At 51.6% G+C, this 70,162-nt stretch overlaps 1 protein-coding gene and 2 long non-coding RNA genes across 6 annotated transcripts; 2 read left to right on the forward strand and 1 right to left on the reverse strand.

The window, feature by feature from the left end:
* The first annotated feature begins 380 nt into the window (after window positions 1-380).
* Window positions 381-2,422, forward strand: LOC139357986 (uncharacterized). The gene is made up of 3 exons (XR_011612162.1): window positions 381-559; window positions 1,525-1,630; window positions 2,030-2,422. It is a non-coding gene; the product is annotated as an uncharacterized lncRNA (long non-coding RNA).
* Window positions 2,423-10,967: 8,545 nt separating this feature from the next.
* LOC105490010 (mal, T cell differentiation protein) lies at window positions 10,968-36,865 on the reverse strand. Its single transcript, XM_071077370.1, has 4 exons — window positions 36,677-36,865; window positions 16,386-16,553; window positions 14,852-14,977; window positions 10,968-11,584 (listed from the first exon to the last, which is right to left on the reverse strand). The coding sequence occupies exons 1-4, from the start codon at window positions 36,767-36,769 to the stop codon at window positions 11,510-11,512; spliced, it is 462 nt and encodes a 153-aa protein (XP_070933471.1). The 5' UTR covers window positions 36,770-36,865; the 3' UTR covers window positions 10,968-11,509.
* A 10,352-nt stretch (window positions 36,866-47,217) lies between these two features.
* LOC105470743 (uncharacterized) lies at window positions 47,218-61,444 on the forward strand. 4 transcript variants are annotated; one of them, XR_011612164.1, is made up of 4 exons: window positions 47,218-47,303; window positions 54,933-55,052; window positions 59,320-59,445; window positions 61,307-61,444. It is a non-coding gene; the product is annotated as an uncharacterized lncRNA (long non-coding RNA). The 4 variants fall into 4 exon arrangements; XR_011612165.1 differs by having other exon boundaries at window positions 47,232-47,281; XR_011612163.1 differs by lacking the exon at window positions 47,218-47,303 and adding an exon at window positions 47,872-48,019.
* Window positions 61,445-70,162: the final 8,718 nt, after the last annotated feature.

Genomic DNA, 70,162 nt, shown 5'->3' on the forward strand with positions numbered 1-70,162 from the left:
TAAGCGCTGGGATTACAGGTGTGAACCACCACGCCCAGCAATAAAACCTCACTCTTATTTACGCACAGAGCAAACAAATGCCAACACGATTAGAGTAAGAGGTGGAAGCGGCTGCCTCTGCCTCTGGGGGAAGAGGAGGGTGCAGGAGGGCAGGAGTGCAGGGCGGTATCGGGAGTTTTTGTGAACCATTTGAGCCTTCAAACCATGTTCACATCTATGCTTGGTAGAAATAAAAATGTCAGGATTACTAACACAAACAAAGAGAGCACACTGGAGGTGGAGAAACGGGCAGAGCTGCAGGCTGACTTTCAAGGAGTCGGGCTGGGCAGGGGAGAAGAGGAGCGGGATTGGCGGTTTTCTTGGCTCTGGTGTGATTTGGGTGTTGTGAGTTTTTTGCCTTTTCATTTTTGCTTATGCATTCATCTGGTTTTGGTTGTGTTGGTGGTGCTGTTGCCTTGAAGGACGCAGCGATTGGACTGGATGCTGTGTGGGCGACCCCGCAGGGAGCAGAACGGCCACTGAAGACGGGGGAGACGGCGGTGTTGGAAGGAGGCCCGAGGTCTGGCAGTCGGGGGGTGGATGTGACCGGGAGGATGGAGGTGGATTTGTAGAGGGGGAGGGATGTGCAGGAAGAAGGGGTCCAGGAAGGGGCCCTTCCTCTAATAGGGAAGCTTCTTCTTTTTTTTTTTTTAATTAAAAAATTTCTATTTTTAGAAGTAGGAGGTGAAGTTACTCCCTGTGCCAAAGGGAGTGACCACTAGGGGCTTGAGGGGTGAGTGAGTTCCACAGGGCGCTCCAGTGGCTGGCTGAGGCCCTGCTTGGGTAGGAGGCAAGGGTGCATCCATTCTGTGAAGCCACAGACCGTTCTCAGCACCCCGGGCGGGAGGGCAGGAGGGCAGGAAGGGAGAGGGCTGTGTCTCTGTGGCTGGGGAGGAAGGAAGGCTCCCTGGTGCCCACCATCCGGGCAGGTGGCCGGAGCGCGACTTTGCACCTCACACGGGTCTGCATGTGGATGTGGAGACCCTGCGGAGCCAAAGCCAGACCCTCGGCTGTCAGTGTGCGGGTGCCCAAGGAAGGGGCGCTTTCATCCATGCCTGTCCCTTGAAGCTCTCTCCGTCCCCAGCCGCTTGCTGTAGACCTCAGGTGGCTTCTGCAGCCTGTTCTCTCTCACAGCTGTCTGGGAAGTAACTCGATTGGAGCTTGCTTGGAGTGGGAAATGCTTGCATTCTATTCCCCTGAAACAAAACAAGACCAGGTGACTGCCTTCTTTACAAAAGTCTCATCCGAGTCCTGTTAGGTCAAAAGATTAGCACCATCCCTATTTGGGGTGTATAATAAACACCTTTTTCTTTTTTTTGGAGACAAGATCTTGCTCTGTCACCCAGGCTGGAGTGCAGTGGCCCAATCATAGCTCCCTACAGTCTCAGCCTCCTGGGTTCAGGTGATCCTCCCACCTCAGCCTCCTGAATAGCTGGAACCACAGGTGCACACCACCATGCTCAGATAATTAATTTTTTTTTGTAGAAGCCGGGTCTCCCTGGGTTGCCTAGGCTGGTCTCAAACTCCTGACCTCAAGCAAACCTCCCACCAAAGTACTGGGATTACAGGCATGAGCCACTGCACCCCACCAGTAAGTTTTACTGTAAAACGTTGGTTTTTTGCTTTCCAAATCCCCAAATAGTCCCCATTCTGGTGCCCCGTGCACCACCAGGAGCACCTTCTTTGTGGATTTTCAAGGGTCCCGGGCCAAAGTGCAGGCGTCTTTGGGAATAGTAGCCCTTTTAAGCCCCAGAGGGAAGCCGGGACAGCAGAGAGCGTGCATCCAGCGCAGTCTGCGTATGGGACTATGGTGGGAAGAGTGCTCAAGGGAAGACAGACTCAGAGGGAGGCAGGGAACATTGAGGATGCAGAAGTCCAAGTGATGCCTCTGCCTGGCTTTATCTGTGTGTGGCGTTAGCCAGGCACGAGTCAGCCTCGGAGAACCCACTTCCTCATCTGCACAGTGGAAATGATCGTAGCGTCTCTGTAGGAGGACTGTCTCGAGGTGATGGTGGAGAATGCGTGTGGAGCTCTTAGTTCCAGTCACATGGAGAATGCACACCAGCCACTGCGGGGCCTCGTGTTTCATACAGGAGGTGACGACATTCGGCAGATGGAGCAGGTGGGATGGGGTGCAAGACTGACCACGTGGCCAGCTTTCTCTGTCCCTCCGTAACCTCTTTCTACCCACGTTCCCGCCAAGTGAGTCCACACACCCTGCCCCTTCCGTTCCAGCAGGGACAGTGCCAGTGTCCGAGGGCACACTCTGTGGAGGCAGCCCCTTCCACTCCAGCAGGGACAGTGCCAGTGTCCGAGGGCACACTCTGTGGGGGCAGCCACTGCAGCAGGGACAGTGCCAGTGTCCGAGGGCACACTCTGTGGAGGCAGCCCCTTCCACTCCAGCAGGGACAGTGCCAGTGTCCAAGGGCACACTCTGTGGGGGCAGCCACTGCAGCAGGGACAGTGCCAGTGTCCGAGGGCACACTCTGTGGAGGCAGCCCCTTCCACTCCAGCAGGGACAGTGCCAGTGTCCGAGGGCACACTCTGTGGAGGCAGCCCCTTCCACTCCAGCAGGGACAGTGCCAGTGTCCGAGGGCACACTCTGTGGGGGCAGCCACTGCAGCAGGGACAGTGCCAGTGTCCGAGGGCACACTCTGTGGGGGCCGAGGGCACACTCTGTGGGGACAGCCACCAGAGGACTAGGCGTCTTTCCCCTTTGCCTGTCAGCACCGGAGCCAGAAAACTGCCCACCTCAGAAAGTGGGGTGAAGGGCAGGGCAGGCCCTATCCCAGCATCTGGCCGCCCAGACTGGCTTGGCTGGGCACGCCATCTCGGTCACATTCCTGTGACTGTTTGTCCGAGGTGGGGCACAGGCCTAGATTGGAGGCCGCAACCCCGATTGTAGAAGTGAGTAGTCCATGAGAATATGTTGTCCGTCCACCTGCACTTCCCCTGCAGGCCACCATCTCCTGGCTCAGTGGAAGGGATGAACCACGGGTGGGGCCCTCAGGGTCAACTCTTTTCCTTTTCCCTCGGTCACCACCTGTCCTGGGGGGCTGCGTGGGGCCCCTCAGTCCTGCTAGCCTGTTGAGGGAGGCTATGGGGGAGCATCAGCGGAGACCCAGCTGTGGTGTCTGGGAGGCAGTGGAGTCCTGGGAGTGGGGTCTGGAAGGTGGGGCCCTGTAGGCTTAAGGACAGTGGGTGGGGTGTGGGGAGCCTGGGTGCCCAGGAGCAGGAGTGGGACAGGTGTAGCGCCCTGGAGGAGGGGGTGTGTGAGCTGGGCAGGGTTTAAGCCAGTGGATTACATCCTCATCACCACCATCATGCCACCTAACACCCATGGTACAACCCGCCTGGACTGTGCTGGGGGATTGTGTACATGACGCGAGGGGCAGCCGTGCCCCTCCTTCCAGCCACCGGTGGAGGCATGTCCTGCATGACCCACAGGTGTCACCAGCTCTCACCCTAGAAGGTGGAGGCCGTGGAGCCAGACTCCCAGTGGGCAACAGACCTGGAAGTTGCCTTCAGCGAGCCTCCCCGGGCCCTTTTCGCGCCCTTGCCCTGTCTTTATCGTGGGTTACTCCCTGTTCTCACCAGCCCCCGTCTCTCCCTCTGCCTCAGTGTGGGAAGCGATGAGGTACCATAGGAGAGGCGGGCAGCAGGGGCTCACAGGGGAGGGAGCCTGGGAGGCGGGGCCGAGGCCACCCTGGCGCTGACTTGTCTGGTGCCCTGGCCCAGACTCCCACCCTCCTGGGGCCTGGGCTCTTCATCTGTACATTCCCGGCTCCTCCCAGTGCCGCTGCACCTGCCTGTGGCTGAGGCTTCTCTGGCTTGGCTGCTCCTGCCCGAGGGAGGGAGTGGAGAGGCCCGCCCTGTGACTGTGACCCTCTCAGGCCCTCTGGGAGTCCCTCCCTCACTGTCAGGGGCTGTGGCAGGAACGGCCTCTCCCCGAAGCACTGGAGCTTGTTTTCCTAAGTGGGACTATTTTAAACTCTGTCATGGCTGATTAAACGTTCAGTCCTGTGGGAAAAAGCAAAAGTACCAGCCCAAGTTCACGACAGAATGCCAACAACGTGGTTAATGAATAAGCATAATGTGAATAGCCATTGTCTGCCCAGGCTGGAAACTTCAGGATCATTCTAGACCTTCTTTTTCTTCATTCCCACAATGATAACAGCGGCCGGGACTTCCCGAGATGTCCTCAGTCCCAGGGACTCATCTGCACCGAGTCCTCAAATCCTCCCAGCTGCCTGTGAGGTGGAAATAATATTCCCATTCTGCAGACAGGAAGCTGAGGCTGAGGGGGCCACACACTTGGGCTGGCTCAGGGTTCCATGCCCTCGGCCACTCCCTTTGGCTGCTCTCAGTTCACCAAAATCCGGCCAAGCCTCTCCCGTCTCCCCGGTCCAGCCTGCCCGCTCACACCCACAGCGTCTCTCGGCTGGACGGCTGCCACTGCCCAACAGATACCCCCACTGGGCTTGCCCCGTGGGTGAAAGCCAAGCTCGGCTCTGCCTCCAGGACCAGCCCGGGCCCTCGCAGCCTCCTAAGGCACCCCTCACTCCCCCAGCCTTTGACACGCACCTGGTCCGGATCACCCTTGTTCTACCCCGGGAAGCCCTTTGTGCCTTCTCTGTACGGCAAAGTCTCCCTCATCTCAGACACCCCTCCCTGGCAGGTTGGGCTCCTGGCTGGGTTTTCCTGACACTCCTCAAGCACCATTTGGAGTTTTCAGTATTGGTAAAGTCAGCAGTATGGGTGTGACGGACTTCTTAGCATGTGCCCCCTGCTCCCAGAGGGACAAGGACCCTGTCACGGTGAGACATGAAGCATGACGCTTAGCCTCAGGGGCCCAGGAGCCACTCTGCTGGAACCAGGATCCACGCCTACTTGCTGTGTGACCTTGGGTAAGTCACTTAACCTCTCTGTGCCTCAGAGTCCTCATCTAAATTGTATCCACCACATAAGGTTGTTACAGGATTACGTGAAGAAGTAAAGCACTTCAAGCAGCACCTGGCACCCAGCGGCGCTGGGAAGTCACCTCACGGGGTATGTCCTGGGTGCCTGCTTCTGGCTGAAGGAAGTCCTGGCGGCCGAGCACTCTGTGTGGATCCAGCCTCTCTGGGTACCCTCCAGAGAGCCTGGCAGTGCGATGATCTCGTTACCTGGGAAGGCAGAGAGCAGCCGCAGCTGGGAACCCCGTGTCTGCTCCAGCGCCCAGCTCTTAGAAGCTGCCGTCGCCGGGTGTGAGGCAGACAGAACAAAGGCCGCCGAACAGCGCGGAGTGGGAAACATCACTTCAAATCTGTTTTTTCAAATCGCGTTATTTTAAATGCCCTGGGCGGATGCCCACGTGTGCAGGGACACTCAGCCTGTCCAGAGGCGCTTTGTCTCTTTGAAAGGCCTCATTGTAACCCCACACCGGCCCCAATTGATACCCAGAACAACAGGCCCTTGTGTGGGCGCTGAAGGCAGGCTCGCTCCAGCCCACGGCTGGCAGTGCAAACCCTTTGCTGCCTCTTTAAGGTCAGCGTGAAGCAGCCTTCAATCTTCCATTCGGGCTGCTTTGCAAAAATAGTCCTACAACCTGCGGGGGTCGGGGTACGAGACGCTTTTTAGAATTCAGCCCTCGAACGTTGAAGAGGCCCGGCTCCCATAAGCTGTGTCTTCTCAAGAAGGGAAGATCGATGGGGATCTGTCCTGTGCAGAGTGGGGGGCAGGAGCTTTGCTTCCTGGGACACCTCCCAGGCCCCCCTGCCCTGCACGGGGAAGGCCACCAGGAGGATACCTCCAGGATCACCCCCTGAAGCAAGGGAGCCACAGCCTGGGAAGTCCCAGGCTATAGCCTCCAAAATGTCCTGGTTGGATTTGGCTGGTAGCTACCGTTTGCTGATTGCCCTCTGGTGATGTGCCCCCTCCCCACACACATGTCCATAATGAATCACAAGCCCCATGGAGCTGCTCGAGGGCCATGGAAGGCAGGAGGGAACGCACTGATCAGATCACTGTCCAGTCAAAGCTGCGCCAGAGCGTTCCCAGCCACTGTCCCAAAGCCTCGCCGCACCCTCATCAGAAACACCCTTTCACCTGGCATCTCACCACTCTCTGTCATTTCCTGAGAGGCCAGAGGACAGACATGCCTGAGCACAGGTCAGCTGGAGCCGCCCTGGGGCGCTGGGCCTGCTCACTCATGCGGTCGTGTTTACTGAGCACTGGCCCTGTGTCCCTCCTGGCGCCTGGCCGGGTGCTGCATGTTCCTGGGTCCATGGACAGCACACGAGCCACAGGGACGGTCAGGGAAGGGGGAAGCCCTTAGCAGTGACCCACGAGGCCCAGTTGGTCCAAAGCCCCCAGTCCTCTTCTCTGCTGGGCCCATGACTTGGTGGGGACGACAGTGGGGTGACTGACTATGGTCCCGCCTATTCTGCAAGCTTTGGCTTTGAGTCACAGCATACACATTGGCCTCTTCCTAATCCTTTCTCAGGCTTGTGGATAGATTTTTCTCTTTATTCTGTGAGCTTAAAAATACCCAGTTCCTCACCTTTGCAAAGTATCAGCCGGACTGTTGCCTTTGGCTCTGTGGGGGCTGCAAAGTGGACCCAGCAGCTACCTGAGCTGGCGTGGCCGTGGCTGCAGCTCTGAGCACCAGCTCCTCTCCAGCAGACGCTGAGTCCAGGGCCTGGCTGTGGCCGTGGCCTGCTACAGGCCCTGTTGGCGGTCTGGGCTGGTGGTCTGGGGGGGTGGTCTGGGGAGGTAGTCGGGGTGGTGGTCTGGGGGGGTGGTCTGGGGAGGTAGTCGGGGTGGCGGTCTGGGGGGGCGGTCTGAGGTGGTGGTCGGGGGAGGTGGTCTGAGGTGGTGGTCTGGGGTGGTGGTCTGGGGGGCGGTCTGGGGGGGTGGTCTGGGGCGGCGGTCGGGGGCGGCGGTCGGGGGCGGCGGTCTGGGGGGTGGTCTGGGATGGCAGTCGGGGGTGGCGGTCGGGGGAGGCGGTCGGGGGTGGCGGTCAGGGCGGTGGTCTGGGGCGGTGATCGGGGGTGGTGGTCTGGAGTGGTGGTCTGGGGGGTGGTCTGAGGCAGTCTGGGGTGGTGATTGGGGGTGGTAGTCTGGGGCGGTGGTCGGGGGCGGTGGTCTGGGGCGGTGGTCTGGGGGGTGGTCTGGGGCGGTGGTCTGGGGTGGTGGTCGGGGGCGGTGGTTGGGGGGGTGGTCTGAGGTGGTGGTCGGAGGAGGTGGTCTGGGGTGCTGGTCTGTGGGGTTGGTCTGGGGCGGTGGTCTGGGGTGGTGATTGGGGATGGTGGTCTGGGGTGGTGATTGGGAGTGGTGGTCTGGGGTGGTCTGGGGCGGTGGTCTGGGGTGGTGGTCTCGGGGGGTGGTCTGGGGGGTGGTCTGGGGAGTGGTCTGGGGCGGTGGTCGGGGGGTTGGTCTGGGTGAGTGGTCTGGGGGGTGGTCTGGGGGGTGGTCTGGGGTGGTGGTCTGGGGAGTGGTCTGGGTGAGTGGTCTGGGGGGTGGTCTGGATGAGTGGTCTGGGGGGTGGTCTGGGGAGTGGTCTGGGGGAGTGGTCTGGGGGGGTAGTCGGGGGGGTGGTCTGGGGGGCGGTCTGGGGGAGTGGTCTGGGGGGTGGTCTGGGGGGGTGGTCTGGGGGTTGGTCAGGGGTGGTGGTCTGGGGGGTGGTCTGGGTGAGTGGTCTGGGGGGTGGTCTGGGGGGTGGTCTGGGGCAGTGGTCTGGGGTGGTGGTCTCGGGGGGTGGTCTGGGGGGTGGTCTGGGGGGTGGTCTGGGGAGTGGTCTGGGGCGGTGGTCGGGGGGTTGGTCTGGGTGAGTGGTCTGGGGGTTGGTCTGGGGGGTGGTCTGGGGTGGTGGTCTGGGGGGTGGTCTGGGGAGTGGTCTGGGGAGTGGTCTGGGGGAGTGGTCTGGGGGGGTAGTTGGGGGGTGGTCTGGGGGAGTGGTCTGGGGGGTGGTCTGGGGGGGTGGTCTGGGGGTTGGTCAGGGGTGGTGGTCTGGGGGGGTTGTCAGGGGGGTAGTCTGGGGGGGTGGTCTGGGGGGTGGTCAGGGGTGGTGGTCTGGGGGAGTGGTCTGGGGGGGTGGTCGGGGGGGTGGTCTGGGGGATGGTCTGGGGGGTGGTCTGGGGAGTGGTCGGGGGGGTGGTCTGGGGGGTGGTCTGGGGGGTGGTCTGGGGGGGTGGTCGGGGGGGTGGTCTGGGGGGGTGGTCTGGGGGAGTGGTCTGGGGGAGTGGTCTGGGGGTTGGTCTGGGGGAGTGGTCTGGGGGGGTGGTCTGGGGGAGTGGTCTGGGGGGTGGTCGGGGGGGTGGTCTGGGGGGTGGTCTGGGGGGTGGTCTGGGGTGGTGGTCTGGGGGGGTAGTCTGGGGGGTAGTCTGGGGGAGTGGTCTGGGGGGGTGGTCGGGGGGGTGGTCGGGGGGTGGTCTGGGGTGGTGGTCTGGGGGGTGGTCTGGGGGTGGTCTGGGGGGTGGTCTGGGGTGGTGGTCTAGGGGGGTGGTCTGGGGTGGTGGTCGGGAATGGTGGTCTGGGGCTATCCTAAGTGCCTGGCTTCATCACTCTGTGAAGGCCCCTGCCGACTAGCATCATGTCAACCACTAAATCTCACCGCCACTTCCTGGGAGGTGGGAGGACAACCGGCAACGAGGACGGGTCTGGGTGCCTTGAGGTCATATCAAGCCCAGGGCTCCAGGGCCAGAGGGAGGCAGCCCTCAGTCCAGCTGCACTTCTCACCACCTGCACCAGCCTCAGTTTCCCTGCCTGTAGGATGACGTGGCCACTGGGAGAGTAACGGAAAGCTTTATATGGAAAGTGCTTACACAGTGCCTGGCACAAGGCAGGAGCCCCCAGAATGGCAGGAAGATGGTAACACAGGAATGAATTTGGATCTTCTGGGCAGTTGCATTTGATCCAAGTGAGGGCCACCAAGCAGGCAGTCTCTGAGTGTCTTGGGTGGCACCAGGCTCTGCCCTAAAGGAGGTGAGGTCCCCTCCTGTGTTACACCCAGAGGCAGAGAGGTGAGGCGTGCCAGCAAGCAGCAGCTTTGGGGGCTAGACACCATCCCCCCAGTGGTCCCAGCACACGGAAGGTGCTCAGTCGGTGCCCCTGCTCTGCATCTTGCTTCACCCAGCAGGCTTCTCTAATGTCCCCGTTCCCAACCCTTCCTACCCAGGCATCGTGGGCTCCCAGGGGAGCAGCACCCATGGCTGGCAGGGCTGCCGCCAGCACACATGTGCACCTGCAAGCACAAAACAGCCGGACAGGGACAGAGTTGGGAACAGACATGTGGGAGCAAAGAAACCCGACAGGGGATGGGGGGGGTGAGCGTGGGGGGTGAGGAGGAAGAGCAAGACCAGGAGGGGGCATTTTTGAGGCTGGAAATGAAACCTTGCCCATCCAATTTACATCCAATGTGAACAGGATGCAAGTCAAATGTGAAATGAAACTGCAGATTTAAAATATGCCCAGGGCTAGAAGAAATCAGAAAGTGGTGCCAGAGAACCACTGGCAAAGCCTTTGGCTGAAGAAAAAATAGAGAAAGAGTATATGAAAGGTTTTTAAAAAAGAGAATGATTAAAATGTCAAAACATTGAGAAGCCCTTGGGAAACTAAGCCTTCCATTTCTCCTTCTCCTTCTCCTTCTCCTTCTTCCTCTCCTCCTCCTTCTTTATTGTTCTTTTTCTTTTTGATGAGGGTAAAAAGTGAGCTTCATTAACATGTTGCTGGCTTCCTGTGGACGGTTTTGCTGAAAAATGGGACTTCCCTCAATCAACACTTGCTGGAAATTTTGTTAAACACGTAACAAACTTCCGATTACTTCTCATTTGTAGTTTAATTTTTTCAAGGTAAAGCCCCAATCAAACCTTTTGCTCATGATGTACTATGAAACGTTGGGTGTTTGAAGTGTACTTACTAAGAGTGGCCGGTTTCTGGTACCAGTTATCCTGGGTTAACAAAGGACCTCCTGAATAGACCAATTTAGTTGTAGAATCTCCAAGTTGAAGAGGAGTAAAATGTCAACTGAACTCACCACTTGAGGCTTGAATTTTATTTATTTTATTGTATTTTATTTTAGAGACAGGGTCTTGCTCTGCTGCCCAGGCTGGAGTGCAGTGACACCATCACAGCTCACTGCAACCTCGAGCTCCTGCGCTCAAGTGACGCTCCCGCCTCCGCCTCCTGAGTACCTGGGACCACAGGTATGTGACACCGTTCCTGGCCTGAAGCTTGAATCTTTGCCTCCATGGCTGCCAGCAAGAGGTCGCAGATGCTCTGCCACACGCCTCCATGGCAGGAAGCTCACAGGTCTTCCAGCACCTGTTCTAACATCCCATCTCTGGAATGGCACTAACTGCTCGGAGCCAAGGGATAAAGGAGCGTTTCATAACAGAGCTGGGCTTTCCAGATCCCTAACGCAGTGCCTGCTTCCTAATCATCCCATCTCCTTTCAACCCAGACATCTCAGACCCAAAACGTGGCATTCACCCTTGTCACTGTACTTCCTTTCACTCTGTAATCTCCTCTCCTTTCTGTCCTATGGAGTGGCCCGAGGAAATTCTAAAATAATGTATTATCCACATAATGGGAACAGAGCAGACTGCCCAGGAACATGCTGATGAGTGTCACAATGGAAGGAGGTTCTAGCGGGGCACAGACTGTTGCGTCTTGTAGGAAGGAGAAGCTGCCCCCGGCTGGCACTTGGCCTGTTCCCAGAGAGAGGGGAAAGCCATCTGGGCAGGTGGCTGGGAGGGTGGGCTCCCCAGCACCGAGCTCTGAGAGTGCAGTGGCCGAGCACACACAGTGTCTGTCATCTCAACTGCCACCTGATGCTGTCTCTTGAGATTCGGATTAAGTCAAAGGATTCCTCAGAAAGAAAGCTGAAACGATGGCATTCCTGATGCTGAGGAATTTAACCCAAGCCCAAAAAGCACCCAACAAATGTATTGAACATAAAGACACTTTATAAAGTATTTCACAGGGTTACCATCTTCCACCTTGGACCTCTGGAAAGATCTGTGGGGTGAGTTTTAGTCCCCATGACACACAGAACGTCCGTGAAGACTTAAAACATGCCACAGGAGGGGACGCTCAGGAGAGCCTGTGGAAAATTCCAGCAGGTAGTTCTCGAGAGCTGGTCCAGGGGTCAGCAGGGGATCTGTGTTTCCTTCTCAGGTCAGGTCCCCACCTCCCACCCCCAAACAAGAAGTTCCCCTTTCACAGACAGGAGGTGACCCTAGCAGACAGCGCAGCAGTCAGAGGTTAGACACAGCGAGCTCCCGCCCCGGACGCGAAGGCACACGGGAGAGTAAACGCAGCACCCACAAGCAATAGGGCAGGGCTTTTGTTGTTGTTGTTGGGGGTGGGGGTGAGGGGTTGTTTTCTTTTTTCCACCATCCAGGGCATTTCTGTTTTCTAAAAAGTTATGCCGGAAGGTGGAGCGGCCAGTTAACACCATCTGGGTTTTCAGCTCAAGTTCTGTGCGGCTTTATGAAGACTTCCATCTGATTAGAGAGAACACGGCATGGACCACGTAGAGCAGAGTGGCTACGTAGGAGAACACCTGGAACCAACAGAAATGGCCGTTAATGGGTTTGCGCAGGAGGGCGAGGCACAGCGTCTGCACTGCATCCAGCCTCACACGGCGCAGGGGTGCCAGACCCAGAGAGCTTGGGCTGCCACTGCTTCTCACCCCTCACATGGACGCCCTCCCTGCTGAGCCCAGGCGCCCACCACATCCTCTCAGTACAGAGCTCCGTGTGACCTAACAACCGCCTGGACCTGGTGTGCAAGGTCAGACTCTCCACTATCGCCCAGCATCACACTGGTCTCAGCCTGAGGTCTCGGCTGACCTGAGATGGAGTCCTCAAAGGCCCCTCCAATGAAAGCATCTCAGGCAGGTAACTTTCGAGGGACAACGTCCTCCCCCAGCAGTGAGACCAGCACCCTCCAGCTGTGGTCCTGGTGGCTTGGTTAAGAGATTGTAAATACCTGGGTTTGCTGGCCCTGGTGAAAGTCTCCGTGCTGCCTGGACATCCTCGCCCGATCATTATTTTGTTTTGGGTTCTTAATGTCACAGGTGTGGCTGAGGGAGCCAGACTTCATAGGGAGAGAGGGACAGCGAAGGGGAGGAGGGAGTTTGAGCTTTTGTCGAAAGGAGGGGCCTTGCTGTTGGGACCATCCAATCAGCCACTGTGGCCCCGGGAGCGATGGCCCTGCTCGCTGGGGACTTGCTGTGTCCTCCTGAGCACTGTCTGCTCCCATCGCCCCACTCCCTGAGGCCTGCCTGCTGCCGAGCCCAATCTCTGCACCTGGTTTTGTGACCTTGGGTGGAGGTCAAGAGTTTCCAGCTTGGGCATAACATCCATTGAGGGCGGCTACGCCTCTGTGACTCCTGAAAATGCCCATCCACCCCAGCCCTCAGGGCGCCTGCTCTCCTGCCTCTACACCCGGGCAAGCCCTTTCCCTCATTGCCCGCAGGCGGCAAGGAGGCCGAATGATTGAATAACACATTTAAGAGAGCGTATCTGGGGCAGGCAGTCAGACCCCAGTGGGCAGCCCTCCGCAGACGGTGGGCGTTCCAGACCAACGAGGGCCTTTGGCAGAAGCACCTTGGAAGTCCCCAGCAGGAAGAGCGGTGGAGACTCATTTTCCAAGTGGAGTCAAGAAATGGCCCACTGGGAACATGCAGAGCTGGGCACGAATGGGCAAATTTTGGCTTCAGAAAACTCTCTCCCTAAACTGCAGCCATCGCCGCCTACCATTGTATAATCTAGAAACCTCCAGATTTCTCCAGAAATTTCCATCTCGTCCCAGTCAACTTCCACCAATCCCCGGGGTCCCTTTGGCAAAGCAGCTCTGCCACCCACAAAGGAGAGAGGGAGGAGCTCAGCTTGGAACAGGCCCTGATTAGTAGCCACAGAGTGGAGGTGAGGCAGGCTGGCTGCTTCCAAAACCAGGCTGTGTGAGAGAGGGTGTGAGGTGCCTCCTTGCACCCCAGTATCCCCTGGACTGGACATGCTGCGGTTGGGCGGGTCTGGGATTGAATCCTGAGTAACGAACTTCTTTCTCTCTCACAGTCAGATGCAGTTGATACTGTGAGTTGAAAGGCGTGACTTTACATCGAACACCGTGCAGATTTCCCCTTGGTGGTTTTATTTGGGTGCATCTGCCAGCTGAGAACACTCGGTTCTCAATTGTAACCCTCCCGTCTGCATGAGCATATTCATGTCTATCCATCTCAACTAAAAAAATGGGAACATGGTCAATCATGGGATGGATAAGTAGCTGTTGGTCTATTCCTACAAGGGAATACTACACAGTAATAAGAACAAACAACCCACATCTACACACTTGTCGCTTGAGTGAATCTCACAAACATAAGGGTGAGAGAAAGAAGCCACATGAGTCCCCACTGTATAATTCCACTTATATGAAGTTCAAAGGCAGGCGAGACTGAACAGGTGCCAGAAATCAGAATTGGGTGGTGGTGGGGCACGGTGATGGGGACAGGACTTGAGGGGATTTCTGGGAGTGGTTTATCAGGCCCTAATTCTTAGTCCAGACACCAGCCACACAGGGAGTTTGCTGTATGAAATCTGTTGAGCTGTGGGCTTGTAACTGCACGCCTCTCTGGCTGTGTGCTGCCTTTGATAAAAGGTAAAAGAGAAAAGTCGGAAGGCAGTAGAGCCTAGTGGTTCCCAACTAGAGACCCGCGCAGCAGGAAGGGGCATTCGTTCCCCTAGCTGGGTTTTTCCATCAAGTGCAGACCCACTGACCACATCCCATCTGCATTTCGCAACCCTTGCCCACCACAGTTTTATGGAAATTATTATCAGACACTTTGCTGATGTTTGTTTGTTAAAAGAGAAGGCTTGGTTGGGATGGGGGAGGTATGAAGCGGCCTTGGGAGAAGGAGATGAGAGGGAATTGCGTGAAAAAGTTGGAGGGTGGGTCACCAGCCTCCCCAGGAAGGAAGATCAGTCAGGAGCCACCTGGCCGTGCTGCTGCTTGGAAACCAGCCGTGTTGGGAGATGGGACAACGTGGGACATCACTACATTCTACCTTGGGATTTGCATAATTCATAGGTCAAGTTCTAGATATCTGACGAATGCTCTTTCTGAAACTTCTTACTTTTTAACAATACCCACAGTCAGAAGCGTGTTTTATATCGTAGACTGGTGCAAGGGCACACATGCTCAGCTCTGAAAACCACGTGATGAAACACTGTATTCTGTTACCCTGTCATTCTGATCCAGTCCATTAAGATGACAATCCACCTGGCTCCAGTGTCCCCACCCCTGGCTGAATGCTTCAATGGACGGCCGCGTGGGGAGCGTCAGGAGACCCATGTGGCCAGACTCACGGCCCCAAACCGGTGCTGAGGGTGTGGGGACTGGGCCCCCGGCCTTGATGCTGGGCCCTACGATGCCTGGTGATCTTGGGCCCGTCACCCACACTCTCTGGCCCACTTCACCTGTGAGATGGGGGTCATAATCCTGGGCTGTAGGGTTGCCGTGGATGTTGAATAAGATTGTTCACAGAGCACCTGGGTAAGGCGTTGGGCAGCTGCATCCCCTCACACATCTGCCCTCTGCAAAGCCCACCCAGGCCTAGGGCATGCAGCCCTGGCCGGACGACTAAGCAGAGCCTTGGGCACGACACGACACGCCCTTTCTCTGGGGCTTTCCTGCTCCAGGGATGAAGGCAAGGTTTGACCTCACTCCAAAGTTACTGAGCTGAAAACAGAGGGCCTGGGCAGCCTCCACACACACCCTGCCAGCCGTGGAGCCGCCCGCTGTGGACACAGCCCCGGGTGCCCAGACTCACCACAGCAGCAATATTTTCGTGGTAGTGCCTGTAGGTGAAGCCGTCTTGCATCGTGATGGTGGCCAGGGCCTCCAGGACCGAGGCGCTGAGGTAAAAGAGGGCAGCAGTACAGTGGTAGGCTGCGTCCTGCGGGGCAGACGGAGCGTCAGAGGGATGGGGAGAGAGAGACGGGGCCGGATGCAGAGCTGAGGTCCCCTCCACCCCCGTCCCTTGCCTCTCCCCCTACTTCCTTTGAATCCCACCCCTCCCAACCTTGTCACGGAGGTCCCATGCCTGCCCTGCTGCACTGAGTCTCACTTCACTGCCGTGGGGCCAGAGCAAGCCCTTCGGATGGGACACGGGTCTCCCCTGAGGAGGGGTCAAGGGAGAGGTGGAGGAGGGGCCAGCAGCTTGGGGTGTCCCAGGGAAAAGCTCGTCCTGGATCCGAGAAGTGTGCATGGCCACAGTCCAGCGTGGGTGTGGCCTCACTGACCAGTGCAGGATGAGGCAGGACCATGCTGTTGCTATTGTTTTGTTTTGTTTCATTGCTTATTTTTGGCTCCTGGTATATTTAAAAGCAAAAAAGGGCTCGGCGTGGTGGCTCACGACTGTAATCCTAGAGCTTTGGGAGGTTAGTGCAGGAGGATCTCTTGAGGCCAGGACTTGAGACCAGCCTGGGAAACATAGTTAGATCCCCATTTCTACACAAAACAAGAAATCTTAGCTGGGTGTGGTGGCACATGCCTGCAGTCCCAGCTACTCAGGAGGCTGTGGCAGGACCATCACTTGAGCCTGGGAGGTTGAGGCTGCAGTGAGATGAGATTGTGCCACTGCACTCCAGCCTGGGTGACAGAATGAGACCCCCAACTCAAAATAAAGAAATAAACGAAAGCAAAAAGGTACTAAAACAGGGTTTTATGTAGTTGTGATTTGGAAGTGATTTCGAAAGTCTAAGTAGCAGAACTTTTGAGACTGGCTTGGCCAAACGGCCCCACCACCCCTACAGCAGGTAAGGGACAAGTGTCCTACATGTAAAAGTTACCTTTTCGTGGCCCTCAAGGCAGAATTTATACAGAATAACGACCAAAGGCCACTTCTGTTTCCCTGTGCTCTGTGGCAGCCCTGCTTGGAGCTGGACAGTAACCATGGCCTGACCCTCAGAGCCAGTTTCCGGAGCCCAACACCTCGGTCAGCCTCCAGGGCCCCGCTCCCCTGAGATGAAAACCGCCCTCGCGGGTGATGGGAGGGGCAGGCAGGCACCTGGTGGGTACAGGCGGTGTGGGGGCTGGGCAGCTGGTTATCCATGGAAAGGCAGTCATGCGGGAGAACAGAACAGGTCCAATGAGGGTTGGCAGTGGAGACCTTGCCTCTGCCCCTGCCTCTCCTGATTCCGCGCCGGGAGCCCTGGGCAGGCTCAGCCTTGGAACATGGTGGGGTGACGTCTATGGAGAAGTCTCACCTGGCACTGGGAAAGCCCACCCTACCGGGCCAGGGGCCAGTACTACTGCCGCCCCGCCCCCCACTACAGCCAGCAGTCGCCCTGGGCTGCACTCACCAAGGTGACCCAGGAAGTCTCCCCACTGTGGGCTCCAATTAGGTACAGGATGATCAAGGTGGTGGTGGCCACGAAGCAGAACACAGACACGAACATCACCCAGCCCTGGACCAGGGGCCAGGGCACCAGGGAGGAGGCCACCAGGATCCACACCAGGCCCCCGAAGATCTGTGGGGGAGGAGAAGGGGTGAGTTTCAGCCCAGAGGAGAGCCCCAGCCCAGGAAGGGCCCCCGACCAGCGGTCACATGGGGTGACTGGTCTGCAAAAATCACAGGAAGCAGGCAAAGAGGACAGGGCAGGCATTTTCCTGTCCAAAAATGCATCTGTTGTCCCCGCAAGGCCTCGTGCTGGATCTCAATCCCAATCCCCAGCATGCCTGCTCTGAGTAACTTTTTAAACATTTTTTTTCTTGAGACAGAGTCTTGCTCTGTCACCCAGGCATGAGTACAGGGGCGTGATCTCGGCTCACTGCAACCTCTGCCTGCCGGGTTCAAGCGATTCTCATGCCTCAGCTTCCTGAGTAGCTGGGATTACAGGTGTGCGCCACCACGCCCGGCTAATTTTTCTGTTTTTAGTAGAGACGGGGTTTCGCCATGTTGGCCAGGCTGGTCTGGAACTTCTGACGTCAGGTGATCCGCCCTCCTCGGCCTCCCAAAGTGCTGGGATTACAGGCGTGAGCCATCGCGCCCGGCCTAATTAACTTTTTAAATATGGATTTAATTTTTTACTGAACAAACATATCAGACCTGTATTCCAGGCACTATCCTACGCACTTTACAAATAATAACTCAGTGATACAGCAACCCTATGAGTAATGCCGACCCGTTTGCCAGATGAGGAAACTGAGGTAGGTGGAAGTTAAGTAACTCATCATTCCAGGAAAGTACTTATGCCATTTGGTATTGTCATGAGAAGGGCTGCTATTTCTTCTGATATTCTAGCCTTCCTACTTGCTTTGATATTAAAATGTCCTTTTTTTTTTATGCAATGGTAGTGACCAGCATATCTTTTTGGTCTTTATTTGGCAAAACAGATTAGCCACACTGTCAATAGCCCTCTGGCCTCCCTTCCTTTGTTTCCCTCTCTCTCTCTTTCCTTCCTTTCTTCTTCCCCTCCCCTCCCCTCCCCTCCCTCCCTCCCTCCCTTTCTCTCTCTCTCTCTCTCTGTCTGTCTCTCTCCCCACCAACTCTCTCTTTCTCTTGCTCATTGTTTCTTTTTCTGGATTCAACCCCTTATATTCCCAAGTCCAGAAAGTGTTCTGACGACCAGATTTGGAGTTTGAATGGAGTAACCCAGGCCAGCCTTGTCTCCTTGGATGGCTGAGGATGGGCGTACAGTGAGGGAAGTACAGTCCTGTGGTTATCCAGAATACACCCCAGCTGAGGTCGCCAGGGTCAGTGAGCTCCACACAGTCAAAGAGGAGCAGACACGGGGGCCAGCAGCGCCCCTCAGTAGCCCAGCCCCGCTCCTCGCTGTGGCTGGACACGTACAAAACCGCTCCCCACCGCGGATGGGTACGTGCAAACCCTGCTCCTCACTGTGGACAGGCGCGTACAAACCCCCGCGGAGACTTTCTGCACTTCTCTTTCCCTTCTCCTCATCTCCCCCTGTGCCGCCCCCGCCCCCCGCTCCCGCCCCCAGAAAGAATCAGCTCAGCCTCATCCACATGTTCTGCACTTGGATGAGGACGGGGCTCGGAGCACTCTAGGCCTATGTGGAGATTCCTTTGCAGCCAAAAGCCTCCAAGGTACTACAGATGCATCTAGGGGGCTGAGGATGGGGCTGCCCTCCCAGGCCTGTGTCCCCTGTGGTTTGAATTCACATAGCCCCTTGACCCCCCACCTCCCTGAACCCGCTGACCACCTGCTGGGTTAGAGCTACCATTGTCTTCACAGGCTTCTCTGAGCTGCTTGGCTGAGAAGCAATCAGGAGAGAATTGCATTTAGGTAGAAAAATCAGTGCAATGAAGACTTTGGATTTATTGAAACCAAGTTGTCCCAAAGGAATCAGATGTGGGCATCTCTGACCAGAAAGTGTCCTCTGCTGATGAATCTTAGGCCGCCTGAAGGCACGTGGCAGGGCCGGTGGGATGCACTGGGAGCAAAATCAATTAAATAAAAATGCCCAGACCGCCATGGGATAAGATGTATGTGTGTAGATTTCATCCACAGTTGAGTTTCAGATCCAACAGATTATGCGGCCTTTTCCATAATGGGCACTGATGGAGGGACAGGAGCACATCGGTGTAGGCAGGGCTTGGATTCAGGAGGCATGTGAGGGTGGCGTGGAGAAATGGGAAGATCCAGCGGGCACATCCAGTGGGCAGAGGGAGGCCCCGGCCTGGGAACCCCTCTCCTAAGCGCCCTTTGCCTGGCGGCTACGTGACGCTCCCAGGAGGATCAATTTAAGTTGCTTCCTTGTTCACACAGTCTCGGGGAGTCCTGCACGCCTTCTCTGCAGCGCTCGGCACAAACACAGGTGTATTGGGTTAGGGATAACTTGGGGCTTTCCCTGACCCGGTGATGGTGGGCTTGAGGTCTGCCTTGCTCACAGCTGCCTCCCTGGTGGGGACCCGGAGAAGACCTATCCAGCCATGCGTCCGTGTCCAAGTCAGCTAGCGGGACTTTGGTCTCCTGGTACCTGGGTGTGGCTAAACTGGAGCCACTTACGAACCAAATCCCAAAGGAGCAGCTTGGGTTGCACATGGTGGGGAAGAGACTCCGTTGCGGAATCCCAGTGGGACCCCGTGGGCCAGAGGCGCTTATGGGTGACCAATACGCATGCTATCGAAGAACAGTGAATTTCACAGTGAGGAAACGATTTCCCCCTCCTTTACTCTCTCTGGTTTTTCTGATGAAGGCAGGAAGGGCTCAGGGTGAAGCCAGGTGTCTGGAGTTCTCTAATAGCGCGGATAGGCAACGGTAAACTGGATAGTGACGTTGTTTCTATGCTTACGGTCGCAATGTCATTATTTTGGGAAAATTAACTGTAAAATACATACGAAGTGAATTAATGCACAGGTGGCACCTGGAAATGGCAAATCTCAGAAGGTGGCCCTCAGCTCCTGTCTGCAGAGTCATCTCCACTCCATTCTTCTCGTGTGGCTTGAGACGTGACTGATATGAGGAATCAAGGGCAGGAAAAGTGAGGGGAAGTCAGTACGTGGAGGGCTGGCCACAGCCTCCTGTGTGCATCTTGCTGGGCACAGCCACAGCCTGGGCTCTGAGCTTCCAGCAGCTGTGCAGAGGGCCTCGAGCTCAGGCCAGACCTCTGCCCTGTTCCAGTGTGTGCTTTGACCAACCTGATGAAGACTGTTTTCCAGCTCCCTGGGAAAGTCCATGCTGCCCACACTGGCACGCAGATTCCTGCTGTCTGTAGTGGGAACCCTGTCCACAGTTGTCCATAGAACAAAGTCTACTGCGGGTTTAACCCCAGCCCCTGTCCGCTGACACATCTCAGGACCCCACCCAGCCTCTGAGGGCATCACCTTGCAAGGGTGTCCTTCAAAAAATGAGGCCGACTTTTTTCCTTTGCGTGGTATATGTAGAGCGGTCTGTTTCAGGGTGAGATGGTGGGGAGAGATTATCTTTTTCTTTCCTTAAACAGCTTTATGAGCTATAATTCACAGCCCATGCAATTCCCCCATTGAAACGGTATGATTCCCTGGTTTTCAGAATATTCACAGATATGCTCGTCCATCACCACAGTCAATCTTGAAACATTGTCATCACCTTGGAAAGAAATCCCATGAGCTGTGGCTTCCCTGCCCCCATTCCAAGCAACCACGAATCTACTTTCTATCTCTGTAAATTTCCATATTTGGAACTTTCATATGAATGGAATCATTCAGTATGTGGACTTTTGTGACTCACGTCTTTCATTTAGTACAATGTGTTCAGGTGAGAAATTCTCTCTCAAGGGGACGGATACAGAATATCTCCGCCGTCGAAGCCGCACAGTGGCCCGTTTGGACCCCACCATTCAGGGGTCCTGGGTGAGTGTGTCTCATCTCTCTGGAGCCTCCAACACAGGAGCATCTGAGGAACGGCGTTCCTAGGGACGCTCTTACACCAGCCCTTGCCTGTCCCAGAAGCATGTGAAGGTGCAGCTAGTGACAGATGTCTCAGCACAGATGACATCACAACAGCCGGTGGTTTGCTCCCAGGAGATGAGCAGTGGGGCGGTGGGCCTTCCCCTCAGCACTGCCCAGGAGGTGCCCAGGCAGGACTGCAGAGCCTGGGGTCACAGGGGCTATCTGGGGGGCGCAGGGCGGAGGAGGGTGCAGACAACCCTGAGAAGAAGAGGAGGAGATGGGAAAGGTGCAGCCGAGCCGGGAGAGATTTCATTCCCGGCCAGGTGTCTGTGGAACAGAAACAGCTGCTGCCTCAGCTGAGTCGCGGCCCCTTCCCTTCGGAGCACAGACCTTTGCTGCGGTCTCCTCTGCAGAGGTGCCCTGCTGGCTCCCTCCCGGTGGCAGGGGACTCCCGTTCTCACAGGAGCTGTGTCCTCTGAAGTCTGCAGGACGCTGCAGCAAGTGATTCTGCCTCTTGGCCTCAGTTTCCTCTCTGCAAATGGCAACTCGCAGCCGTCTCCCCACACTGTGGGCTGGTGTGAACTGGCTGAAACTACGGATGTGAGTGTGAAGCTTCTGGCACTGAGCCCAGCACTACCAATACCTGGGAATAAGACGTCGTTCATGCAGGAGACTGACGGCTCCGTGGGAACAGACACATAAGCAGCCACTTAAGATGCAGGTGGACAATCAGCCCTGAGTGGGCAGAGCAGCCTGGACGGGTGCATAGGGTCAGTCAAGCCTTGGAGAGAGAGGTGGATTTAACTGGTTAACCAGGCCAGAGAACTGGGAGAGTTCTTCTCAGCACTGCCCAGGAGGTGCCCAGGGAGGACTGCAGAGCCCGGGGTCACAGGGGCTATCTGGGGGCGGGGCGGAGGAGGGTGCAGAGCAACCCTGAGAAGAAGAGTAGGAGATGGGAAAGGTGCAGCCGAGCCAGGAGAGTGCCAGGGGGTGGAAGGGGCACATGCCAAGGTCAGAGGATGCTGAAGCAGCTGTGAGGGCTTCGGAGGCTGAAGGCTGGGCAGCTGGGCATGGGTCAAGGAGTAGCAGAAGGTGGGGCTGGAGCAGGGTGAGCCTCCAGCCCCGCTGTGTGCAAAGCTGAGATTTGGTGTAAACCATGAGTCAAAGCTGGTTCCTGCCCTGCTCCACCTACTAAATGTACAGAGAGCAAGCAGGGCAGGAAAGGCACCCACACCAGGGAGATAAGGCACTCCTGGGCATGGCGCAGTCTGTTCCAGTCTGGCCTCAGGACCCCACTGGCCAAATATTTGTCCAGAGCGAGGGAGTAGGTGAGGGTTCAAGGATTTCCTTTCATCAAGGAAACTCCAGGTGGCTCCCAGTCTCCAGGCGGCAATGCACAGAGGCGATTATTTTGAAAACATTATTGGCACCCCGGAGGCACGGTCTGTGTCCCCTTTGTTTCTGCCAACAGGCCAGACTTCCCCCAACCTCGCAGCTGCACCCCATCACTGTCCATCAAAATAGAGATGGTACAGCTAGCTGGGTGATCTCAGACAAAGGTCTCCAGTTGGGTGGCTACAGAGGGACAAGGGTTGAGTGCTCTGAGTCCCAGGGCCTTGAGTTAGAAGATGGGGGTGGGGCCTCGGCAAACACTATCGTCCTCAGCCCTGACTATACGTTAAGTCACCTGGGCTGCCTTTAAAAAAAACACCAAAGCCCAGGACTCATGCCCAGCGTCTGATTCCCAGGAAAGAAGCAGAGTGATGGGACAGACGCCCCGCACTCTTGGCCAAGGCCTCATGTTGTGTTGCCGTAACATACGGCCGTGGGCGATGCTCTGTAACTCCTGTAAGACAGAAGAGGAAATGGCTCCTGTCTCAGGGCGCTGCCTGCCTTCCAGCGATGCCAGTCCACTGCCCCCGTCCAGGTCCTGCCCCATCTCTCAGTGCAAAATGTCACCATAGCGTTTCCTCTCCTCTCCCCTCCTGTCCTCTCCTCAAGCTTGGGTCCCTGTCTCGCCTGGAACATGAGACTAGCTCGTCCTTGGGTGTCCTCTGAACTCTGAGATGCAGCCTCACTGTCTGAGGATGGGGACCGAGGGGGTGCATGCACGTTTAGAGGCCCCTCCCAACGCTGGTATGACAGAGCTGGAAACCACCCACCTTTAATTCAGGCCAGTTGGGGGTGCTGAGCAGAGTTGAACTTCTCTAAGAACATGGGATAATGTACAAAACGGGACAAAAAAGTTTCCACAGAGTTCACATCCACGGTCTACCCAACGAAATGATGTTTGTGAAAAAAAATTCTGTCAGGAATTGTCTTCCTGGGAGCTCTCGTGTGAAATCGGAGAAGCTTCTCATGTTTTCTTTCCAAATTAATCCACGGGAAGCAGCCAGGGTGCTTAAGGGGTGGTTAAGGGTATGCACTTTGGAGCTAGGGTTGATGAGTTTGAAGTGAGCTCTGTTGGTAGCTGGGTGACCTGCTGTCCCTGGGCAAGTTATTGAATCTCTCTGTCCCTCATCTGAAAAGCAGTGATAACCGTAGTTGTGACTCAGGTTATATCTGCAGGGGGCTGGCACCTGGCTGCCACTAAGCTCTTGCTGTCACGACGGTCTTTAGATGAAGCAGCCTCTTTTGTAACTATGTGAAAAATCCAAAATCCCAGCAGTCTGAATATGATCTCAATACGCACAATCATCTACTCCCAAACTTGTCCAAAGAGAGCCAGAATATTTAAATAACCTCAAGAGAATCAAAAAGGGAAAACCGACGGTCTCCAGAAACCCAAAGTTGAGAAAAATGTGCCTGCCCCGCACAAGGAAGCACAAAGGGCACTAAGCTATGAGCCAGCCTTGCCTCCAACAACGGGCCTGGTCATGGAGGACGGGAAGACGCATTCTCTGGCACATTCTTGAGATTCGTCTGGAGTTTCCATTCCCTGGGGCTGAAAGAACTCTTCATCCACAGTCCCCAGTGTTTCTGCTGCAGGGCTGGGTAACCGAGGCAGTGCAGAGGGCTTGCTCAAATTCTCTGGATATTTTTCTGGGGCTCCATTTCACCCTGTTAGGGCCTCCACAAGCGGAAATTCTTCCAAGGACACATGAAGACATGAACCAAAGAGGTCTTCCTAGGCAAGGCTTTCCATCTACACACCTGGGCGTGTGGTCCCCAGAGCCCAACAGCACAGAGCACGTGGTGTGTGCCTTTAAAGGCACATGTGAACAACAGTTTGTGCCTCGAATTCCTGAGAAGTAAAGGAAACCGGCCACAGAAGAGAGGCTGAGCACCACTGCTGAGCTCCCCTGCCACTTAGGTCATCTCCCCAGGAAGGAAAAGAAGAGATGTCCTCGCCGGACGAGGGAGGCATGCGGATTCATCCCCGTGTGCTGGGAGGACTGCAGGAGGCTCCCAGCCCTTCTGTGTCCTCCCAAGGCCACCACGAGAAGCACCCCCGACTCATGTTGCTGGCAATCTACTCACTCACTGAGTCGTTTTAGCAGCCAAGGCTTATTTCAATGCCAGGAGGACATTTTGTGCAGGTGATCTGACCAGAAAAACACCTGCGAGGTTCAGGAGAGGTTCAGCAGTCTTTGCCCAGCTCTATGGGATGATTGGTTTAAAGCTAATCATTCCAGCAGTGAGACAGAGGGTAGGAAGCATTTTTCTGTGCGCATGTATGTATGTGTGTGTGTGTACATGTATGCTTGTGTATAGGTGCATGTATGTGCCTACATGTATGTGTATGCATGCACGCACGTGTGCTTCTCTGTATGTATGTGTATGTGTTTGTGTGCAGGTGTGTATGCGTGTATGTCTGTGCACATGTATGTATGTGTATGGTGCCGCATATGCATGTGTATTTGTATGTGTGCATGTGCCTGTGTATGCTTGTGTATATGTGTGTGCACATGCATGCATATGAGTGCAAGTGAGTGCACGTGTGTGTGTGTGTGTGTGTGTGTGTCACCCACTCAGTCACTCACTCAATCACTCACCCACCCACTCACTCACTCACCCACTCACTCACCCACTCAGTCACTCACTCACTCAGTTATTCACTCAGTCACTCACTCACTCAGTCACTCACTCAATCACTCACCCACCCACTCACTCACTCACCCACTCACTCACCCACTCAGTCACTCACTCACCCACTCACTGTGTGTGTAGGTAGAGCCGGGTTAAGGATGAGCTACTGTAGAGCAGGTAAATGGCACAACAGGCTTTGATGCCAGGATGAAGTGAAGAGGGCCCCGTGCACCAGGTGGTGGGAGAATGAATATGCACAGAGCAGGAGCTCAGGGGAAGACCCAAGACCCCTAATGCTGAAGGCTTCCCCAGAGTCCCGCAGCTCTTCCCCTAAGACGACGCATCTGAGAGGGAGGGCAGGGGACTCTGCTCCAGTTCCGAGAGGCAACGAGCAAACACGGCTTGGCTTCCTTCCTTTTGTCAGCCTACCTACCTCCCGGTACGAAGGAACTCAGTCCCAGCAAGCCAGAGAAGTTTCCCTCACTCGCTCAGTCACTCATTCAGCCACTCACCCACTCATTCGCTCACTCACTCACTCACCCACTCACTCAGTCAGTCACTCATCCACTTAGTCACTCACTCACTCACCCACTCAGTCACTCACTGACTCACTCACTCACTCACTCACCCACTCACTCACTCACCCACTCATTCACTCAGTCACTCACTCACCCACTCAGTCACTCACCCACTCACTCAGTCACTCACTCACTCAGTCACTCATCCAGTCAGTCACTCACTCACTCTGTCAGTTACTCAGTCAGTCACTCAGTCACCACTCAGTCAGTCAGTCAGTCAGTCAGTCACTCAGTCACTCAGTCACTCACTCACTCACCCACTCACTCACTCACCCACTCACTCACTCACTCACCCACTCATTCGCTCACTCACTCACTCACCCACTCACTCAGTCAGTCACTCATCCACTCATTCGCTCACTCACTCACCCACTCAGTCACTCACTCACCCACTCAGTCACTCACTCACCCACTCAGTCACTCACCCACTCACTCACTCACTCACCCACTCATTCACTCAGTCACTCACTCACCCACTCAGTCACTCACCCACTCACTCACTCACTGTCACTCACTCACTCACTCACCCACTCATTCACTCACTCACTCACCCACTCAGTCACTCACTCACTCAGTCACTCACTCACTCACTCACTCACTCAGTCACTCATCCACTCAGTCACTCACTCACTCTGTCAGTTACTCACTCAGTCAGTCACTCAGTCACCACTCACTCACTCACTCAGTCAGTCAGTCAGTCAGTCACTCAGTCACTCAGTCACTCAGTCACTCATTCACTCAGTCAGTCACTCAGTCACTCAGTCAGTCAGTCAGTCAGTCACTCACTCACTCAGTCACTCAGTCACTCACTCAGTCACTCACTCAGTCAGTCACTCAGTCAGTCACTCAGTCACTCAGTCACTCAGCCACTCACTCACTCAGTCACTCAGTCAGTCACTCAGTCACTCACTCAGTCACTTACTCAGTCACTCAGTCACTCTCTTACTCGCTGACTCACTCACTTGGTCATTCATTCACTCACGCATTTAACAGATGCTGGGAGTGGCATGGTCAGCACTGAGGCATGCTCACCCAGTGAAATGGATCTCATTCGAAGATACACTTTAATGAACAGAGCCCACCTCTCCCTTTCTCTCCTGTCTCATGCAGTCTTGCGACAGTCCCCACTGGAGCAGCTCTGGGTCCACCAAGGGTGGATTCAGGCCCTGGTGAAAGTGTCAGTGTCTGAGCAACGGTGACCAGATACGAACGCCACACGGGACAGGGACAGAGCCCGGTAGTTGGCACAAGATGCCCATCTGAGCCCATGGGGAGAGATCGGGGGAGAGGTCTGAGATTCTCTGGGTGGTGACCCTCTCCCTGCATCAACTGAAAAGGCAGAGTATTGGGAGTCTGACTCCTGGGGCTGCTACGAAAGAGAACCCTGGGAGCGGGGCTGGGACCTGACTTGGTTTACCTACAGCAGTCACTCTCCCCTCCGGCTTCTTCCTCCCAGAGGGACCCCTCATGCCATCCTCACCCCCAGCTGGCCTTAGACCGTGCTCCTTATCTAATCTCAAGGCAAGAGCACGACTCAGGGGGTTTGGATCAGTTTGTGAAGAAGAGGATAGAGATTTGGGATTAAAAGGTCTAAGAGCTGTTGCCAGGCATGGTGGCTCACACCTGTAATCCCAGCACTTTGGGAGGCCGAGGCGGGCAGATCATGAGGTCAGGAGATCAAGGCTAACACGGTGAAACCCAGTTTCTACTAAAGAATACAAAATATTAGCCAGGCGTGTTGGCGGGCGCCTATAGTCCCAGCTATTCTGAAGGCTAAGGCAGGAGAATGAAGTGAGCCCAGGAGGCGGAGGTTGCAGTGAGCTGAGATCGCACCACTGCACTCCAGCCTGGGCGACACAGCGAGACTCTGTCTCAAAAAAAAAAAAAAAAGTCTAAGAGCTGAGTTCAGGGCCATAGTTTATATTAACAAGGCAAGTTGGACTGGGAAGAGCCCCCTGTTCAGGCTTGCAATCTCACCCGCCTTCAGCCCCAGGGAAGCCTTCTCTCCCACAGCCCACGCAGCCAGCAGGACTGCTGACTTCATACCTGCCTCCCTCACGAGCTAGAGGACGGTTGGTCACTAGTTCCTGCGTGAATGAAAACTCCACTCAGATCCACAAATCTAGGGGTTTTCTGATAGGCATGTCTTCATTTGAACGGAAAATTCTGCCTACCACGTCTACACCGGTGGCCTTACCCAGCAGGATAAACAGAAACCGAGAGGTTCCATGAAAATACAGCGTAAGCCACCTGGAAAAGGCAAAATCCGTGGAAATGCTAGACTAGACAGGAGTGGCTTAAATGCAAGAAAAACAAAAGGGATTTATGGGAGTCATCAGGTAGGTTAGTAATGTGAACAAACCCACAAAACAGGTGTACAACTGCAAGAGAGAGGCGAGAGGAGGCAGCCTGCCCCGGGTCTGGGAGGGTCCAAGGGAACTGGAACTCCCAGAGTCTCTTGGGGATTGGCGGCCTTTGTCAGTTTCACCCTCTGTCCGCCTTTGAGGTCAAGGACTCATCTTATGATTCATCAGTGTTGGGTAGGTGGAGTGGAGACCTGAGCCCTTTCCCTACCGATGCTTGCTGAGAACAAATGTCTCCGAGTTCTTGATCTGGGCCAGGGATGTGGGCAGGCTCGGGGTGTAGGCACGAGACAGACAAAAAACAAAGGTCTGCAGGATGTGCTCTGAGTGCCAGGAAAGGGTGCTAGGAAGGTGGGCTTCCCGGTGGAGGTGACGGGTTAGCTCGGGCCTGAAGGGCCACCTCCAACAAAGAAGCATTCCCACTGCCGCCCCCACCCCGATCACACATGGAGATGAAGGAGGTCTGTGGCTGGTTTTAGAAAGAGTCCTGAGACCCACAAGCTGGGTGATTCCTTTCCTGCCAGGCCCCTCAATCCAACTCTGCCCACCTGCCAAGCAGCTGGGGCCAGGATGGAGGTTGGGGGAGGTGAGGGCACAGGTTTTTGCCAGAGGCTGCCCCCTCCCTGAACCGATGCCCTTGCATACAGCCGACACACTGACACTGATGACAAATCACCTTTGAAAGCTTTAATCTGAACCCACTGGTAACTCGTTCCTATGCCTGTGGGCAGATGTAGCTATGCATCACTCAGAACCCAAAAAGCTCTCCCTGCCCATCCTGGCACCCGGCTGGCAGGTGATGCAGAGAGGCTTAGAAAGCAGCCTGCTCCCTGGGCAGAAGGCAGGCTGGGGCTGCCACCCTGTCCTCCACCTCCTGGCTGTCCCCATCAAGGTCCCAGCCGAGGACACACTGACCTCTGACCTCAGTTGTTCCTTCTTGGTGAGAGGAGAGCCACTGGGAAGGCCCCAGGAAGGTGGTGTCTGGGCAGGACTTGGTGACCCCAGGGAAAAGTCAAGTGTGCCCTCCACAGCCTGACCCAATCCCAATCCTCATGCAGCACCTGCCTGAGAATGGAACAGAAGGCACCTACGGCAAAGGTGATGGGGGCGGGCCTTGTGGACCCCGCGGTGGGTACGGGTCATCCAGTTGGTTTCAGAGCAGATGTTTAAATTATTAGTCAACTAGTAATAACAGCACTTGATAGCTATGGGGCAGTAGCTACGTGAGGCAGGTGCTGCTATGTCCCCATTTTACTGATGCAGAAACTGAGGCACAGTTACCTACCCATGTTCCCACAGCTGCCAGGTGCTGCTCTGATGAGCTGGCTGAGGCCCAGATGCAGGACCCCATGAGTGTGACAGTTACCTCCTGTGTCTAGGGTCAGCTTTGGAAATGGCCATGGATTTTTGTTTTGGTGACAGTTTCTCACTCTGTCACCCACACCAGAGGGCAGAGATGCAATCACAGCTCACTACAGCCTTGACCTCCAGGCTTAAGTGATCCTCCCACCCCAGCCTCCTGAGTAGCTGGGACTATGGGTGCAAGCCACCATGGTTGGCTAATTTTTTATAGTTTTTGTAGAAATGGGGTCTTTCCATGTTGCCCAGGCTGATCTCAAACTCCTGACCTCAAGTGACCCTCTCACCTTGACCTCCCAGAGTGCCGGGATTACAGACGTGTTAACATGGAGGAGGGAGAGTAACCAATTAGTCGTCAGGCCACTCCCAGCCGGCTTTTCCCTCCCCAGCCCGCCACTGAAACAATGAGTCTCAATAGCCTCTGTTCCTTCAGAGGAAAACAACAGCAAGGTTTGTGTTGAAGACGCACACAGCACAAGATGAAATGCCAAAGGATCCCGCTCCCTCTTGGGCAGACGCGGGCCTGCAGTTCAGTCTGAAGAAGAGGGAGGGGCCGCCATGCAGACCCCACCCCTCCCCACTCCACTCATAGGTCAGGGGACCTATGACCTATGTTCTTCCCCACGGCCTTATTCCTGGAGTGCCCACCTCCTGGGCCCCCTCCCTCCAAGTTGGTTCTGGGACTTTCACTTTCTGCCTCCTCCCCCTGCCCTTCCAGCCCCTCCCCTCCCAGCCCACTGCATTCTCACAGGGACTGGAGGCTCTGGCCAGGACCTGCCGGTCAGTGAGGCTGGCTGTGGCTGGTGACAGGCTTTCCTTCGATTTCCTACATATGTTTTTCAGGACCCAGGGCTTGGGTACATTGAAATGATTCGCCCAATACTAGGGTAGAACACTAGCTATGAATGCGGTAGGAGTGGCAGAGAGCCTGGGGAGACGTGCTGCAGACAATCAGAGTGTGGCACATTCATGACCCCAAGAAGGGAAATGACTACGCTGCTCGTGCCCAGCCAGGAGCTCACTGGGAACCAAGCCTTTCACCAGGGGGTCAAAGGCAATCTGGAGCCTTCCAAATCGATGAGAGACCACGAGGGACCTGCGCCATGCTCCACACCCTTGGGAACAATCTGAAAGCTGTGAGAAGGAGCTGGCCACACACCCCAGAACATTCCTCCTTCAAGGACAAGGAGCACTATCCCCTACTGTCCTCACACCCGTCAGCACCAGGAGGGAACACCTGCTGGGGTATCCTATCAGCAGCTGCCCCTGAGGTCTGCTGCTCCAAGTCACCATGTCCAGGGACTGAGACTAGAGGGGCCAGAAGGAAGTCCCAGAGTGGCTAAGTCAGCCCCCAGCCCCTTCTAGTTCAAGTCTGGTTGGCTCTGTCCTGTGTCAAGGCAGGTCCCAGGTGGTCCAGTCCCTACTCCCAGCCCGTTCTCTGGAGAATGTGTCTGGGCTCAGGGCAAAGCCAAGCCACTACTGAATCCGTGCAGAGCAAGTCTGCACTGGTGGCACAATGTGCTCTGCCCCTCGCCTGCCGGTGTGGCGAGTACAGGTACAAAATTCAGCCCTTGTCCCTGGCCGACCTGAGGGTAAGCCCTGCTGGCAGCAGCATCTTGGGGCTTCCTACTCACTTCTGAAAGCACTGGGACAGAACGGGTGCCTTCCCACCAGTCCTGGCATTGCCCCATCCCCGTGAGGTGGGGGAGTGATGTATGAAAAGCTAACAGCCAATCTTTTAAAATGTAGCTCAGGTGTGATGACACGTCCGACAGTCCTGTGGATCTGAGCCCCGTCATTGCTCAGCAGTTTCCAGGGAGCAGCTCAGAGTCACTGAGTCCTCACCAAAGCTGGCCTCTGGTCCCGAAAAACTGGAAAAGTCACTTCTCCACCAAACCCCTGTGGAACCTCTGTCTGGAACACTTCTCCTCCCTTTAGAGAGGAAGAGAGGAGAAAACAGGGCAGATCAGGCAGTAGCCCTCCCTAAATAGTTACAGAGAGGGGACAAAGCTGGAAGCCAGTGAACACAGTCAGGGAAGGCCAGCTCAGACACCATCCTGTGCTGGCCAAGCAGGGCCTGCTCCACTCCCTGGTGCCTGTAGGAGACGTTCCTAGCTAGAGCAGCAGGGAACTTGCTCCAGGAAGAGAGGAGGTCCCTGGACTGACTTGCGAGAACCTCAGAGCACCTGACTGCTTGCCCCAGCCTCTCCCTGAGAACTGTTCCCACTATTCTGTTCCCCTTAAAAATATCAAGAGGGTGGCTTGGCCTCCAGACGCCCGCGCCAAGTCTCAGAGAGTCAGTGGAGGGTGTGCAGTGCAATGTGTGTTCTTCAACCTGCCTTGGACCTCATGACTCAGAACCTGCAGAGTGTGTTTTTGACAAGGAGACCCAGAGAAGGTGAGAGCGTCCCAGTGGTCCTGAGCTGTCCCTTCATTCTGTAGGCGGGGAGAGAAGGGACCCCAGCCTTGCCCAGGGCTGCCAGGTGGGCAGGGCTGCCTACTCAGGATCCCAGGGTGCCTTCTAGCGCAAGCAAAATCTCTCGTGGCTGTTTAGGTGAATGGAGAAGGCTGGGCATGACCTGCTCACTGCTAGAAGTGCTCGCTGGACCCTGGAGACCCCGTGACCCAGGCAAGCTGCTCTCTGTCTGAAAGTGAGGTTTCTGTGATTCTACATCTCTGGTCTCCTAGGAGCTCCCACGCCACCTTCTCAATGCAGCCACAGCTTGGATCACCGGCCCGTGGCCCAGTCCCGGCTCTGTCAGGCTGGCTCTTCCCCAGCCAGGTAGAAATCTAGCATAGGTCCCTAGACTTCTCTGGTCACTCTTTTTTTTTTTTTTTTGAGACGGAGTCTCGCTCTGTCGCCCAGGCTGGAGTGCAGTGGCGCGATCTCGGCTCACTGCAAGCTCCGCCTCCCGGGTTCCCGCCATTCTCCTGCCTCAGCCTCCCGAGTAGCTGGGACTACAGGCGCCCACAACCGCGCCCGGCTAATTTTTTGTATTTTTAGTAGAGACGGGGTTTCACCGTGGTCTCGATCTCCTGACCTTGTGATCCGCCCGCCTCGGCCTCCCAAAGTGCTGGGATTACAGGCGTGAGCCACCGCGCCCGGCCTCACTCTTAATAAAAGTCCGGTCGCTTTGGGTCACAGAAAAGGTGTCATTTTAGTCATTACTCTGTCCAGTTCGCTGAAACTGTCAAAACTGCAAACTGATTTCAGGTGTCTCCCCACCCCAACCCCAACCCGTGACGTGACTGCACTTCTCTTGGTGCTTCTGAGGCACAGAGGAGGAGGGCGTGCCCCTGGAGGGCTGGTGGCACTCCTCAGGCTCTCACTCACAACCCTGCCTTCTTTGTGGCCTGGGGAGGAGAGGCGAGTAGATGATCTCACAGCCCTCTTCAGCCACTTCCTTCACAAGTCCCGAAAGGGTAGGGGTCTCTCCTGGCACAGGGGTCTCTCTGTGGGAGACCTTGCGTCTGGGGGCCATAGCTGAGACAGAAAGCCTTCCCTGCACATCTTCTGTTTCCTGAATGGTGGCTCAGTGTCATGAAGCCCCTGGCTTAGAATGGAGAAGGAGGAGACAGAGAGTGGCTCCAAAAGGAAAAGTTCCTCGCTGGGTGGGACTTTTGCAGGGGAGCAGACCAGAGGCAAAGCCCTGGGTTTTGTTGGAGGAGGAGAGAACACTGGCCATTTCACCCGTGGCCTATACAGGGCTGCGCTGACGACCCACCACCTGCAATAGGGGCACAGCCTCTGTGACTTTGGAGGTAATTGGAAAGGCAGTCTCACTTCCTAGTTGGGCCTGCCTTCCTCTTCCTGTGAGGACTCTGCAGATTTCAGAGGTCAGGAGGTCTGGGATAGGGCTGCAGGGCCAAGGAGAGATGGCTATGCCCCACCCTGAGCTGCCACCCTCACTTGCTCCAGTGGGCAGTCCCCTCACCATGGAAGTGGTGCTCCACCCTGATCGCCTTGGTCATCTGCGCCTCCCAGGCTGTTGGGAGGTCAGGCATGGGAATCTGAACTATGAGTCATCAACAACTCAGTGGACTACAGATTTAAAAAATAATCAAGCATTTCACACCCATCGGATTAGCAGAAAATTATAAAGTCTGACGCTACCAAGTGATGAGGAACAATGGTGACTTTCATGTGCTGCTGGTGGGGGCCGGGGAAGGTCCAGGTTTAGCCTGAAGCTTAAACAATTGGGGGGACTATCTTTATAAAAGAATACAAAATTAGGCAGAGTCTTGGAAGGGGCATGAGTAAGGAGGGGTCTTGAACTTAGTTAAACATCATCGGCTTCCCAGTAAATCTGCTCCTGGGGTGTGTAAATTGGAATTACTCTTTTGGACGGCAATGTGGTAACATCTGGGAAAACGACAATGTGCACATCCCCTGTGACCCAACAAGTCACATCCTCCACTTGTTTATGGGAGAAATTCCAACAGGTAACTACAGAGGCAAATATGAGAATGTTCTTGGCAATGCTGTCTGCAGTAGCTAAAGGCAGCAAATTGGAACTATCCCAAGTGTCTATTAACAGAAGACTGGATAAACAAAGTCAACATGTACAAATCTCAGAACATAATGTTGCCTGGAAAGCATGTTGCAGAAGGATATGTACGGTATGCTGGCATTTTCATAAAGTGTGAAAACGTAAAACAATGCCATGTGTAGGTCATATGTGTGCAGTGAAAGTCTAAACTGTGCTTGGAAGTGAACACCACATTCAGCCTACAGGTGGCCCTGAGGATGGAGGGAGAGAGAGGATAAGATAACAGAAGAATGTCTAGGGGGCTTAGATGCCATCTGAAAGCTTCATTTCTTTAATACATAAAAGCAAACAAGGCAAAATATTAAGATTTGACAAAGTTGGGCAATAATTATGTAGGTGTCTGTTAAAGTATTATATATATTCTTCTGTGATATTTGAAATATTTCTATCTTTGTTTTTTAAACTTGAGCGAAATTCACATATCATCAAACCAATCATTTTAAGTTGACAGTTCAGTGGCATTTAGTGCATTCATGGTATGGTGCACCCACCAACTCAATCTAATTCCAAAGCGTTTGCATTACCCCCCAAAAGGAAACCCCATAGCCATTAAACAATTGCTCCCCTCGGTGCCTGGTTAACCACCAGGGTTTGTGTTCTGTCTCTACAGATTTATCTATTCCAGATATTTTATATAAACGGAATCATACACTATATGACCTTTTGTGCCTGGTATCTTTCGCTTAGCATAGAGTTTTCAAGGTTTATCAACTTTGTAGCACGTATCAGTACTTCGTTCCTTGCTATGGCCAGGTCGTATCCATCGTTTGGGTGTGTCACACTTTGTTATTTAGTTCATTGCTGATGGCCACTGGGCTGTGTGTTATTGTGAAGAGTGCTGCTATGAACATGCATGTGCCAATACTAAAGTCCCTGCTTTGAATCCTTTGGTTATATACCCAGGAGTAGAATTGCTGGGTCAGAGGGTCATTTTTTGAGGGAACACCAAACTGTTTTCCACAGTGACTGAACCATTCACATTCCCACCAGCGACATACAAGGGTTCCAATTTCTCCACACCCAATACTTGACGTTTTCCATTTTTTGGATGCTAGCCAGCCTAATGGGTGTGAAGTGGTATCTCATTGTGATTTCTTTCTTTCTATTTATTTATTTAATTTATTTACTTATTTATGTATTTTTTTGAGACCAAGTCTCACTCTGTTGCCCAGGCTGGAGTGCAGCAGCGTGATCTTATTGCAACCTCTGCCTCCCAGGTTCAAGCGATGCTCATGCCTCAGCCTGCTGAGTAGCTGGGACTACAGGCATGAGCCACCACGCCTGGCTAAGTTTTTTAAAAAAATTTTTTTATTTTTAGTAGAGACATCGGTCAGTCTCGTCTCGAACTCCTGACCTCAGGTGATCCACCCACCTCAGCCTCCCAAAGTGCTGGGATTACAGGCGTGAGCCACTGCACCTGGCCTCATTGTGGTTTCAATTTTGTTTTCCTAATGCCTGATGATGTTAAGCATCTTTTTATGTCCATATTGGCCATTTGTATATCTTCTTTGTAGAAACCTCTGTTCAAGTCCATTGCTCATTTTCTAATTGGGTTGTCTTTTTGTTGAGTTGTAATATTCCATAATTTAAAAAAATACCTCCCCCGGGGTGGCCAGCGCCTTCTCAGGCCGTTTAATTCCGCATTCCTTCCACACATCAAATATATACAGCTTCATATTTACAGTCCACACAGAGGAGAACTGAGAGGCTTGGGGCCAGCTTTCTCCTCTTCTCTCCCAGGCACCTGCTAGCCCATCCCTAATCTAGAGCATGAGGAAGACGCCTGGAGGTGACTGTGCGTTGCGGGTCTCCTGGGAAGTGAGGAAGGGAGGTGGGGAACAGGGGTGAGGTGGAGAAGTGACTTTCTAAGTCAGCTGAGAGAAGCGTTCTGGGCCAGGGGGAGTTGTTTGTTCTGGAAGCCCCGTATGGGCAGGCCACAGAGCCACGCTGGCGCTGTCGGAGCAAGCTGCCAGTAGTAGACGGTTCCAAGGTTTCCCACACCCCTGTAGTCTCTGCAGCATTGGTGGGTTGGGTGGGAGCCTCCGGTCACCTTTCCCGCAGATGAGATCGCCCCGTCTCACCGGACAGTTCCTACTCTCAGGGGCACTCCCTCTTGTATGTTGAAGACCAGCGCGGGGCTGGCTCTCTGGGAATGGTGGGGCTGCGTTCATTGGCGTCCCGGGTTTCCTCTAAATGTAACTGCTTTGATTCCGCCTATCCCTAGGATTTAAAGTCACCGGTTCCACCCAGGTTGGGGTTCGACTCGACTTTCACCCCAAGTTCAATGATAGTCCTGCTCCCAGGCCGCCGCAGCGGCCCCTGCCTAGCCCCTGCCCCCAAGCCCTCCTTGGACGAACTGACCCTCCCCCTCCAATCAGGCAATAACAACCTGGGGTCCAATTTTTAAACAGCCAGGCTCCGACATTTTCTTTCCCCTCCAACTCTCCACGCCTGTGCTTCTGAGGGTGGGGTGCCGGGAAAGGTGTCCCTGAGGCGGCGACGGACCGCACCCACAGAATATACAGGGCACACCCCTCCCAGGTGAGGGCCAGCGGGCCCCGGGGAGTTGAGGCTGAGGGAAGTCACTTCGGCTTCGCGACGCCTTGAGCGCTTATCAGGAGTTCTCAGTAGGAAGCGCTTTCCCGCAGCCTCAGGCACAGACCGTGCGCGCAAGGCGGGACCGACCGCAGGTGCAGAGGCCCCGGGGCTGCCCAAGGTCAGCCAGGGCATGCGGATCGCTCTCGCCGCCCCCCCAACCCCCGTCTCCTCCACTCCCACCCCACACACGGGGCAGAAGGACTGCGGCCGCGCAAACTAGGGGCTCATTTCCAGATCGAATTGGTCGCAAATACGTCCCCTCGCCAGAAACTGTAAAAGGCCAGAAGAAAATAAACCGGATTCAACTCCCTCTCATCTCCAGATCTCGGTTGGTAACACTAACGTTTCTTTTGCTGATTTTTTTTTTTTTTTTTCCGACACTATCTCCCTTCAAAACGCTGCGCAACTACCCAACCGCGCAAAGCGCGGCGTGAGCTTCGGCGGCGCCGGGCGCGTCTGGAGGGCCCCGCGCGCAGCTCTGGGACCAGCGCACCAAGAGCCGTCCCCGCCTGACCCGCTGCCAACATCCGACCCCGGTTGGGAACCCGGTTTTCCCTCCATAGTCCTGTAGACTGTTTCCCTCATTCCGTTGGTCTAGAAGGGGACAAACGACCGGAGGTGGGAGGGGGCTTCCCTGGCTTAGTCCCCGCCCTGTCCCTGCTGCCCCGATGCTCCCGGGACCTGCGGAGCTAGCGGATCCAGTCCGAGAGCTGTGCTGGGCGCCCGAGAGAGCGCACGGCTCAGCATCCCCCAGTCCCTTCCCTGGCCAGGAGTCACTCACAAACTCAAAGATGAAGAGCAAGTCGGGGAAGGTGGTGAAGACCGAGAAGCCACTGGGCAGGGTGCTGCCCCCCGACGCCGCTGCGGGGGCCATGAGGGCGTGCTGGCGTGGGCCTCGGGACTGGACGCGCGCCGCTCAGACTGCGCGCAGACCTCTCGCTCGCTCCGCGGAGCCCAGTGGCCCGGGCGCCCCCGCGCGCGGGTTAAGAGCAGGGGAGCCCGAGCAGAGGAGGGAGGAGCCCAGGCCGCCGCCCAGCTCCGCCCCCAGCCCCACGCCCCGGGAGACCCGGCCCGAGCGCCGCGGGCACCGCCCTGAACCTCCTCGAGGGCCCGCTGCGGGCGTGCAGAGCTGGGGACGGTGGACCTGACTCCTGCGTTCCAGCCGTGGGTGGCACCTCTTGTGGGAAGCAGGGCAAAACCACTTTGGTCAGGGGCTCCTCATGCCTTTCTCGCTTCGTAGGTGACCAGTATCTCCTAAGAATGTTAACCATCAGTAACCGGGACCCCAAACCCACCAAGGCACCCCTCGGGTCACCATTGCTCTAACTTTGAATTTGGGTCTCTTTCATTTTGCCGCTGGATGCGTTAATGTGCGCGACCCACAGCTCCAGGCGGCGGTTTCCTGGCGGAACGGGACCGCCGCCACAGCCTGGGGGTCTGCAGTGGGGGCTGGGACCAGCCCCGGCCGCCGGCCCGTTCCGCGTACCCCGAGCCGGCGCTGGTTCGGCGCTGGGAACGTGCACCGGGGCCTCTGTACTTGGCGCTGCGCGCCTGCCTGAGGGTAGGAGGTTGCTCCCAGCCGTGCCGGCCCCAGCAGAAGGCTGCTGGTGGTGGTGCTGGGGCAGGTCTGCCTTGGTTCCATGGGACAGGAAGGGACGTTACCAGAAGAGATTCATCTCTTTCTCTTGGTCTGGGCAGCCCGGGCCTTTGGAGGGTGGGACCGCTGCTACCTCCACCCGCGTGTTCTTTGCTGCCTGTTGACTGCCAGTGTTTCCTGTTTTGTTTCTCTGTTTCACTATCTATTACTTTTTGCCTTTAAAAAAAAAAAAAAACAAAACAAGTATTACTATACAGCAGTTGCCTATTTATTTTAATTTACTATTAATAGTGGATTGCTGTGTTTCCTCCTACAAACACTGAAGCCTGAAATCCGCCCCCGTCCGGATTCTCTCCTGCCAAGAGGGAATTGTCCCCGCAGCCTCCAGCTCAGACTCCCAACCCTTCTTTCTTTTCACTGGCAGCTGCTGCAGGCAGGACAAGGGGCTCCCCTCTCTCCAGTGGGGCCCTCATCTCTCCCTGCTGCACAATTCTTCCTCCTTCCCAGTCCCTAGGGAGAGAAGTACATTCGTGGACGCATTTTCCAAAGAAAAGTAGCGCTCCCATCGGCTGGCCATTCTAAAGAGCCTCTGGAAAGGGGCCAGGCATTTGAAATGAGAAAACCGCGCTGTGCCTGTGAGAGCTGCTAGCTCGGATGGCTGCAACCAAGTTCACTGTGTCGGGTCCCCAGGGCAGCATCTCTCTGGGCACAATGGGCTGTGGGACTTCAGAAGCCCAGGTCCTCACCCACCGTGGGCATCTCATAGCTCGCTAGTTGGACCTGCTGGCCTCTGAGAGGACATCTTCTTCCTCCCCAGGAGACCGTCCTGGGAACAAGCCTTAAAGCAAGGTGGCTACAGGAAGCCGCAGCCTGCAGTGGGGGGTGAGATGACCCTCGGGCAGTCCAGCGAAAGCAGCTTGGAAATTTCCCATCAGCACACACTAATTAAAAACAAGAAGATCCTATCAACTCCTAATAATGTCCTTGCCTGGTCTGGAGGGGTTTTGTCTGTGGTTTGGTTTGGTATTTTGCTACTTCTTTCACGCCTCTGTTGCTAACTCTTCCCACTTGGGCCTGAGCCTTTGGGGAAAGCTCACTCCAGGGGCAGCTCAGTCGAGCTCAGCAGTCCCAGCCCTCCTTTGATAAGGCAGAGGGGCGGCAATCTCTGAAAGAGGCTTCAGAGGATGAGGAGGGCAGCCCGGCCAGGGTCAAGCGAGTTTGTCCCTATCTCTGTGACTCCTTCCTTCCACTGGAGTTCTCCGCCTGATGTTCATCTTCATGACTAGACTCTACCCTCAGCAGGGCGTCCTCCAACCACCCCCATCTGCCTCCCTCCTTCCCCACCCTAGCATATCCTCAGCCCCAAGCTGAACCCAACCTCTAGTGAGTGCTCGATGCTGGATGGCTCCAGCCTTGTCTGTGCTTGACCACCAGAGGAGGACATGTAAGTGCCCTGTTTGGATGTAAGAAGCACTGGTAAGGAGTGAGGCACTGGTAATAGAGAGGCATTGGTAAGTAGAGAGGCATTGGTAAGAGAGAGGCATTGGTGAGAGAGAGGCATTGGTAGGCTTCCCCAGGTGCTCTAGGTCACCTGCTGATGAACGAAAGGCATTGGTGAGAGAGAGAGAGAGAGAGAGAGAGAGAGAGAGACATTGGTAAGAGAGAGGCATTGGTGAGTAAAGATGGGCCTGTCTTCATTTCCCAGCACAGCTTCCCCAAGTGCTCTGGGCCACCTGCTGATCAATGTGGTGGTTGATACTTATCAGAAGCCCAGGACCATATTTTGGTTTCCAGCAGGATATGAAAAAATAACTTCAGCCAGTAGTAACTCAGTGAGTGTCCTCAGTCTTCCCAGTGGGTGTGAATAAGAGGGTGGATCTGGGGCTTCTGTCAAATATTAACTTGGCCTTGGGCGGGTTTCCACAAAGTAGGAATTGGAAAGTTGCCATTGCAGAGCCAGCCTGGGGAAGGAAGAGGTTACCTCCAGCTTGTGTGTGTTCAGGGGGAGGGAGGAGATTGTGGGGAGAGGGATGTGTTTAGGGAAAGATTAATGGGGCAGGAGTTGCCCATTCATAATAGCAGGTGCATTGGTTTTTGAGGTAGGTAAGATGACTCCCATTTTACTGATGAGGTAACAGAGGCTCAGAAGTGTTAAGTAGCTGCCCAAGGACACAGAACTGCTGAGCACCTTGAACCTGAGTGACACTGCACCTCTAAAGCTTCGAACCCTCGATGAAAACCCTGCTCAAGATTAGCAATTGCCATTCAAATGCCAGCTCCATGCAGACATCGGCAGCCTCCCAAATCCAGTCTTCATGGTCATCTCAGGCGTGGCCCTGGGCACCTGCCCTGGTGGACAGGGCTTGGGACCTTCACCTCTGGGAACAGAAGGTAGTGGGGGTCGTCATCCCCACTTATGGATGCCGAGGCTGGGTGCAGACATGAGTTCAGAGAGCTACCCTGAACCCACACTTATCCCTAGGGATTTTATTTGTCTCACAGACACAGTCACCTACAGCCCTGGGTTCCATCGAAGGCGTGAAGCAGTGAGGGCACCTGCTGGTGGATGGGGGAATGGCAGCCGCAGCTGCCTTGGCCTCAGTGCAGGAGGGGAATCTGTTACTAAGGGCCTGCTAAGTCCCAGCACTGCCACAGGCACTTTGCCTGCATGGCCTCATTTAATCCCACAGAGCCTTGCCTGCAGGTGTCACCCACCATACAGGCTAGCAATGGGAGTTAATGTGCCCAGACCACATGGCTGGTGACCAGGCCTCTTGATTCCAGCAGGCAGGCTCTGTGTCTACTGCACAAATCCACAAACTGGAAAATCAGAAGTGGTGGCTGCTCACCAGGGCACTGTCCTCTGACGGGCCACGGGCTCCGTGTGCCCACTGCCTCCAGGGACAATGATCTGCATGAGCTCTTTTCCCCACCCTCTTGTAGGATCATGTTTTCTAGAACCAGGGAGATGTGGCACAACAGGCTGGCATTGTCTGGGTGTCTTGTGGATGGGGATGGAGGGTAGAGGGTATGTGAGTAGGAAAGACAGAGTCCCTGCTCCCTAGGAGAGCTCTTTTCAAGAGGGACAGCAAGTGAGGCTGAGAGGCACCTGGCCGGGGCTTATGCTGGGCACCCTTTGCCCGTGACTGCAGGCAAAGTGCTCAGAGACCGTGTCTCGGTCTGTTCGGGCTGCTGTAATGAACTCGGTAGACCAGGAGGCTTGTCGACAGCAGGAGCCTGTTTCTCGCTGTTCTGGAGGTTGGAAGTCCTAGATCAAGGTGTTGCAGACTCCGCGTGTGTTGAGGGTCTGCTTTCTGGCTCACAGACGGCACCTTCTTGTGTCCTCACACGTCGGAGGAGGTGAAGGGTCTCTCTGGGGCCTCTTTTCTAAGGACACTGATACCATTCAAGAGGGCTCCATCTTTATGACCTGATCACCTCCCGAAGGTCTCAGCCCTGACACCATCATCTTGGGGGGTTAGGATTTCAACATAGGAATTTGGGGAGGGGACACAGACATTCAGATCATGGCAGGGAGCACATGGACCAACCGTTCTAGAACAAAGTTGGGGTGGGGGCAGGCTGCACGGTGGGGCCCTGTTTCTGAATACCTTTTGGGTAGTACCCCTGTGCCCACCCTGTGGATGTAACAGTAAACTCAATAGAGCCTCCTGTCTCCAGCCCACGTTCAGTAAGCGCTGGGCAATGGGGACGCCGTGGAGGAGGGGCCCCTGCCTCTTTGAAGCTTATCATGAGGCTCAGGGAGCCCAGGTACACCACTGGCTCAGCCTGGTCTATAGGGAAGCTTGTGGGAGGAAGTGCCCTTTGGACTGGTGGGCAGTGGTTACCAGGTGAAGGGAGAGAGCCTTCCCGACACAAGAGCAGCACACACCAGGCCTCATGCCATCTCCTGGAGGAGGGTCTGGCACTGCACCACACATTGCGGGCTTCAAGCGCACATAGAGAGATCAACAGTGAGAGTCTGAGGAAAGCGATGGAGCAGGGAGGAGGCAGAATATAAACAGCCACAGGAGTCCAGGGCAGAAGGAACAGGCATTGGGGGCAAGTTCTGGAAGGGGAGGAGAACAGAACTGATGCTGCAGTGGAGCTTGAGGAAGGCCTGTGAGGCTGCATGGAATGTGGATGTGCAGGAAGAGGGAGGGAGGGTGCCAGGCCAAGGGGACAGTGCAGGTGAGCCCTGGGGCTGGGGAGGCCTCTGACTTGTGTGAGAAGGCGGCTCCTGGTCAGACCCAGAAAGGCCAAGGGCAGCCTGGGCTCAGGCAAAATGTAAAGGGTATGCCGCATACCTTGAACTTAGTCCATTCCCTCTGTTCAACTCCAGGAGTAAGATCCCTCTTCTTCCCTGTTTGGAGCCCGCCTTCTCTGCCCCAGAGAGAGACCAGACCCTGCACCTCCCCACGAGAGCTCACAACCTGCCCAGCAAGCTGCACCAGGAATTTGGCCCAACTTGCCCGAAACATCAGAGCCGCAGGGCTGGGCCAGTGGGTCTCTGGAATGCAGTCCCAGCATGTTTGGGGCTAGGTTGGTTTGCTCCAGTGCAACGCATCTTCCTTCAGGTTTCACTCACAGCATCCCTCAGATAGCCGCCGCCTGCCTTCTTAGACTCTGGAGTGGTTGTTAAGTAAATAACAGAATTTAGCAGATGCATCCTGCAAGGACCCTGGCCCCAGGCCTTTCTGCTCAAACTTATACTTCCACCTGGGGCTTCCTTCACCCGCCTTTGTCACTCCCTCGTGGATGACCAGGAATCCACCTTCTGGAGAAGCTGCCTGGCCCTACAGTCAAGGAGAGAGACTGTGGCAGTGGGGCCTCAAGTGCTAGATACCCTTCTTCTTAGCATTCCTATTTTCTCTTGGAAAAAATACACCCTTACTTAGAAAACAGAGGAAAACAGCATTGTCCTAATGCCCCCGATTCTTTCAAATCAAGGCAACTATTCTCATTTGTGCACGTGATCTTTTAGAACTCATGGAGAGGTGAACTCATTCCCTCTCTGAGCTTCTCTTTCCAGCTGGTGACTTGTCCATTCATTCAGCCTCAAACACACTCCCCTAGTGTCACACCCAGGCTGTGTGAGCACAGGGAGCCAGGCTGGACAGGGAGGTGCACGTGGGAGCCTGCGAGGTGCAGGCACTCCAGGGTGGGGCCATCAAGACCTTTCACAAGGCCAATGTGGGTTCTCCTCTAGGGGAAGAAAGCAGGGTCCAGTGAGGGTTACTGTTTCTTCTGTCCCTGGAATGCTTGGCCAGGGCCAAGCACTTGGAGCACAGCCAGAAGAAACAGGGCACAGGGACCAGCCCAGATGTCTCTGAGCTGGCCCAGGGGACTTGGAGATCAGGGACAGCATGAGATCAAGAAACACATCAAAACCATAAAACCTCAACAAAGTAGAATGCAAAAACCTGCTGCTAAAGAAGAATGGAATGTTTGCATGGAGGGTAGTAAGAAATTGTTACTTCACGTCTCAGTGCCCAGTGCTTAGCGCAGTGCCTGGCCCATGGGCAAGGCCATGAGTGCTTATCGAAGGACAGGGAGAAAGGGCGGGAAAAACGAGCTCACAGGCAGGCATCTCGAAAGCCAAAGAACCCTCAGACCCCACAGGGTCTGTCCTGTTGGTTTCCTAAACTTGCAGCCCATGACACAAAGTGTGTCCTTTGGGTGCATTGGTTCCTGTTGTGGCAACAGACCTGTTTTTCAAGCAGTAGGGCCTAAAGGAAGAGGAAGGAAAAGCTCTTGGCCGCCCCAGGTCTTGGTCTATGATTCAGAGCTGCTAAGCCTTGGAAAGAAGGGAGGGGACTTGCCACCGTCTCACCTGGATGAGAGATGAGGAGGCGCCCAGAGGGGTGCACCTCAGAGGTGTGTAGGAAACCAGAGGCTGAGGAGCAGAGGGCAACCACAGCTGTGGAGGGGAGGGTTGCCCGCATCTGACCAGCCTGGCTTGTTTGGGAGCCACCCTGACCGTGCAGGACTAGGCATTGCATCCCGAGGAGTATTCAGACCCATCCCCTCTGCCTCACCTCCCAGACCCCAACCCCCAGGCCCATCTCTTTCCAGACCCCACCATCTTTCCAAACTATCACTTGCCAGACCCCATCACCTCTCAGATCCATCGCCTCCCCCAAACCCCTTAAAAAATCAGAGAGGTCAGAATCTTGGCGCTACCCAGTCCTCTGAGACATGACAGTCCCTCCCCACCAGCTCCAGGCCCGATCACTTGCTCTTTACGTGGGAAAGTACAGTCCCTTCTCACGAAGTGTTTAATCCACTTGGCGTAGGAGGCCTGTGTCCAGGCTGTGGGATGACACCCTGCTGTGGGTGGAAAAGGGACAGTAGGGGTCCATGTACTGACACTGGAGGACGCCGGGACAGCGCTCTTTCGAAGTAAAAGAAGTGGCAGAGCCGTCGTTAAAGCGTAATCCATTGTTTGCTTCTAATAGAATGTGTCTGCAGACACAGAGGTAAATGTACACCTGGATAGACAGAAACTGGGCTCCTCACAACGGCTCCCTTTGAGGATGGTAGGATGGTATTGGGGGTGAGAAAGCGCTGGACTGAGGGCAAGACATGTCACATTTTCGTTAAACAGTGGACAAAGGGTGTAGAATTTGCAGCTGAAACCCCACTCAAGGAATGCACGCCTTGGCTCCAGCCTGCGGATCTGTGGAGGTCGCTTCACAGGCAGGACTGGGCAGAGATGGCTGCGTGTTTGCTATCCCTGGAGGCCCGGGGCTGGTGAGCAGCCCCTCCGTGCTGGCCTCACTGCCCTGTGCCTTAGCCTTCCTGCCCAAGAAAGGGTTGCCTGTTTCCGTGCCTGACACTTCTGACCTGGGGCCTCTGGCTTTCTCTTCTGCATACTGCCTTCCCCAGAGACGGCTGCACGCAGGGTCAGTGTGGTACCTCTGTCTTCTTCATAGGCGCCATCCTCTCTCTGGTCACATCATGAATGTACCACAGAATTCCTCCCTTCTGGGAGACCTCAGAGAGCACTCAGATTAGAGTGACCTCAGGTCCTGGGTTAAAAATCTCCCTTCTAGGATGACTTGAGCCTGGGAGGCGGAGGCTGTAGTGAGCCAAGATTGTGCTACTGCACTCTAGCTTGGGCTACAGAGTGACTCTGTCTCAAAAACCAACCAACCAACCAACCAAACAAACAAACAAAGTCTCCCTTCTGCTATTTCCTTGCTGTGCAACTGTAGACAAATTACTTGACTTCTCGGTGCCTCGGTTTCCTTGTCCACACAATAGTGATGCTAATCTCTCTCCCAGGGCTATCTGTGGATTAAACGAGATAATGTGTGTGAGCGTCCTTGGAAGTACCAGGCATGAGGTAACACCCAGGACATGACAGCTGGTGTTGACATAAATGGAGGCTACCTGGGCTTCCCCAGGATTCTTCGCCGTCCTGTACGTGCCATGCCCTGTCTCAGAGCTTCACTCTCAGGAGAAAATTTTTCTCCCCTATTTGAGTGCAGCTTCTATTAGGGAACATTCTGGTTCTCACACACACACCCAGATCCCCACCTCATCTCCAGGCTGTCACCTCCCAGGCCTAAGGCTATTTCTGTACCTACCCTTCTAGCAAGTGGCAGTTCTTGTTCTGGTCACCGCAGGAGCCACTGCACTGTGAATTCCTATACAGCAGAAGATGGGACGGCTACGTGAGCCAACCCCACAGCTGACAGCTGAGCCTCCAGCGAAACCCAAGGCTGACACAATGTGAGTGCCTCACTGTGAGCTCTTACAAGGGGCCGCTGTGGCCTTGCAACGCTAGGGAAGGAAAGCAAATTCAAAAAGCTCCCGGAGCTGTCATCAGCAAATAAAGTCTCTCAGTCCCAGTGGAAGCCCAGCCTTCGTGGGAACCCAGCTCTCATGGGCTCACTCCCTCCACGGCTCACTGGACCACCTGGTGCACTGACGGGGCCTCGTTAGCCCTTAGTCACCTGCTGAGCTGGCTCTGAAGGTTCTACCTCCGGTGGCCTCTCGGGCCTGTGAGGGAGGGCTGGAGCCCGTCCAGCTCAGAAGTATGACAGGACAGGTTTACCACTGGCAGGTTCTGCGTGGGGTCGGGCCTGGTTCAAGGGTCCTGAGGGATGGCTTAAAGCTCAGAGGCTCCGTTTCAGAGCTAGGAAGCGAATGTAGTTCACAGAAGTCCCACCCATGCATCTGGACCCCCTGCACTAATTTGGGGACTTGGTCCTTTCTGCTTTTTCTGTGTTGGGGAGGAAGGGGTGAGGAGTACAGGTGTGCACCACTACACCTGTCTAATTTTTGTATTTTTTTCTGTAGAGACAGTGTTTTACTATGTTGCCCAGGCTGGTCTCAAACTCCTAGGCTTTTTCTTTTTTTTGGGACAGAGTCTTTCTCTGTTGCCTAGGCTGGAGTACAGTGACGTGATCTCTGCTTACTGTAACCTCTACCTCCGGGGTTCAAGTGATTCTCCTGCCTCAGTCTCAGTAGCTGGGATTACAGGCACGCACCACCACGCCCGTTTAATGTTTGTATTTTTGATAGAGACAGGGTTTCACAGTTGGCCAGGCTGGTCTTGAACTCCTTATTTCAAGCGATCCACCCACCTCGGCGTCCCAAAGTGCTGGGATTACAGGCATGAGCCACCGCACCTGGCCCTGGTGGTGGTTCTTAACAAAGGTCAGTGGCTTCCTGGACTTTCTGAATAACTTGTGGACAAATGAAGAGAGTCCTCAGGGACTTTCTGAGCCTGGTTAAGTTTGATATTCATAAATGAGAAGTTTGGTACCAGAGTTTTCTAAGGCCCCAGTTCAATATTTCCCTAAGAAATCTGTCTGGCAAGCTGCATCTAGCTTCTGAGCCTGCACACATGCACATACAGGAGTGTGTGCACACACACAGTTACCATTTCTGCAATTTTGAGAAAGGCCTCGATATCACAAGCATTGTTACCATGAGTTTCTCATCGTTTCCAGCTGCTCCTGCACTCGTATTGACGAATACAGCCTTAGAGAGATTTACTGCTTTCTTTTGTGGATGGCTTTGTTCCTGTGTTGATGAATCACTTCCATTTCACCGTGGTCTGCGTGGTCATCACGTTCTTCCTGCATGGGAAACTAGAAGCAAGTCTGGTGAGCAGTCACCGAAAATCTTGCAAGCCCTGGCCCAAGAGCTCGTGTCTAGAGATGGCCTCACTCAGTTAATCCAAGAGGCTTCCAGATAGCCAAGGGGTCTGGGGAGGGTGACCTCACAAGGGACTGAGGACATGGGAGACCACCCTTCACGCTGGTGAAATGGACCAGTGGCTGCAGGCTTGGCTCCATCTAACATCAGGGAGGCCTTGGTAGCTGTGCCAAGCTGTGGGGGGCTGTTGTCATGATCCAAAGAATAATGGGCAACTGTAGGGAGGCCCACGGGCTCAGGGGCTCAGAAAGCCTCTATTTTCAGGAGATCCCAGTATGTGGCCAGCAATGTTTTCTCTAAGGTGTACAGCGTGGAGCCAAGGAGGGCAGTTTTTTCTCAACAGAAGCCCACAGGGCAACTCATGGCTGCATTGGGGGTCCGGAGACTCTGGGAGGCTGGAGGAGGCTGCCAAAGAATCTGCAGGGGAGGAGTCTCCTAGTGCATCAATGGGAGTGGTGGCGGGGGAGGAGTCTCCGAGTGCACCAATGGGAGTGGTGGCAGGGGGAGGAGTCTCTGAGTGCACCAATGGGAGTGGTGGTGGGGGGAGGAGTCTCTGAGTGCACCAATGGGAGTGGTGGCGGGGTCGGGAGAGTGAAGTTTGCTGGTGACCGCAGCAAGGTGTGTAGCACGAAGGAGACAGGTAGGCTGCAGCCCCCACCTGGGCAGCGTCAGCACTGAGGCCAGGGTTCCACTTCTGTGCGGGGGGGAGTCCGGCAACACCTTCCTTCACAGGAGTTGCTTGAAAGACACACACAAGCCAGGATTCTGCCCCAAATAAGAGTAAACACTGATGCTGTAGAGCTAATGAGCCCTAGGACAGGCCTCTACCACACACACAGGAACGCCTCCCCCAGGAAGAGAAGAGCTGCTGTGGTTCTCCTCACTCCCCTCGCCCTAACGTGAGCCTCCTGGGCTGGTGTCCAGTCCTGGAGTTTAGTCAGTCAGCTCTGTCCACTTTGAATAGTCCCACACTGAGGACATTTGGGTGGGGAGAGACTCGGCAATCCCTGGCAGACGCAGCAGCAGGCAACTGGGCTGAAGTGCAGGCTCGAGTTCTGCCCCAAACCCTCTCGAAGTGGCCTGGGAGAAAACGACAAGCCAAGGGCAGTCCCTGACGAAGCTGTCCAAGCGCCAGCGTCACGGCCACGCCATCCTGCTCACAATGCCGTTTGTTTTGTAAGATTTCAATGTTCTTTTGACGGTGGACACAACACAAACACTCTGGAAGAGATGAAAGGCGGAGCTTTTGATTCCTTACAGCTCCAAAGGAGAGCTGGCTGCCAGGCAGGGCCACTCAGGGGGCTCACCCGGGACGACGGGCCAGCACGCCGGGGCTATCTGAGCAGCTCATACATGGCAAGTGGGGTGGGCTTAGATGGGCTTCATGGGCTCCCTGGGAATTGATTCATTGACACAATTTTGCAGGCTCAGGAGGCTGGGAGCCATCCTGGGTTGTCTGGAACTTGACACCAGGCAGCTAGGGCAGGGGCATGGCGGTCTGGAGAGATGGTCATAGTGGCAGCCCCTTAAGGGAAGTGGTTAGAATGTAGACTTAACTGCTCAGGAAAGTAAACTAAGTGGCATCTAACCAGGGCCTCAAAACTGGATCAAGACAGTATATACATACAATTTTATTACAACTGGCTCAGGTGGCAGAGGCCTCTTCCAGGCCCGAGAAAGCAGCACCTCAGCACCCTGGACCTGCCCACCCCTGCACACCGGAGAAGGAGCCCAGGTTGAGGCCAGTCCAGGTGATGCCAGTCTCCCTGCCATTGTTGGCTCAGGTGTGGGCATGCTCCACAGCCCCTGCCAATGACAGAGCTGAACTGTTCGGTTTCCACTCTCACATTTACTCTACTGGCATCAAGCACCTGCTCTTTTCTAGGCACTACTGTGCGAACAGGGAATTCACACGGGATAGAACAACGTCCCTTCCTCGGGGAGCCTCTGCCCTAGGGAGAGAGCTCTGCTGTGGGTCAGGGTGTTCTCATCGCCTCCCACTCACCCTGCTGTTGAGGGAGGGATTCTCATTCCAGGGTTATGGGGATGGCCCAACACACAATGTTGACACAATGGACAGATGGCACGGACAAAAGTTTACGAGGCTCGTATGCCCACAGGCTAGGAGAGGAGGACACAGGGCCCATGGGAGCTGTGGTGGAAGCAGAGGGACCTGGCAGGGGCTGAGGGAGGCAGACTTTGCAGTATTAAGAGAATGGGGTGACCCTAGTTTCTCTCTGGTGATGTGATTGGCTTGTTTGAATAATTCTGTGGGCCGATAGGGAATGGAAATGCAGGGACAAACAGGAACTGTGACTGGCCCCCTTGAGAAGGAGGGTAGAGGCGTGCAGAGGGGAACTTGTGGTTAGGCCATTCGAAGCCTTCCCGGTTTCACCAGATGTCAAGGCAGCGCATAATTTCATTAATAATATTAGTTTTAGACCTTACACAAGAGAAGGCTGCTTCTGGGATGTGGCTTTTCTATGTCCTTGGGCCTTGTTGTGTAAATATATGATGCTTGGAGCTGCCACAGCCTCTGTGGGAAGATGAGTGAAAAGCCATAGAAATAACAGAGAGGCCGACTTGGGCCCCGACTGGGGTGGAGCTGCTGAATTACTCAGTCTGGGGGTGCTGTGCCTCCAGCCTTTCCATTATGTGGGATGTGGCACCCAGTTCCTCATTGTTTAGGCCTCTCTGGGTTGGGATTCTGTTCCTGCCACTCAGAAGTAGCCTGGTCCTGTGCTCATACTGCGTGATCCTGCATGTATCAGTGGCCCTAGCTCTACGGCACTGAGCAGCTTCTTCTGCATCTGTGCATTTCTCTGTGCTGGTCTGATGAAGTCTAGTGTGCATTCTTTTCTTTTCTTTTCCTTTCTTTTTTAAGAGACAGGGTCTTGCTCTGTTGCCCAGGCTGGAGTGCAGTGGCACAATCATGGCTCACTGCAATCTCGACCTCCTGGGTCCAAGTGATTTTTCCTTCTCAGCCTCCCAAATAGCTAAAACTACAGGTGCATGCCACCATGGCTGGATAATTTTATTTTTATATTTTTGAAGAGACAGGGTCTCATTATGTTGCCCAAGCTGGTCTTGAACTCCTGGCCTCAAGCAATCCTTTCACCTCCGCCTCCCAAAGTGTTGCAATTACAGGCATGAGCCACTGTGCCTGGCCTGATGTGCATTCTATAAAATATATATATATATATATATATATATATATATATATATATATATATATATATATATATATATAAAACAAGCCTCAATGTCTCATTGGAGGGTAACAGGAGGAGGAGTCCATGGAGGGGCTGGCCAGTCCTGGAGCCAGAGTGTGGGCCTTTCAGGAGGGATATCCCACCTGGTCTGCAGGACTGGAGACCAGCAGGGCTGAGGTGAGTCCTGGGCCACTCTGGCAGCAGAGGAGGTCAGAGCCAGTGACCCACACTGGGGAGCCAAATACGAGGAAGCTTTAGAAGAGGGGAGTGTCCCCTCTGCTGTTGGCACTGACGACCTGAAGACCCATCTAAGTGCTCATTGATGACCAAGAGGACAAGGTGTTGATGCCCATGACTTGGGCCACCATGAGCCACTGCCCCTGGAGGTAGGGGGCTCCTCTAGAGGATGGCAGCCTATCTCATGGCCAACGATAACTTACCTGTGAGCTTGTTGGGGCTTGGGGGCTCTTCCTTGCACCCAATGACTTACACGCAAGGTTGCTGGTACCAGGAACTCTTTGCCAGGTTTCTGACTGGTGGCTGGAGTCATCTGATGGCCACTTCTGTCCTCTAAGCCCCACCTGCCCTTCTGAGGATGAGAGGATGGGCGTGGCCACTTATTGAACATATATTAAGTGCCAAAGGCTTTTTACTCATGATCTCTAAACCTTACAACCTTCCTTATAAACAAAGGAATTGATGTTCAGAGAGGCTGAGTGACTTTCCTAGGCCCACACAGCAAAGGAATGGTGAAGCCTGATTTGAACCCAGGTTCCTTCTTCAATGCAGAGCCTGCTCTTCCCTCTGGCTACCATCCTGTGTATTCAATGCTTTGAGCAGTTGCCTCAGTGGCAGGCTGGGCTGTGACATCTTCCCTGAGCCGCAGTCCCCTCATCTGTAAATTGGGATCACAAGAGTTGAGAAGGAGGTGCCTGGTGCCTGGCACAAAGCAGCGCTTGACTACCCATGCCAGACCCTCTGCATGACCTGCCTCTGGGTCAGACTCTGACCTTGTTTAAAAATCTTGGCAGTGGCTCACACCTGTAATCCCAGCACTTTGGGAGGCCGAGGAGGGCAGATCATGAGGTCAGGAGGTCGAGACCATCCTAGCTAACACGACAAAACCACATCTCTATTAAAAATACAAAAAATTAGCCAGGCATGGTGGCAGATGCCTGTAGCCCCAGCTGCTCGGGAGGCTGAGGCAGGAGAATGGCGTGAACCTGGGAGGCGGAGCTTGCAGTGAGCCGAGATCATGCCACTACACTCCAGCCTGGGGAACAGAGCAAGATTCCATCTCAAAAAAAAAAAAAGGGGATGGGAGCAGTTCCAAGATGGCAGAATAAGAACAGCTCCAGGCTACAGCTCCCAGCATAACAGACACAGAAGACGGGTGAATTCTGCATTTCCACCTGAGGTACCGAGTCATCTCACTGGGGCGTGTCAGACAGTGGGTGCAGAACAGTGGGTGCAGCCTATCAAGTGAGAGCTGAAGCAGGGCAAGGCATCACCTCACCCAGGAAGTGCAAGGGGTGAGGGAATTCCCTTTCCTAGCCAAGGGAAACTGTGACACACAGCACCTGGAAAATCGGGTGACTCCCGCCCTAATACTGTGCTTTTCCAAGGGTCTTAGCAAACAGCACACCAGGAGATTACATTCCACGCCTGATTCAGAAGGTCTCACACCCATGGGACCTCCCTCATTGCTAGCACAACAGTCTGAGATCTAAGTGCAAGGCAGAAGCGAGGCTGGGGGAGGGGTGCCCACCATTGCTGAGGCTTGAGTAGGTAAAACAAAGCAGCCAGGAAGCTCGAACTGGGTGGAGCCCACTGCAACTCAAGGAGGCCTGCCTGCCTCTATAGACTCCACCTCTGGGGACAGGGCATAGCCAAATAAAAGGCAGCAGAAACCTCTGCAGATGTAAATGTCCCTGTCTGACAGCTTTGAAGAGAGGAGTGGTTCTCCCAGCACAAAGTTTGAGATCTGAGAACGGACAGACTGCCTCCTCAAGTGGGTCCCTGACCCCTCAGCAGCCTAACCGGGAGGCACCCCCCAGTATGGGGAGACTGACACCTCACATGGTCGGGTACCCCTCTGAGACGAAGCTTACAGAGGAATGATCAGGCAGCAACATTTGCTGTTCAGCCATATTCATTCTTCTGCAGCCTCCACTCCTGATACCCAGACAAACAGGGTCTGGAGTGGACCTCAAGCAAACTCCAACAGACCTGCAGCTGAGGGTCCTGACTGTTAGAAGGAAAAATAACAAACAAAAAGGAATCCACACTAAAACCCTATCTGTACGTCACCATCATCAAAGACCAAAGGTAGATAAAACCACAAAGATGCAGAAAAAACACAGCAGAAAAACTGAAAATTCTAAAAACCAACGGAACAAAGCTGGGTGGAGAATGACTTTGATGAGTTGAGAGAAGAAGGCTTCAGACGATCAAACTTCTCCGAGCTAAAGGAGGAAGTTCGAACCCATCACAAAGAAGCTAAAAGCCTTGAAAAAAGATTAGACAAATGGCTAACTAGAATAACCAGTGTAGAGATGTCCTTAAATGACCTGATAGAGCTAAAAACCATGGCATGAGAACTATGTGACAAATGCACAAGCTTCAGTAACTGATTTGATCAACTGGAAGAAAGCATATCAGTGATTAAAGATCAAATGAATGAAATGAAGTGAGAAGAGAAGTTCAGAGAAAAAAGAGTAAAAAGAAATGAACAAAGCCTCTAAGAAATATGGGACTACATGAAAAGACCAAATCTACATCTGATTGGTATACCTGAAAGTGATGGGGAGAATGGAACCAAGTTGGAAAACACTCTTCAAGATATTATCCAGGAGAACTTCCCCAACCTAGCAAGGCACAACAACATTCAAATTCAGGAAATACAAAGGACGCCACAAAGATATTCCTCAAGAAGAGCAACTCCAAGACACATAATTGTCAGATTCATCAAAGTTGAAATGAAGGAAAAAATGTTAAGGGCAGCCAGAGAAAGGTCGAGTTACCCACCAAGGGAAGCACATCACACTAACAGTAGATCTCTTGGCAGAAACACTACAAGCCAGAAGAGAGTGGGGGCCAATATTCAACATTCTTAAAGAAAAGAATTTTCAACCCAGAATTTCATATCCAGCCAAACTAAGCATCATAAGTGAAGGAGAAATAAAATTCTTTACAGACAAGCAAATGCTGAGAGATTTTGTCATCACCAGGCCTGCCCTACAAGAGCTCCTGAAGGAAGCACTAAACGTGGAAAGGAACAACCGGTACCAGCCACTGCAAAAACATGCCAAAATGTAAAGACCATCGATGCTAGGAAGAAACTGCATCAACTAACAAGCAAAATAACCAGCTAACATTATAATGACAGGATCAAATTCACATATAACAATATCAACCTTAAATGTAAATGGGCTAAATGCTCCAATTAAAAGACACAGACTGGCAAATTGGATAAAGAGTCAAGACCCATTAGTGTGCTGTATTCAGGAGTCCCATCTCACATGCAGAGACACACATAGGTTCAAAATAAAGGGATGAAGGAAGATCTACCAAGCTAATGGAAAACAAAAAAAGGCAGGGTTTGCAATCCTAGTCTCTGACAAAACAGACTTTAAACCAACAAAGATCAAAAGAGACAAAGAAGGCCATTACATAATGGTAAAGGGATCAATTTAACAAGAAGAGCTAACTATCCTAAATACATATGCACCCAATACAGGAGCACCCAGATTCATAATTCCTAAACAGTATAATTGTGAATTAGCGATGAGCATATTTTTGAAAGTTCTTTAAGAGATTCAAGCAAGCACCCAGGTTTGAGAGCCATTGACACCAGGCAATCCTGTCACTCACAGATGAAGCCGTTAAGACATCCAGATCAGTCAGAGCTGACAGTCACTGCACACTGCCGGATGTGCCATGGGCACTGCTGGTTGTTATGACCACCATCTTTTCTCATTGGTCAATGGCCATCCTGTGTCCATAATGATGGTTAGTGTCCATGATGAAAATTTCAAATACAATTATATTTTGCAGCTAATGAGAAGTAACATTGAATTAGCACTCAGAATCTTCCTGCCATGAAGTCAGTTGTGTGTTCTCTGCATTCCTTGACCCTCACTTTTTGTGTAAAGTTTTGTGTATTACCTGATGAATAGAACAAAACTTGTTTGTGCCTATTAAACAGGCAATTCATGTTTTTGAAAGATAAGCATTATCTTTCCTTTATCACTTCTAATAATTCAACTCTGTAGTCCTGATAAGTGTGGCTTACAAACTGGAAGACAAAAGACATTTTAAAAAACCTAATAGCTAAGTTAGTTTTTGAAGCTATTAATGTTGCTAAAATCATTGCTATAGAAAAGAGAAAAAAGCATGCTGAATAGAACTCTGTTCTTACAGATTTCTCCTGAAAAAGTCACATGTTATTTCTTCTCACCTCCATTGGCCAAAAAAAAAAAAAAAAAAAAAAAAAAGCTATGTTGTCATGCAAAAATTTAAGTAGGTGGTTTGGAATAGTCAGAATGCATTCATGAAAACTGAACTGAAAATATTTGGAGAACAGCACCAATGACTATCATGAATGCCAACATGCATCCCTGACAAACCCATGCTGTTACTCTCCAAACTTTTTATGTCTTGCAAAGTATTAGAACTTCCTATCTGAAGCCATACCACTCAGAGGGACTGCAAAATACATAATGACATCTCCTTTAGGATGTCCTTAGATAATTCAAGGAAAAGAAGTTAAATAATTTAAAAAGTGCTTTTGGGTACAGCTATTTAGCAGTAGGGGATAAGATTAGAGATAGATTGTAAACATAATAGTACGGTTAGGGTTAGGATTAGGGCCTGGGTCAGAGCCAGGGCCGGAAGTATGGTTAGAGGTGGGGTCATGGTCAGGGTCAAGATCAGAGTCAGGGTCAAAGTCAGGGTCAGAATTAGGGACCAGGGTAGGGATCAGGGTTTAGGGTCAGGGTCAAAGTCTAGAGACAGGATTGGGGTTAGGATTGGAACCAGAGATTTGTTCTCCTCAGGACCCACAAGAGAAGAGGCCATGGCTTTGGAGCACCTGGTAGTGTGTCCACAGTGAAGACTAGAGTTTCATTGTCCTCAAGACTGACCTGGGGAGACGTGGCTGCGGGCCAGTGAGGAAGGTGAGGCAAAAGCTTCCTGTCTGCTCCCTGGGTGCTAAAGGGAGCTCTGCCATGGGCTTTACTTCACACGTTATATCCTGCAAGTCTTGTTTTACAAAAGCATCCCTTCCTCGAGACTTTGGTTGCTCATCATCACAGCGTGTCATAACATATGGTAAGATTTGGGTTTGCTTCAGCGGGGAGATCTTGGTACAGAGAAAGGAGCAATGCTTAGAGCCACTATCAGGACAGTTGGGATGAAAGCTGGGGATGGGCAGAGGCTGAAGGAAACATGTGCACCCTCTGTAAACACTTTTATTCATGTTTTCATTACTCATTTTTCTTACAGTGTTAAAGTAGTAAAAATGGTATTGAAAAATTGAAAAGTAGGCATATTAAAACTTGTAACATTATTTAAGTTTAAATATATTATTTCTACCTCATCAACATTTTTTATTTTGTTGAGAAAGTCTAAGGTTAATTGGCAGCATATTTTAATAGTAGATAGAATAATGTCTGTTTTATAAACATTGATACCCTACATTATATGTGTGAACCCTGAAAATCTGAGACAGGTCTCAGATTTTTTAGAAAGTTTATTTCGCCAAGTTTGAGGATGCGCCCCTGATGCCTCTGCAGGAGGTCCCGACAACACGGGCCCAAGGTGGTCAGGGCCCAGCTTGGTTTTACACACTTTAGGGAGACGTGAGACATCGATCAATATGTGAAAGATACACCCTGGTTCAGTCCAGAAAGGTGAGACAACTTGAAGAGAAGGTCAGACAGGGAGCTTCCAGGTCATAGGTAGGTAAGACACAAATGGTTTCATTCTTTTGCGTTGCCGATTACCCTCTCCCGATGAGGCACTCAGATACACATTTCTCTGGGTGAGCAGACGGGTGACTTTGGACAGAATGGGAGGCGGGTTTGCCCTCAGCAGCCCCAGCTTGACTTTTCCCTTTAGCTTAGTGATTTTGGGTCCCCAAGGTTGATTTTCCTTTCACAAGGTCTACTATGTTTTCCTATGAGCACTAAGTATTCACTGGGTATTTTATTACACAAGGCACGGATTTAAAAAAAAATCATCAACTTCATGACTAGCTCTATAGACATAACAACATAGAGGTTCAACTAAATTTGGAAACATTCCAGAGTTTTGGTTTCTAATACTTCTTTGTGATTCTTTAAAAGGTAAAGTATTTTTTTTCTGTAAAGCATAGGAACATCTAAAATCACCCGTAGAATGTCCTGCCATTTTTTTTCTCTAGTTTTCCCATTTTCTGCAAAGCCTATTGAGGAAATTGACTTTTAATATCTTTTTATACTCTTCTGTTTTAGAAAGCTTTGTGGTAAAACATTGAATCTTCATGGTCACAAGTTCTGTTCACATTCTTTCTTTCTTTGAATATTTTTTTTCCCAGTGGCCAATATTTGATTCTGTTGTATTAGGCTAAAAGGTAGGCATGGAACAAAACAAAGACAAGAAGTCTTTGGAAGAAGTGATCCAGTCACAATGAATCAATTTGCCATTGGAACATATTTTTACAAAGTCACTCTTTTGAAAATATTTAGTCATGAATTGAAACAGAGTCTGGTAGGTTATTTTTTTTCCTGGTCTAAGGTGAACAGCATTTTAGAGAATGAACCCAGGACACAACCACAGCACAAGAAAAAAATATGATAAGTAAGTTTACACATATGTGTTACCACTGTAACAGAAAACATGTAAAGAACATTTATTTTGATTTATATATCAGTCTGCATTGTTTAATTTTTTTGTGTCATAAATGCTCTTATTTAAAAAACAGGGCTAGTTAACAGTGTCAATTACTAGCAATTCATGGTATAAATAATTAAAAAAGGAAGTGTTCGAAAAATATAACAATGTTTCAAATACAGTTATATTTTTTATAGCAGTTTTTGACTTACACAGAAATTGCAAAAAAGAAAAGTTGCAGAGATTTCCCTTGTAGCTTCAACCTACTTTCCTCTCTTATTAACATCTTCTGTCAGTGTGTCTCACATGGTTTATTAATATCTTACATAATGTGTCACAGTTAATGAACAAATACTGATAGATTATTAACTAAAATTCATATTTCATTTGGATTCCCTTAGTTCCATCTTACCCTGACCCATCCAGGATCCCGCATGACATGTAGTCATCACATAGGCGGCTCCTGGATGTGACAGTGTGTCCAGCTTTCCATCTCATGATGACCTTGACAGTACTGAGGAGGATTGGTCAGGAATTTTGTAGAATGTCCCCCATTGTGATTAAACATGGAATTTTTCTTATAATTAGACTGGGGTTATGGGTCTGGAAGAAGTAGATCACAGAGGTGAAGTGCTACTCTTCTCACTTCATTTTCTCAAGGTGAACTGTCGCCTTTGATGTTCACTTGGATTGTTCGGTGGAGCTAGTTTGTCAGGTTTCTCCACTGTGACGTTATTTTTCCTCCTTGTCCATACTGCCCGTGTTCTTTCGGAGCAAGTCACTATGTGGAGCCCACACTTACAGAGTGAGGAGCTCCACCTTCTTGATGGCTGACTGTCTACCTCAATTATTTGGAATTCTTTTGCAAAGGAGATTTCTATTCAACTCCATTTGCTTATTCACCTATGTATACAAACACAGACACCTAGATAATTACTTAAAGCTTTAGTTACTATTCAGCACTACAGCATTATGTTGCACAATTCATTCCTGTGTTGGTCATGGGTAGCTCTTTTTATTGGCTCCTGTTTTTCTTTCAATAAAAGAATTAATTTTTATTTATTTTTATTACATATTTTAATTTTTTTTCATACATACTTACTTTCTGATACTTCAAGATTATCCTGGCTCATATATTTACTGTCCCAGTTCTAGTACCAGACATTTCTTCAAAGAGCCTGATTCCTTTGAGAATGGTAGGAAAACTTACATCTGACTGCTGAATGAGCACATTATATCTTGTCTGTCCTTAGCAATGCTAGGAAGTATATGTGTGCATCTAACAGACCTATACACCCCTAATTATAAAGGTTTCTATGTGGAACTGTTTGTATCTACACTAAACAAAATGTAAGTTTATGTTGATGTCTCCACCTCTGATCTACTATCACATGAATCATTCTAGCCTTCTACCCTTGCTAATTTGTAACCTCCCACTTCAACAGTGAGAGACCTGGTTCCTACCATCTGCAACTTATGTAAGTCATTGTTTTATTCCGGATAGAGATACTGTGGTTTTACAATTGTTCACAATTACTCCTGTTGGAAAGAACTTTATAAAATAGAATCCAGTGATGAAGTGTAGTTCATTTGCCTTCAGCCTACAGAATCTATTCATTTTTGAAGTGACTTAGGTCAACACCATTTTCCCTACACCTTCATTGAGTTTTTTCCTACATTTGTGTCTTAGTCCACTTTGTGCTTCTATAACAGAATACCTGAGGCTGGGTAATTTATAAGTTAAAAAGGTCCATTTGGCTCACAATACTGGTGGCTGAAATGTCCGAGATTAGGCAGCTGCATCTGGTGGGGCCTCAGTCTTTTTCACCTCATGGTGGAAAGTGGAAGGGGAACAAGGGGTGCACCAGAGATCATATAGCAAGAGCGACAGCAGGAGGGAAGCCAAGGAACCCAGACTCTTGTTAACTCCTACTCCTGCAGGAATTAATCCATTCCTGTGAGAGCAGAACTCACTCATCCCCATGGAGGACATTAACCTATTCATGAGGAATCCATCCTCAAGACCCAAACACCTTCCACTGGGCTCCACCACCCCACACTGCCACACTGGGGGTCAAATTTCAACACGAGTTTTTGCAGGGACAAACCACATCCAAACCATAGTAATTTGTAGCATAGTTAATTTCTTTTTCACATGATGTATTCTGTGTTGGGATACTCCATATCCTGAATAATTTTATTTAATTTGAATAGAGTTTGGCTTACCCATTTGGCTGTAAAATTCTGTGTGTTTTGACAAATGCGTAGTGGCAGGTATCCACTATTAATGTATCATATGGAATGTTTCAAACCCCCACCCCATGGAGCCAATGGCTTCCCATCTGTGTAGTTTGCCTTCTCCAGAATCTCATTAAATGAAGTCACACTGTGTGCATTCTCCTCAGACTGTCTTCTTCCACTTAGTAATGTGCATGCAAGATTCACTAATGTCTTTGTGTGAGTTGGTAGCTTGTTCCTTTCTACAGCTAAATAGTATTCCATTGCATGAATGTACCACAATTTGGTTATGCATTTGGGGAGAAAAACCTTCCTCTTCTAATTTTGTTCCAGGGTTGGAGACCTTCAAATTAACTGACAATAGATACATTAACAGGAGAGACAATATTTGGCTTCTTATTCCACAAGTATCATTGTAGGACAAAATTCATCAGATGACAGGATCCAGTTTACAAACAGGTAAAAATAGCCCAAAGACAAGAAACTAGACTAGAATCTGATAACCCACAAAGGCTATAGATTTCCTTTTATTTATTAAAAATTTTAAATTATACTTTAAGTTCTAGGGTACATGTGCACAATGTGCAGGTTTGCTACGTAGGTATACATATGCCATGTTGGTTTGCTGCACCTGTCTACTCATCATTTACGTTACGTATAGTTTTCCTCAAAAAAGGTTTTTTTGAGACAGGGTCTGGCTCTGTCTCCCAGGCTGAAGTGCAAAGGTGCAATCTCAGCTCACTGCAACCTCTACCTCCTGGGTGCAAGTGATCCTCCCTCCTCAGCCTCCTGATTAGCTGGGACTACAGGCACATGCCATCATGCCCATCTAATTTTTCCATTTTTAGTAGACATGAGGTTTCACCATGTTGCCCAGGCTGGTCTTGAACTCCTGGCCTTCCAAAGTGCTGGAATTATAGGCATGTGCCCCCACACCCATCCGACTTATAGTTTTCCATTGAAACATAAAATTTATCTCCATAGTAACCATCATTTTTGATCATAGATAATCAAAGTAAGATTATTCTTGTTTCAAAAATAAGTCTAGCCTTGTTAGATTTTGCCTGATCATTTATGTTAGTGCAGCAAGAACAAGAGTTGACCACATAGGTGCTTTCAAGTTCCTTGCTGCAAATTTTCCTACAGAATCTCAGATTGGACTTTTAAAGGCCTTATTGAGGCTAAAAGCCAAGCCAAGAACATACTATCAAATTTCAGCTGCAGTCCTTATAGCTTCGTGTGACTTCCTCTCTGCTTGAGGCCCTCAAATTAGCCCCAAATTCCTGGGCCTACAAGGAAATGATCTTCCTTACTAATCTGTAAGGCTGTGAACCCCATAATCTAGGTATCAGACTGGCTTTTCTCAGAGTGCTTTGTAAGCATTAACTCCATAAAAGTCAACCTTAGTTCCTTACAATTGCTAGTCATAACTAGTCTGAGGTACACTTCCTAAATATGATATTTCAGTAAAAGCCTTGATAATATAGACAAAGTTTCCAATTATGTCCTGTTACAAGGTGAACATATTCTTACTGGACTTTTGCTAACAACTATATTGTCATGAAAGTAAGAGTATTCAGTAAGAATTTCAAAATTCTAGAGAAATCAGGTGGGGAAAAAAAGATAAATGCTCCATTTCTGTTTACAAAAGCATAATCTACTAAAATTGTTGTGAGTTAGAGTTAGCTTAAGAGTGGCCAGGTGAGGTGGCTCACGCCTGTAATCCCAGCACTTTGGGAGTCCGAGATGGGCGGATCACAATGTCAGGAGATCAAGACCATCCTGGCTAACATGATGAAACCCCGTCTCTACTAAAAAATAAAAGAAATTAGCCGGCGTGGTGGCGGGCGCCTGTAGTCCCAGCTACTCGGGAGGCTGAGGCATGAGAATGGTGTGAACCCGGGAGGCGGAGCTTGCAGTGAGCCCTCCAGCCTGGGTGACAGAGCGAGACTCCATCTCAAAAAAACAAGAGTTAACTTAAGAGAAAGAGATTTCTTTTTTTTCTTTTTTTCGGAGACTGAGTGTCGCTCCGTCTCAATTTCTCAATGTGGTGGGCAAAAACGTGTTTATTAACAGGCCAAAATATCTACTTTCTCTGTAAAAATAAGAAGCCAAAAGTATACAAACTTGAATTACTTATGTTCAGTAATTAATGTTTTAGTATTATATCTTATTTATAAATGATGTAGATATTAATGGAAATATTTTACTTAGCTTAACTTTAAGGTTAAAAATTACCAAAAGTATCTTGGAAACTACTATTAGGCAGATTTACTGTAAAAAACTTATTATTGAAATAATGTTTTTCGCTTTTCACAAGATGGCACCAAAAACGAAGGAAGCTCCTGCCCCTCCTAAAGCCGAAGCCAAAGCAAAGGCTTTAAAGGCCAAGAAAGCAGTGTTGAAATGTATCCACAGCCCCCCTAAAAAAGAAGATCTGCACCTCATCCACCTTCCAGCATCCCCAGACACTGCAACTCTGGAGGCAGCCCAGATATCCTGGGAAGAGCGCCCCCCGGAGAAACAAGCTTGACCACCATGCTATCATCAAGTTTCCACTGATCACTGAGTCAGCCATGCAGAACTTGTGTTCACTGTCGATGTTAAAGCCAACAAGTACCGGATCAAACAGACTGTGAAGAAGCTCTGGGACGTGGATGTGGCCACGGTCAACATCCTGATTTGGCCTGATGGAGAGAAGAAGGCATATGTTCGACTGACTCCTGATTACGATGCTTTGGATGTTGCCAACAAACTTGGGATCATCTAAACTGAGTCCAGCTGGCTGATTCTAAATAGATGTATATCTTTTCACCATGAAAAAAGAGGAAATAATGTTTTTCATAAGAATGACAACTTAAAATCTTTAAGCTTATAGATTTGATTCTAATTATCTAGTAAGTATAATATTAGCTTCTTGTAAGCACTCAAGCAGAATAGAAACTTGTTTGTTGGCTGGGCACGGAGACTCACACCTATAATCCCAGCACTTTGGGAGGCTGAGGAGGGCGGATCACGAAGTCAGGGGATCAAGACCATCCTGGCTAACACTGTGGAACCCTGTCTCTACTAAAAATACAAAAAAAAAAATTAGCTGGGCTTGGTGGCAGGTGCCTGTAGTCCTGGTTACTTGGGAGGCTGAGGCAGGAGAATGGCCTGAACCCAGGAGGCGGAACTTGCAGTGAGCTGAGATCGCACCACTGTACCCCAGCCTGGGTGACAGAGAGAGACTACATCTCAAAAAAAAAAAAAAAAAAAAAAAGAAAGAAACTTGTTTGTTTTATATTTAATAGTGGTAACTCTGAAGACATAGTTGTTTTATTACACAAAAAATATTAAATTTATCTTATTTAACTAAGTTGTATCCAAACCATGTTAACTTGAAAAACATTTGGATCGGTTCCTATATTTCTAGGAGTTTGGGGAATATTTATTTATCAATGATTTTTTTTCCAAGCCAAGTTAGAATAGAACACTTTTAGAGGATTTTATAAATGAATTTTGCAGTGCTATCCAGAGTTAAGAAAAATCACATATACAGAACATACATTAATAGACATACAAACACAAATAGAGATCTCATAGTTTTCATCTGAAATTTTAGCCATGAATCAGGCATAAATATTCTGATGGTTAATTTTAGATCTCTGCTTGATTGAATTAAGAGATACTAACATAGCTGGTAAGGCACAGTTTCTGGGCATAAGTGTGAGGGTGTTTCTGGAAGACACTGAGATAAGGAAGATCCACTCTGACCCAATGTGGATGGGCACTGATACAGTTTGACTGTGTCCCCACCCAGATCTCATCTTGAATTGTAGTTCCTATGATCCCTACATGTTGTGGGAGGGACCCGGTGGGGGACGATTGAATCATGGTGGTGGTTACTGCCATGCTGTTCTCATGATCTGATGGTTTTATAAGGGGCTTTTCCCCTTTGGCTTAGCACTTCTTGCTGCTGCCATGTGAAGAAAGACATCTTTGCTTCCCCTTCCATCATGATTGTGACGCCCCTCCAGCCATGTGGAACTGATTCTTTATAAATTGCTCAGAGTCAGGTACTTCTTCATAGCAGTATAAAAATAGACTAATACAGGCACCATCCAATTGCTTGAGAGCCCAGATAGGACAAAAAGGAAGAGGAAAGGTGAATTATCTCCTTCTGAAACTGAAACATCCTTCTCTTGCCTTTGACATCAGAACTTCAGGGTCTCAGGCCTTTGGCCTCAGAATGAGAGTTACACCATTGGCTTAACTGATTCTGAGCCCTTTGGACATGGACTGAGCAATGCTACCAGCTTTCCTGGTTCCCCAACTTGGAGACAGCCTATCGTGGACTTTCTCAGCCTTCATAATTATGTGAACCTTCTCTCATCTGTCTATCTACATATATCCTACGTATTGTGCCTTTCTGGGGAACCCTGACTAATGTGATGACAATAATACAAAATACAAAATTCACTAGTTTATATAGAAGACTTGGTTTTTGTCTTTACCCCATTTTATGTTTGTATTATAACTGTGTTTCTGGAAAATGGAACAAGTTTTTATCTTCTTCATATGAGGGCTAAAGCTTTTTTTCACCAATGTTTTTGGAGATTTTTAAGATTTTCAAGATTTTCTTTTGACATATAATCGTATGAAGCTGAGAATTAAATTTTGTTTTATTTTTTCTATTTTATTTTTCAGCCTTAGGTGTTTGCTTTTGCAGATCCTTGAGCATATTGAGAACCTCCAAGGCATGGAGTGGGGTGCCTAAAGTTTCAGTGATTATAGGGAGTTGAGAGACTCAATTAGGAAAGGAAAGGTCTAAAGGAAGCAATTTGGAAGATCAAAATTTTCTCAAAAGAACTATTAAAGTTCTAAATAATTCTTGGTAAAGTCATGCAAACAGGAAAGGAAGTAGACAGAATTAGTTCCATATTGGTGGAACACACAGTCAGCAGAGGTTTGAGAAGGGAGAATTTAGTCAACTGAGAAGTTCCTCTGAAAGGAGCAAGACCAAGATCACAGACACACCATGAAACAAAAAGCCAGGAATAACTGCCAACCCAAGAGGAGAACAGAGAGGCCTCAAAACCAAAGCTAGGATAAGAAAATTCTAGCCCAAGAGTTACCTTTCAGACAAAGAAGCCTGAGATTCCAACTCAGCTTCAGAGAGTACTCACTCAAAATGTTACTCAAACTGTAGGCTTTTTAATGACTTAGCCATGCATGCAAAAGGCATTTCCTAAGGTGGCACAGAAGATGGAGCCCCCATATCCAAAGATAGCCAAGGAGAAAGAAAGACCCCAGTTGCCAGAGCCAGTGGGCAAAGGCAACAGAGAAAGAGACAAGGGTCCTTATGGGATGAGACCCTTGCAGATTTAGACTTATACAAACTCCTGAGAACTGGCAGGATGACAGCTATAAATGGGGTACCAACATTTCTACTCATTGTATTACAAGTTCTCAGGCATCCAAAATGATTAACAAAACGGAGATTTCTAGGGCTTCTGTGGGAGAGTATGGAAGGTCTTTTTGAACTTTTTAATGCTGTCAACTGAAGAATGATGAGCTTCATAAATTCGGAAAGGAGAGATTTCATTATGTTTTTGTTTTTTTGAGTCGGAGTTTCACTCTTGTTGCCAAGGCTGGAGTGCAGTGGAGTGATCTTGGCTCACTGCAAGCTGCACCTCCCAGGTTCAAGCGATTATCCTGCCTCATCCTCCCAAGTAGCTGGGACTACAGGCATGCGCCACCATGCCCAGCTAATTTTTGTATTTTTAGTAGAGACGGGGTTTCACCATGTTGGCCAGGATGGTCTTAATCTCTTGGTCTCAGGTGATGCACCCGCCTTGGCTTCCCAAAGTGCTTTGATTACAGGCATGAGCCACTGCACCCAGTGAGAGATTTTTTTCCTGTAAAGGGTTGCAGCCTGCAGGATAGTCCTGAGAGGCTAGGAAGCATAACCTCCAGCCAGAAGTCAGAAACAGACACTTCAAGGGAGAGATAAAGGAAATAGTAATTTATACTGAGTGGCATGGCCAAATACACATATTTAATAAGCTCTAGGAGGAGTCATGCATATTTCTGAAAGGAGAAATGCGTGCATGCGCAATTGAGTTTCTTGCTCCTTCATGGGTCCAATGTACAAAAAAATGGCAGTGTTAACATGATCCCAGGGTGGAGTTTTCAGCCCTCTGACATTAAAAGTTGAAGCAGAGGATATGAAAACTCGCTCTGTGCATCCTGTGTACGCTGTCCAGAACCTCTCCATCATGGGTGGTCTCTTATTAGGCAAGAGAGGAGAGGCAGCTTCACGCAGTTGGTTGAAATCAGTGGTGGAGTCTTTTGAAAGGCTTGTTTCTGTTAAATCCTTAGGGAAGAAAGCCTCATCATGGTTAGCAAAGGAGGGGATATAATGAGGTGTATCTGACCCCTGTCATCTTATCGTGCCCAACTTGTAATAGGGGAGGAAAAATAATTTTCTCTCTACCTTTATGGAATTCTAAGATGGAACCCTCTGTAAATCTGAGAACTCAGTTTTGAAAGTCACTCTGGGATCCCCTCAGCCAAGAGTGGGTCTGTTCAGTCAGTTAGGAGCTTAGGATTTCATTTCCATTTTTCAGTGCTAATGGGAATGAGTAGGCTATCTTCTTGGCAGCTGAATTTGAAAGAAACTCTTTGGATGGGGTTAATGGCAGCTGTATTTTCTGGGAGCTCTGCTTTAATTAGATAAAGTAAGTTCTGGTAAGATTTCTTTCTTCATCTTCGGTATCTCAAATGTTTTCATTTAAATAATCTTTATAACAACTTTTTTTTTTTTTTTTTTTTTTTTTTTTTTTTTTTTTTTGAGACAGAGTCTTGCTGTGTTACCCAGGCTGGAGTGCAGTGGCATGATCTTGGCTCACTGCAAGCTCCGCCTCCCAGGTTTATGCGATTCTCCTGCCTCAGCCTCCCAAGTAGCTGGGACTACAGGTGCTCGCCACCACACCCGGCTAATTTTTTTTGTATTTTTTTTAGTAGAGACGAGGTTTCACCATGTTAGCCAGTATGGTCTCGATCTCCTGACCTCATGATCCACCTGCCTTGGCCTCCCAAAGTGCTGGGATTACAGGTATTAGCCACTGTGCCTGGTCCCTATGACAACTCTTGATGTCTGAGTGGGTTCCCACACAGTCATCTGTTGTAAGACTTTCTGATTCCTTTTTTTCCTTTGGTCATTATGAATAGGGCTTCTGTACATAATTGCATGGTAGCTTTTGTTTGTAAATAACATCAAAGTAGCTGTCAAATACTTATGAATGTGATTTTTGGATTGTAAGGTGAGACTTGTTTAGATTTGGGAAAAACTGCCCAACTTGTAATAGGGGAGGAAAAATAATTTTCTCTCTACCTTTATGGAATTCTTAGATGGGACCCTCTGTAACAAATTACAGATTAAAATGAGAAAAAAGTAGACAAGTTTAAAAACATGTATACCTTATGGATACATGGGAGATATTCAGGGAAAAATGAGTAAATCCCCAACAGGTGGCTTTCAATTCAAGTGTAAATGCTATCTTCAACTTAAAGAAAGAAGAGTTGAGGCTCAGTAGTGGGGAGGTAACAAGCAAAAGCACAGTAGACAAGGGTAAGTTTTCTTATACAGACTTAACTCCATGTGTTCTCTGTTGATAAGACTCTTTAGTGATTTAGTCATCCTTCTCTTCTTGGTTGGTGCCGAGAGAGAGAGAGAGAGAGAGAGAGATCTTTTAAATGGGGATTTCGTTTATAGATGTAAACTTTCCTTACACATGGGTAACTTCTACTCTGTTTTCAGAACTTCCTTTTTTAGCATTTTTTCAGAGTCATCAGCTCAGAATAGTTCTTATGCCAAAGGGCCATATTTTGGGGTGGCATATTCTGGTTTCCTACCATCATATTTTGGGGTGGCATATTCTGGTCTTACACACTGTCTTCCACCAGCAATGAAAAGAGTTCTTGTTTTTCCTCCAGCAATTTGTCATTTTTTTAGAGTTTAGCAGTTCTAACAGATATAGACCAGCTGTGCTATCTCATTGTGGTTTTCAGTTCTCTAGTATGTTGAGCATCTTTTTGTATGTTCACTTGCCACCTGTAGATTGTCTTTGGTGAGGTGTCTGTTCAGAACTGTGTGCATTTTTAATTGAGCTGTTTAACTTATTGCTTAGTTTTAAGAATTTTGTATATATTTTGAATACAAATTCTCAGACCTGTATTTTGCAAATTTTTTTTTCAATATGTGGCTTGTCTTTTTGTTCCATTAACAAGGTCTTTTCCAGAGTATAAACTGTAAATATTAAGAAATCCACATTGTCATTTCTTCTGCGTATATCAACCTTTTGTGTCATTTGTTAAAATTCATTACCAAACCCAAAGGCACATAGCTTTTCTTCCATAGTTTCTTCTAAAAATTGTATAGTTTTGCATTTTTAGTGTAAGGATGATTTTGAGTGATTATTTGTGTAAGTTGTAAAGTTTTCATGTACATGCATATCATCTCCTATGGTTTCCAATAATCGTCCCCTCACTATTTTTGGGAAAGACACAGGATAGTGGGCTCTGTTAGAGCAGATAGATAGCTAGACATGAACAGGAGGGGGAGCTCCTGGAAAAGGGAAAGACTGGGAAGGCTCACCTGGAGGGACCACAAAAATTCACATTTAGTGGCATCTGTAATGCTGGAGTGGATGGGCACTTGTCAGTTGTGGGTAGGAGGGAGAAGAGGTACCTATGCAGAAAGAAACACCCTAGAAATCCTCTTAAGATGCCCCAGTCATCATTCACTCTGCAGTAATAATGTCACAATATTGGTAGCTACATGCTGATAAGGACAAAGGGGACATTCTTAAAAGAAACCTGGCACCATAAGTACAGATTAGGGCAGAGAAGCACATTGAAAAGAGATAAACGCAGTAGGTCCAAATGTGACTGCTGTCAGCCTGCCTGGGATGGCGGGAAGGAGTCTGGTACCAGAATGGCTTCGGATCGATCACCACACATGTGCCTCAACCAACAGTGAGGACGTCCCACAAGCCTAAGTGGGGCAAGTTGGGGACCTAAGGCAGTAGCAGGAAAATCAGACAAAGAAAACTGGTGGAGACTTGAGACAGAGGCAGGAATGTGAAGAAGTCCAAAATAAAATTCCCTGCACAGGACTCTCAGGCTGCTTTCCTGCACTATCAGCCTACTCCTATTTTTCTACAATAAGCTCTTCACACTGTATTTTTTTCAATGACGTTATCTGCCATCTTTGTATTGCCCCTTGGTGAAAATCTTTCTTCCAAGTTAGACAAGAACTGGGACATCAATTTCCAGAACTGATGGCTTAATAACTGGCACTCTGACTTTAAGTGGTGCAGGAGGCGGCCAGTACGGGTCGCCAGCCGTCACACCTGGAGCAAGAGGGCCCTGCACAGTCCCCATGTGCCTGCAGGTGTTGTGCTGCCATGACATTGCCAGCAAGAGGGCCGGGCAGTGTCCCCAGCTGCCAGCAGGGGGCGTAGGACGACTATACTGTGAGCAAGAGGACCCTGCAGTGTCCTTAGCTGCCAGCAGGTGGCGCACGGGCACCACACCATGAGCAGGAGGACCCTGCAGTGCCCTGGTTGGCAGCAGGGGGCGTGCTGCCACCACACTGTGAGCAAGAGGATCCCGTAGTGCCCCCAGCGGCCAGAAGGGGGCGTGCCCCCACTACAAGGCAAGCAAGAGGGCCGGGCAGTGTCCCCAGCTGCCAGCATCGGGAGTGCTGCCACTACACTGTGACCCAGAGAGCCCTGCAATGTCCCCAAGTGCCAGCAGGCGGCGCGCCCTCATTATACTGCGAGCAAGAGGGCCCTGCAGTGCCCCGGCGCCAGCAGGAGGCGCTGGCCACCACTGTAAGAAAGAGGGCCCTGCAGTTGCTGTAGTCGCCAGCAGGGGGCGCACAGGCACAGCACCGTGAGCAAAAGGGCCCTGTAGTGCGCGGCTGCAAGCAGGGAGCACCCGAGCCTGGCTTTTCAGATTACTGATGTTCCCCCGTCTCTGCGCTGCTCCCCTGGCCGCGTGCGTCTCTGCGCCTGCACCGCGCCCCTTCAGGCCCACGTGGCCTGCGTCTCTGCGCCTGCGCAGAGACCCTCCCCCCCACCGCGTGGGTGTGCGACTCTGCGCCTGCGCCGCGCCGGCCTGCGACTCTGCACCTGCCCCGGCCTGCGCCGCGCCTGGCGCGCGACTTTGTGCCTGCACCGCGCTGGCCTGCGACTCTGCGCCTGCGCCTGCGCGTCTGCACATCCGACGCACCGGCCTGCGACTCTGCGCCTGCGCCTGCGCGTCTGCACATCCGACGCGCCGGCCTGCGACTCTGCGCCAGCGCTGTACCTTTGTGAGGGCGGAGCTGCATTCTCCTCAGCCCAGACACTGAGAGCATCGCGAGGGCGGAGCTGTATTCTCCTCTGCACAGACCTTGGGGGTACCGTGAAGGCGGAGCAGCGTTCTACTCAGCCCAGACCCTGGCGTGGGGAGCACCGCGAGGGCGGAGCTGCGTTCTCCTCAGCACACACGTTGGCGGCGCCGCCTCGCTTTGCGACAACTCGGGGCCGCATCCACAGTGAATAAAATGCTTCCTGTTTCTAGCCCTGAATAACGAAGGTCAGAGACTACTTAGAATGGTTCAGAGTGGAAAACGGGATACCGAAATCCCCTCTGAATCCTGCGAACAGAGGTTCTCTCCACCCAAGGGTTAGGGTTTTAGGGTTAGGGATAGGGCGAGGGTGAGGGTGAGGGTTAGAGGGTAGAGACAGGGTTAGGGTTAGGGGTTAGGTTAGGACTAGGGTTAGGGCTAGGGTTAGGGGTTAGGGTTAAGGATTAGGGTTAGGGTTTTAGGGTTAGGGCTAGGGTTAGGGTTCCGGTTAGGGGTTAGGGTTGGGGTTAGGGTTAGATTAGGGGTTAGGGTTTTAGGGTTGGGGTTAGGGTTTTAGTGTTAGGGTTAGGGTTAGGGGTTACGGTTAGGGGTTAGGGTTAGGGTGTTAGGGTTAGGCTTTAGGGTTAGGGTTAGGGTAGGGTTAGGGTTAGGGTTTTAGGGTTAGGGTCAGGGTTTAGGGTTAGGGTTAGGGTTTAGGGTTAGTGTCAGGGTTTAGGGTTAGAGTTAGGGTTTTAGGGTTAGGGTTAGGGTAGGGTTAGGGTTAGGTTAAGGGAA

This window comes from Macaca nemestrina, chromosome 13 (genome assembly GCF_043159975.1).
Source record: "Macaca nemestrina isolate mMacNem1 chromosome 13, mMacNem.hap1, whole genome shotgun sequence".
In the NCBI taxonomy this organism is placed as follows: domain Eukaryota; kingdom Metazoa; phylum Chordata; class Mammalia; order Primates; family Cercopithecidae; genus Macaca; species Macaca nemestrina.

Bases quoted from the DNA above. Each gene is read 5' to 3' on its own strand.
- LOC105490010 (XM_071077370.1), bottom strand. From the start codon at position 36,769: ATGGCCCCCGCAGCGGCGTCGGGGGGCAGCACCCTGCCCAGTGGCTTC. The intron at 16,554-36,676 runs GTGAGTGACTCC...CCTCCCCCACAG, and splicing joins TGCTCTTCATCTTTGAGTTT to ATCTTCGGGGGCCTGGTGTG. The intron at 14,978-16,385 runs GTGAGTGCAGCC...TCTGCCCCGCAG, and splicing joins AGACTTCCTGGGTCACCTTG to GACGCAGCCTACCACTGTAC.